The 72,089-nt window shown below is 36.4% G+C and overlaps 2 protein-coding genes across 2 annotated transcripts; one reads left to right on the top strand and one right to left on the bottom strand.

Moving 5' to 3' along the window:
* Positions 1 to 5,922: 5,922 nt before the first annotated feature.
* LOC121409511 (homeobox protein Hox-A10-like) lies at positions 5,923 to 10,920 on the top strand. Its single transcript, XM_041601428.1, has 2 exons — positions 5,923 to 6,454; positions 8,504 to 10,920. Exons 1-2 carry the CDS (start codon positions 5,992 to 5,994, stop codon positions 8,791 to 8,793), a joined length of 753 nt encoding a protein of 250 aa, XP_041457362.1. The 5' UTR covers positions 5,923 to 5,991; the 3' UTR covers positions 8,794 to 10,920.
* A 25,881-nt stretch (positions 10,921 to 36,801) lies between these two features.
* Positions 36,802 to 71,395, bottom strand: LOC121408328 (amine oxidase [flavin-containing] B-like). Its single transcript, XM_041599755.1, has 17 exons — positions 71,225 to 71,395; positions 63,438 to 63,532; positions 62,208 to 62,345; positions 60,053 to 60,157; positions 53,587 to 53,782; positions 49,837 to 49,874; positions 49,224 to 49,287; positions 48,374 to 48,462; positions 47,739 to 47,822; positions 46,158 to 46,233; positions 45,435 to 45,522; positions 45,040 to 45,093; positions 44,225 to 44,282; positions 42,805 to 42,902; positions 42,323 to 42,434; positions 41,684 to 41,746; positions 36,802 to 37,206 (listed from the first exon to the last, which is right to left on the bottom strand). The coding sequence occupies exons 1-17, from the start codon at positions 71,271 to 71,273 to the stop codon at positions 37,048 to 37,050; spliced, it is 1,566 nt and encodes a 521-aa protein (XP_041455689.1). The 5' UTR covers positions 71,274 to 71,395; the 3' UTR covers positions 36,802 to 37,047.
* Between the last annotated feature and the right edge of the window lie 694 nt (positions 71,396 to 72,089).

Below are 72,089 nucleotides of genomic sequence, written 5' to 3'. Positions count from 1 at the left end.
CACTGAGAAAAGAAAGAATATTTTATTTTGATTGCAAAAAAATAAAAAACCAAGCAAACGTAATGATTTCGTAATAATCATCGTTCCAACAATATGTTTTGATGTATGTTTTTCAATATATGAAACAGTATTTCATCCATTGATGCTCTTGTCGTGAACCTTGCCATAATTAGGAATAGACCGTATTATCTATCTGGTAATAATTCACACTTCTTTTTTTCAAAGATACTCCACCTCTTGTTTTGGTAAAGCATAAATCACTATTTTTAATTTGGACGACGGAGAGCGCATAGCCTAGAAGATAGGAAACGAATAGACAAGGGGGGAATGATAGGGGAATATGAAAATAATGTACACGGCACAGGTGCGATCTTATACCAATCCAAGCCAAGCGACTCCCAAAGGGGGGTCAACATGGACCCGAAAAGCACACCCCATGGTCTCGGGTGCGTCCCACTGGGCACCCTCCTCCGGTTCCATTTTGTAAACCAATCCCAATTTCTTATGACAGGTCCCATTACCTTTAAGGAAATGTGTACATCAGCATACAGCAAATCATAACCTAGCATCCCTTATGTTAAACAAAATGAGGGTAAAATAATACGAAATCAGTATCGGCGGAAACATGTTGGGGGTTCGACTGTTATTCTATGGATAATATCACGGCAAAAGACGGCACGCTATGCTATTGGTGCATGTATCCATAAAGTAACCAACCGGCGCGGTGGTGGGTTAAATCTTCTCACAGAACTTTTGGTATGGGATTTCCGTTTCACCCTGAAAAGGGAGTATCCCTGGATATAACCGTTTTCTTTCGATATGATTGAAATAATACAATCCATAGCCAACTTGATCGCATAGATCACGACACTGATGCATCACAAACAAATAAAGCTAAATTTGTAAGATTTAAAAAAGCGACACATATATGATACGGTCTCATTACCCGAGGAGCTTTGAATCTTGAAGAGCTGACGCGATCGAGAAGAAAGAAATGTTTGTTGAGCGAGAACTGCCCCTCCCACCCACCACTTATCTCATACTATGGTGTCAGGCGTTCCTGTTTAGGCTACAACTTACTTGTCGTTGATATTTTCGCTCGTTGGGAAAATATCACCATGCCATTATTATTTTCTTACTTATCTTACGACTAAGCTAACCTCAACAGCAAATTGATTTGAATAAGAGCTTTAAAAAATAAAAATAATAATATCCCTGAAAATTCCCTCTCAAAGTCGGGTGTAAAATAAAATCTTTTTACATTGTATGTTTCCATAGACAGTCTCCCCAAAGCTTTAATAAAGGTTCAATATTTTTAATTACATTGCAACACTATCTCTTATTCCAATCTTACAAATGAAAGTGACCTTAAATCTGTTTTAGTCTGTTGCTTTTTGTGAAAATTATTTGGAATTTTACATTAGACGATGCCAATCACACACACACTCTCTCTCTCTCTCTTGAAGTATCAAATATTTCAATTTTGTTGATTTGAAATTAAAGGGGATTGAATCTTAATGAATTACGTCAATTGTGATTTCAAATATTATTCGGTGGAGCAGCCAGATCATATTATACATTGAAGGAGGTTTTCGATATATTCTCGTATTCCGTATAAGCAAACAAACACGAACTAGTGAGTGTGTGACATCAATGGCCCCCTTAAATTTTATACACTGCACCTGTTGTACATAAAACTGTTTTGTAACATTAAACAAAACTGAAATATTGAATTGATTTCTTGTTTTAAATCCGATGTTGATGAATTTTCAGTGCGCTCTTTATTTTGTAAAGTTTTGTTCAAATCAACCTATTGTTGGGTGAACTTCATCATAAAAATCATAATGATCTATCGAATTAAAGAAGACAGATGGTAAACGCATTCCTCTTCTTATTTCTTATAGAAGAAAAGTTTTCACATTTATTCGACTTTCCATGGGTTTAACGAGTGAGGCATGGCATACCTCGACTATAGTTGCAGTGACCAATAATTTTAATAGAAAGTCTTTCAAATCAAGTTTGACTTTTTCCATATAAATATAGATTTAATAAATGCAGTAAATTGTAAATAAAATTAGAAAAGTTCAATTCATAAATTAACTATCACAAACAGAACAGCAACCGAGATTTGATATATAGGCAGCGAAACATAGGGCATATACAATGTAATGTTCATTGGTGACAGATGAAGAGGTGATGGAATTACCATGGAATTATAATGATGTACTCGGTATGATTATGTATTAAAATATGTTGTGTGTGACAATCATCATTTTTCTACGCTACAACAAAATTCATTAGACACGCTAAGATGCAGATCATTATTAAACGATCAGCTTTATCATTTAATTGCTCTGAGTAAACAAATTAATTTGAGTATCATAACATCTGTCATTAAGACAATCATGAGCCATTTGTGCCATTATCAACACCAGGTAATTATTAGCACCTTATTATTTGCAAAAGACAAAAAAATGATATCTTAAATGTTTTGTCGAACAAAGCTTTCGAGGACACCCCCCCCGACTCCTCATGGACTCATTTAAGCTCGTCGTCTAAACAAACAGATTTATACAGACGCGAAGACAAACCGAGAAGTCGTTTTCGCATCGCGTGTTTTCAAACAAAAGAAATAAATTACTGGATATAGAACAGAAGAGAGAAAAAAACTAATAAAGAAAGGAGAACAAAGAAATATGGATTTATCCTGGAATGATATGAGTGGAACAAAGAAGGGTGGAATGCAAAGCGTACTCACAGTTTTGACCAAAACGACGTGAAAGAGACTAATTTGTTAGAAAAGCACGTGCTCACATGTTCTCCCAAACACGAGGAATTATGTCGAGTGAGGTTTGCTAAAGCAGACGTCGGGCCAATATAATATGTGTAGGAGATCCAAAATTGTCTCGAAACCCAGTATTTTAGCCACCACTCTCTGTCATGTTTGTTGTTTTTGTTTTAAATTCCACTTAATCATCTCCTTAAAAAATAAGAGATTCTGAACTGAGACTATTAGATCAAGTAAGGAAAATGAATAGAACTCTAAAACATTACTACTACCGATGATATATGTAAGAGAAATAATACTACACTATATTTATAGTTCATCATATCAATAAGAAAGTTTCACTTTCTTAGGCTTCAAAAGTTTCGCATGGCTCATCGAAATACAATTATTAGACATGACTTATTTAAAAAACAGACCTATACATTTTAGCGTTATCAAAACAGTTTTCACTCTCATTTCAATGCTACACTTGTTTCTGATGACTTGAACATTTCTTTTTAATATTTTTTTTCTTTCTACTTTTCATCTGTTTCAACGTTTTCATTGAAAACCGCATGCTTCCTGGATCAATTAGAGACCCTGGGAAGTTGAACCACAAATATATGTGAGTGAATAATAACAACGTCTACGCCCCCTCCCCCATTTGCCCATCTGCTTACAGATGTGACCTTTCCGTACAATGTCTCTAAAAATCACCACTCTGGATATGTCAACTCCCTGTTTGGACATTATTCACCCTTTATTCATCATTTTCCTTTATTTGCTCATGTATTTTGTTTCATTATTTTTTTGTATTGTTTTCCCCCATTTTCCCCAATCAAGCCATACCACCGTGGAAAGCAAATTATGCCTATACCACCTGTTAGCCACACTTGATATGCCACAGTAAACAGTTTAGCTGCTTTCCGATCTTCTCGACAAGATGAAACTTATGCCGAAGAGGTAAAAGAAGGTTCATTTTCCAAATAACACGTTGATTAAAAATGTGTATCTTTAAAGTACTGCCTTTCGACGGGTTAGAGAAAGCACGTTGTATTATTTGAGAGCAGGTATTACAACACTACCTAGATGAGAAGCGAAGCAGACGACATGCTACCACTTACCGCACACTCACATTCGAATTCGACTGTCTGCCAACGCTGCTAGGAGATGAAGGGACCCTGGGCTTGGCAACGACGCAAAGCGTTTTGTCTACCTGAGCGATCAAGACATTTCACTATTAATATGACTCCACACATCTAGTTTCCAGGCAACATGAATGCTGTGAGATACAGACCACAAGTATTATTCCAAAGTAAAGAGAAATCACTGAAATATCCACCAAAATGTCACATTTTCGGAATGCCGAGCCAGTCGCTTCTTCCAGCATCGGCTCACAAGTGCGTCTGCTTCGATGGGTTCTCGGCTTTTATACATGATCAAGTTGTCAGCAAGCCACAACATCATATATATCATTACATAATTAATTAGATAATTAAGTAATAAGTCATAAAATAAGCACATGATAATATTTACAATAATACGTTTAATATGTATTTAAATTTTAAAAGTGAAAAAAAATCACAAGTATTTTTTTAAATCATTTTTTTCTCTTTTTAAAATACATATGTGCGAACGAGCCTGTAAAAGTCCCGTCTGTGTGTTCGCTACTCATTACTCTCCTTAGGAAACTAGCTTCATGTCTCTTCTCCTAGGGGTAGGGTTGTGAGGCAAGTGAGAATAGGTGTATATCACTTCTAATAACTTTTCTCAAGATTGACGAATAAAATGAATAATTGAAGTGTGAAATTCTGAATTTCTGGGACAAAAACCTTCCACACTTATGTATGAAACTTGAACTAATGACCCCGTCCTCTACAATGCACTCACGCCTCCAGCAGCTGTGCGGGAAGCAAGTGTAGGGGTACCATGTTTCTCCTCGTTTAACATTGCTCGTCGTCACCACATTTATCACCATTTTGACACGGTAAAAAAGGGAAATGTTATCAAGAAAAAATGATGGAAACTCATGAAAAACTTTTCTAAACAATGATTCTTAGAATTAAGGGACCAAAAAGAGAAAACAAGGCTATATAACCCGCATTGAGGGTAGCATTTGGGTTGACATACCTTGTCAATCGGCACATTATGGTTTAGACGAAATCTGTTCGTTCTCCTTCAATTTCAACAGGAAAAAATGCAAAAGAAAGAAGAAAATCATAACACAGAAACTTATCGGCTTTGTCGAGCATATTCGACAATATATAAGCGCCATCTAGAGCTCAAAAACAAGACATTCGTCACTCGAATCGGGCGTAATGTACCTGAATAGCGTCTCGGCACCCTTGCCGACACAGTTCGTTCTCGGTGTCTTTGGGCTCAATTTCTCGCTTTTGCGATGCGATTTGTTCGGATTTTTTTGAAAGTTTTGACAATTTCAGAATATTTCTCAATCGATTAAATGATGAAATAGCATTTTCTGATGAATATGCATGAAAATGACGGTGGTTAAATACATGCCAACGGATGACAACCAGGGGATGACGACTGATTGTCGGGCTCCATCCAGGGTCGTCTCTATTCAAATGTCCCGCCCTGTCTTCCAAATTCTGCGTTTGTAGAATGGCAGATGTGCTATTTTGTGAAAATTCAGGGATCGTCTCATGATTTTTGCAAGCAATATTGATAATTTTCTTATCTAAATGTGTGAAAGACGCAGCAATTAAGTCTAGATACATGGTATGGTGACGTAGATACTTTAGAGAATGTGTATGTACCATATTATGTTTATTGATTGGATATGGTCAAAGCTGTGAAACTTTTTATTGATCTGTGGAACAAATATAATTAATTTTTCTCCTAATTTTCATTTTAAATTTAAAATTTCAAAAGCTTGAAAGTGTGAATGAGTGAATTTCTGAATCGTTCGGACGGCGCCTCCAATTCTCAACCTAATTGTTCGAGGTCGTGCGTAAGGACGGATGCGTATAAGGCCTACTGTCCGAGTAAGTGATTTGAACCGTCATTGGATTTTAATACTGCCCCTTTGAGCTGAAGTGAGTAATGATTGATGTGTGGCTGCTAGCAACTAGGAGGAGTGTTTACGCGTATCCAACCAGACGTAAAAGTATAACTGAGTCGCGCTGGTGGTACAGGCAGCAGACCGTGCTGTGTCATCGAGAGGGTCGCGTTGAAATAGAGGAGCTATTCGTTGGGTTTTAAGCATGGATATGCAACATTGTGCCTCGAATGACGCTGTCTGTTACCGTGATGCTTACCGTGGCTCCCTTGATGCCACCTCGCTCGTCTCCGGCTCCGATTACGATGCCTTCGACAGAATAGGGACAGGGAATTGGTACACAAACGCCCCTGGTATTTACCCTAGCGATCACGGACCGGTGGCACCTCGCCCATACCCGTGCCTATCGTTTCCCGGTCCTCTGGCGTCTTCACCCACCACTTGCTCTCCTCCGTTCGTGCCTTCTTCGCCAACAGTTTCAACTCCAACATCTTTCCAGCATCGTTCACCGGTTCATTCGACTTCGTCGTCGATGTTTGATGCATATACGGACAATTCGACGTCGTGTGAACGACAGAGTGTTCATGAGGATCTTTCTCCCTCATCTGAGACAGGCAGTACAAGGGTTTATACGAGCTCATCGAATGAATCTACGCCAGAAAAATTAGGTAAGAAGAAAATTCGTCACCTCGTTTGTTAATAATCAATTCATGAAACATTTTCATGTGGAACATTCTTCGATTATTTTCAAACGTAAATTCGTTGCTGCAAATAATATTACTTTAGGTTTAACTACTCTTAGATTTATTTTCATATAAACTATTAATATTCAATATTCCATTACCTTACATCACTATATAAATTTATAGTAAAAAGAAAATTACATCGCCGATTTTTTTTATTACCATTATTAAACGTGAAATTGATATATCTCTATTAGAAATACCTGTGAATTTGTTGGAGATTAACAAATTATTTTTTTCATTGCAAAAGTGAGCATATATTTCTGTCATCGGAGTTGAGTTTTTGAATCGGTGATTTAGGCTACCGCTGGCATCATCGCCATCGGCGGTCACGGACTCGCTAATGAGTCGTCCCAGATCTCGCTCTCGGCGCGTGCCAGACGACTGACCAGCGAGAGCGATGATGCATCTCGTCATCGACATTGTTCTGGCACGCAGTCGGGTGTCCATAGGTATCGTTGAACGACCCTTAATCCATCGCTCGCGAGCCGCATTACGACTCTCGATCCAATATAAACTCTCGGCTCCCGCAGATATAACCCGAATAATAGTCCCCAAGGGCAAAGATGGTCTATCTTGGCTAGCTATTCCATCCATTTAATTGCAAATGTATTGAAACAATTTGCTCTCCTCTCTTTTCTCTCTTCTCTCTCTCTCTCTCTTTCGTTCTTTCTTTTTTTCTATTCATGCCTCTCCTTTCCATGTTCTATCTGGAATGCAACTATGTCGACAGATATACCGTCAAATAGAAGGAAAATTGAAAGAAGGGGAAAGGTGGGGGAGGGAAAGAGATTCTTTCAATAAGTTCTGTTGATTCTCATTACTCGTCTCATATTTTTCTTCCCCGCACGTTAATAGTTTTGGCTGAGTGAAATATTTCACATCCAGAGTACCTCCATCTGTAATCACTCACACTGTTTTCTCTGCTCCCCCATTCTTCGTTTCTTGCCATATGTCTCTTGAACTGTGTGTTCTATTTTGTGACATTTTATGGCTTTAAAAATGTTAAAATAATTTGTCGCATAACATATCCTTTTGAAATTGATCTCCTATTGATTAAAAATATAGCGTTCGAGTTTTTAATGCTGGAAATGCATAGCGTGCCACCGTAAATTGCCTGTCAGCAAAACGACTTTTTTGCGTTGACACCGGTGCATTGATTTCTCTCTTTTTTATATGATAATGTGCATAGTTATTTCTTCTAGAATACGTTTCAATTTCGTTTCATCTTTACACATTAAAATTATACCTGTTTGCATGTCAAAATCTCTCATTTAAAATTTGATCTGCGCATAATATCTATCGTATATAATTCTAGCAACAGGCCTCATTAAAGCCAAAATATCCCAAAGAAAGACGGGCTGTTGTTTTTTTCACAGGTCTGTTACAAATCGCTTTTACAATTGATGGTCATTACTCAACATATTCCATAATATTTATATTATTTTTCTTCATAATCTTGATTGATAGTCAGGAATTCGAAAAAGCTCTGTTGGGACCCTGCGCCGATACGCTCCCACAAAAGGGTGACGAAGACGCTTGGAAGAGACCCCAAACAAGCCTCCATCAGCCAATCACAATCGAGCATTGATGTCGATAACAAACCCCTGACCTAATTAACCCCCGAATCGTTGACGTGGCAAACCGCATATATTTGTATATACATACCTGTATAGGCCTATGTATCCTCACCAATAAAATTGTGTAAAAATAACGGATTTCGTTAGATGGTTGTAAAAATATTGATTTTCTGTTTTTTAAATCATTTTATGCAATTGATTGATAAAATATCGAGATAACGCCCTCGAATAATACAGCCATCATAGGGGAGGGGTAATAGGATACTGACCAAAATAATAATTTGAACCTTCTTTCAATCAATTCTTTATCGGTTCTAATAGTTTCACTTTGACTGTCAAGCAAATGTTTGTATATAATTATAACCATTTTTTTTCTCCTGTTTTCTTTTCATAGATGGCCTGACAAAAGACCCGAATAGCGATGGTTGTCGAGCTAAAAGAAAACCTTATTCGAAACTCCAGCTCCTCCATCTAGAAGACGAGTTCAAGCGAAGTATGTACCCATGCCGTGAGCGCCGTGCCTGGCTCTCTCAAGTTCTTGAACTGACCGAACGACAGGTAAAGATCTGGTTTCAAAATCGACGCACAAAACTTCGACGCACAGTCGAGCGGGAGCAACGAGAAAATGAACAAATGCAACGGGATATGGCGGACTTGGCCATGAGGTTTTACGTGCCACAGTAAAACAAAAAGAAAGAAATTGAACTATTTATGAATATTTCACTTATTCGTCGATTTACTTTCATTCATTGGAGAGGAAAGAGATGGTAATCATAAAAGAGAGAAATGGGAAAAGTGCAAGGATCTGAAGGCATCGCGATTGATTTCCAAGTCACGCAGCTGGCGTGCGTAGTGCAGCGTGAATCGACTTGATTCGCGTGCCTTTTTTTATTTTGGATGTGCGTTGGTGTAGGAGAAGCCAACCTGTCTCATCTCGTCACTGATCTTGACATGACCTCAACCTTTGACCTTAACGATCACCCATCCCATAAGTTAGCCTCCAAGCTATTGGCTGACTGTTTGCCTGCCTGCTGCCCCGTCGAACGCTATATAGATACCGTGCGTCGCGTGGCTGTGGCGTGCCTTCGGGGTTGAAACCCAGTCAGCAACTCGACGCAGCCAACCAAATACACTGCTTGTCTGTGACGTGGGAGAATCATTTAGATTCATCGCTGAAAGGTGAAGTTTGTGCGGGGGCACTGATCAAATACGAGACAAGCATACCACAGTCGTTCTTTTTTTTCTACATCACCCTTCTCTTGGGCTATTTCATTCACATTCATTACTTCCAACTTTCTTTCACTGACTCTCTTTCCCGATCTCTCAGCCCGTCTACCGCTGTGTCATATCCTTGATAAACTAGCGTTATATCCCCAGAGGAGACAAAGCCACGTGCCTGCCTCACGCCTCACACGCTTGCTCTCCAGCCAGCCACCGTACTCAGTTCAAACGCAATAAACAGATCCCCCAAAACCAGATGGAAATGCTATCGCATTAAAGCTTTTTAAGAATTTTCTACGACTCCGGGAAAAATGGTTAATATGGAGTATGGACCCCCCCTAAAATGTGATGAGTTAATCGACCTGTTTGAATGAAATAGCCCCCCTCCCTCATGTAGCTCCCGCATTGGCAAACCAACTTGGAGGCATTTTATCAATATGGGTATATACCGATTCTCTTGTATCATGTCGATCTCAAACTCCTACATTGTTGATATGTATGTGACCAGCGTTTCAAAATGATATTTTATATCCATCATAATTATTTCTTATGATATTTTTTTCGGAAAACATCGCACCAAAATTTTACTTGATAAAATAGTGAAAAAGAAGGAGATAAAACTATGTGAAAATTATCTGTGCCGAACAATAGATAGCAAAGGATCAAAGAAGGCCTATAAAGCATGACAAATCGGTAAAGTTGCCTTATTAAATATATTTGTACAGCAGAGTGTATATTTTTCTAAGTTCTAAGATTTATAACTTATGAATAAGTGGTATTAAATTCTTCCATTAAATCTTTCCGGTTTAACTTGAAGACAGTACACTGAAAGTGAAAATGAGCATTTTTTTTACATTCTTTTAATCTGACTGATGATTTTTAGGTTTAGAATCAAACTCTGCTGCTATGTGTATGATTGGATGTACATAGTCTGTTATTACGTGAACGGTCGAATGTACATATGAAATATTTTACTTGGATCTCAATTGTCAAACAAAATTTACACAATTCAATTCCATTTTCATGTTTAAAATCATCATCATAGTCTTCTACATTATGGGTTTCCTGTAAACTGTTTAATAGTTATATCTGTACGCTGCATACTTATTTTGGATGACACACTACTTAAGTAATGAAACATATTGACGAAACTTTCAGATCAATATCTCTTTCTTAAACGTAGCATTTTTTCTACGATACTTAATACATGAATTGTTAGCAGTACCAATGATTTGAAACATATACCTATTTATGTATTAATGAATCGTGTTTACTGGTTGTTTTCATTCTCTACTAAGACATAATATTACAACAGTTAGGAAATGTAAATAAATAACAACAAGGAATTCCAATTTTCTTTTAATTGATGTTTCACAAAATAAGTTAATTGTGACGAAAGTCAGTCAGGCATTGCTTAAAGATTTTCGCCTTTACTTCTGAAAAACGGAAAGCATTAATTTACGTATTGTTCACCTTCTTCGCATTTTTTTTGTCATTGGGCACGGACATAAACTACTGAAATTTATTCACATACTAAAAACAGCGTTCAGGTCCTGACCGTGAACATATTGCATTTTTAAAAGGAATGGTATATACTTATTCTTGCCTTGATTCCTAATAATAATATCTTGAATTCTTCCACCTTTGATATTCATAACCTTGAGCTGATGTAAATACTTTTTATTTTTTCATTCCATGAATTGTAAATATATGCAGGAAAAAAGGAAATCAAAATAAAAAGGATATATATTTTACTTAAATTTATGCTCTGTTGTCTATGTTGATATTTGTGGTTTGTACATAGCGTGAGTTTTTTTCGTTTTTTTTCAAAAAAGAAATTACGTAGATTTTTTGTTCGACAAATTGGATAAAGTTAAAAAGTTGGTTATGGTGCCGTCAGTTAATTTTGTCATGTTGATTTATATGCAGTCAAAAAATATTTCTAAAAATATTTTGTGAAGGGCAAATATTAACACTACTTAAAGTAAATATTTCACTGTAATCATAGCGATGATTGTACTGTTGATGATGACGATGGCGACAGAGACGAATATGATGATGTCTGTGATAATGAAATGCTGACGATGATGATGATGATGACGGTGACGATGGTGATGATGCTGATGATAATGATGATAATAATGATGATAATACTTTCTTTCTTTCCTTTCTTTCTTTCTTTCTTTCTTTCTTTCTTCCTTCCTCCCTCCCTCCCTCCCTCCCTCCCTCCCTTCCTTCCTTCTTTCTTTCTTTCTTTCTTTATTCTTTTTTAATAATATTTTTTGTATCTGTTTCTTTCTATCTTTCTTTTTTTTTCTTTCCTTCTTCTTCTTCTTCTTCATCCTTTTCTTCGACTTGTTGTTGCTCACTTTCTTTTTATCCTTCTTTCGAACAATCAAGAGTGGGAGAGACAGATGGTGAGTCAAGAAGAGAGAGAGAAATTGGGGGTGACGAGAAAAACAAAGAGAATTTGAGATATTTCACCGCAAATTATGATAGTTAAATCGTCGCTAATACATAGGCGCACTCCTTGAAATGTCTTCACGCACATCTAGACTATCGAAGATAAATCACTTTCTCTTTTGTCAAAATTTTCATAAATCTCCCACATTTGTTAGACTTGCTCCCAATTGGGTCATTGTAACCCCCGTGACCCGAAGAGGAACAAACTTCTTCTGTCGATAAGCTGATTAAACAACAACTCTCCCCTCGTCTTCTGGTCGCTAGGGGGTTAAACCAAGGTAGAAATGACACTGTTCGTTGATGTGATGTACTCGGTACGCTATTTAAAGTTTACCTCATTTTTTAAAAGACAAACTATACTTCTGAAATCAACTCAGGATATGTTAAGATATCACTTTTGAATAAAAATCACATAACATAATTCAACCAGTCTATTTTTGTAACTTTTCCATCTAATGATGACTTTCACTGTAATAACCACTCAAAATTAAGTATTCAAAGGAAATTAACATGGCCGTAGGCAGAATTCTTTTGCTGGGGGGCAGGACGCGTAAAATTAAAAAAAAAAGTGAGGGAACGAAGCGACCAAACTTGTCATTGGGGTGCTTGTGCATTTTGTGAAGTGAAATTGTATAATTTCGTGCAAACGTTTGGTGAATTTTGTGAAAATTTTCAGAAAAAAAATTGAAGTTTCAAAATTCCTAGGGGGCAACTGCAGGCCCTGCCCCCCCCCCGCCGCTGCGTACGGCCATGGAAATTTCCTATTTGATGTCACACAGGTTCTTCGTTTGGCCATGCCCCGGAAATGGTTTAGTAACCATGATTCGACTGCTCTTCATGTACTAATGTAGACTTTTTTGTTTTTTTTACTAAAAAACATATTGAAGCTGATATTCGAGGCTACATAGAAACCTACAAATTACTAAAACTTTGTTTTTTATTATACCACTCGACTTCGTCTCCGTCATGCGAGTACTTCGTAATCGCCTCGGGCAATATTGGTATTCGTGTTCCTCTCAGACATGTCAGATAACGTTTCTTATGGAAAATGAAAAAGAAATAATACTGGGAAAATTATCATTCAGAAAATTGTAAGTAGTGTGTTAGAAAACACCACTTGAGAGATTTTACGAAAGGTATTATGTTATTATGTCGCCGCTTTGTAATTGCGGTTAGAATCATGATTCGTGATGCTGTTTTAATTTGAAAACGACACACTCTACGGCAAAAAACATGTTTTTAAGATGGTAAAAGGACTGATGCATCTTCGCAATTTGCTACGTCTGTTTTAAGAAAAGTGCTTACAATTCACCGAACAAATATCAAAATGATTTCCTTCATTGTCAATAATAAATGTTCCTGCATACATTTACTACCTCATTGAACTCGGAAAGGGGGGGGGGGTGTCATTTTTCCCTAGTCTCGACCATCTGTTGCTAGATTGGTATCAAGGTCAAAATAATAATAATATAGGGTATTTATATTGCGCACATATCCACCCTGTTAGGTGCTCAAGGCGCTCCTATTTTATCCGGCTAAGCTAGACGTTCACAGCGCACACAGCTTTTTAACGAATTACTTCCTACCGGTACCCATTTACCTCACCTGGGTTGAATGAAGTTTGAACTAAACATGCATGGGACCAGTTGCAAAGTAAAATGTAATAAAAACCAAATATAAATTGAACTCAAACCAATCAGAAGATCGCCTTTTGGATTAATGCATTTGAAATTAATTTTTATTTTCGGAAGTGAACGTTGTATACTGATGAGTTATTTGGAAAAGAACCATCAATGACAAACGATAATGGAATGACATTCTAGGCCCTGTATCACAAATAATAGTGATTGATCGTAGGGTTAATTTTTACGATGACCTATATTGAGTTTTTCATTATTTGTAATCGATCGTTCAAATTGAATATGCGTCCATCGCCAAGTTTCGTTTTCATGGACCCTGATATAATCAATTGTAGTTAGTTTGATACAAAATCTGAAATGAAAAAAAAATAATGAAAAGTAGTATGTTAAGGGATTCAACATATGGGCTGGTTATTTCAAGTTGAAAATAAAGGACTTAATGGGGAAATAAGAGGTGAACGCAAGAGATCTTCAAGTGAAACAGATTGCAAAAATGCAAGGGGGTTAGCGTGGGCCACATCCAGACACTTATTCAAATAACAAGAACCAACGCAATATTGAACAAGGTGATAGACACATCTAGGTCTGCAATCGTTTTGTTTCAATGAATTATCATGTATTGGTGGCTTTCTTTAAAGAACAAACAGTTTATCAATCCATTTCAGTTGTCAATCGCTTTCCCGACACGTGAACAACAATGTCATTTCAAAATGACACCGTTTCCCCCCTATACTTTCTATCTCGCCATGATTTTATTTGCACATGAAAAAAAAGCAGTGTCAATAAAGCTCATTCAAAAATATGAATGAACAGTGAATTGCCCGAACGAGTGCGACACGTGACGCGTGTCAGAGGTGTATCTACGGGGGGGGGGGGGGGAGGCCGGGGGCCATGGGGACACGGGCATGGCTACACACAACCCCCTCCCCACCAGCTACGAAAATGTTCAATATACAGATACATGTGACAGATGGCTTACCCCCATTTATCTTTTTTGTTAAACCCCTTCAGGTCACAGAAATTTTGTTCTGAAGCTATGATATTTAATTTGAGATTTGAAATTTGAGAAAATAATGTTCAATTCAATTGTATTTCCTTCACCATCATACTTGTGTGTGTGTGTGTGATTGAGTTTAGTCAGACGTGTATCAATCGGAGGAGCCGTAGTGTAATGGTTCTGACTCTCGCCTTGTAAACAGAGGGTCGTGTGTTCGAATCCCACCGCGGTCTGGCGTCCTTTTGCAAGGCGTTAATCCACTCTTTGCCACTCTCGACCCAGGTGCTAAATGGGTACCCGGTAGGGTGTGAAAGTCATTGTAGCTTGTCCAATGCTGCGTGCGCGTCACCGGCGACCGACTGGAATACTCCTCGGGGAGTAGAGGATGTGCACACATTGTGTAGGGGAATGACTGATTGACCGGGGTAATGATATATCTCTAAAGCGATAAGGCACGTCTTTCTTATGTATTAAGCGATATATGAAAGCGGATTATTATTATTATCAATCAAATATCGTCTGGGATTTAAAATAAGAAAGTTATGTGACATTTTAAAGTTTCGCTGATTTTTCACAAAATAGTTATTATGCACAAGTCAGTGATATGCAAATGAGAGAGTCAATGATGTCCCTCACTCACTGTGTCTTTTTGTATTGTTTGAATTATACTATATTCAAATTTCTACAAATTTGACAATAAGGACCAACTTGACTTAACAATAAACTTTTGAAATAACGATAATTCCACATGTTCATTGAGGATTTTTGTTTCTCGTGACAATGAGAAGAAAATTCGAATTTTTCTTATTTCATATAAGAGAATACAAAATAAATAGTGAAGGGTGACGTCACCAGTCTGCTCATTTGCTGGATCCATCCTGGATGTGCATATAACTGTATTGTGAAATTAAGCGAAACTTTAAGACGTCATAACTTTCTTATTTTATATCCGATTTTTATGAAATATTCAGTGTTATGCTTCTTGGATTTTCTCCTTTTATTCCAATTAAGTTTTTGTTGGGGGTGGACTTGTCCTTTAAGAAATGAATTTCTCAAAAGTGCACCGGGCGGGAAGTGGGAACGGGTGAAGGGGGGTTGGGGTCTACACACAATCAACGTGCATGTTTAGTACATTACTTGACATGACCTACATTTGCAAAGACACCAACAAACACGTAAACTAGAATCGAATCAACACCACGCTGGCATTCGCAACACGGGGGACAAATGTATGTTTATATCTCTGGTTGGACATTTGTCCTACTTAAAACCATAATAAAGACTCCTGGCGTGAGAGAGGGAGAAGAGAGGAGGCTTGATTCTTGATAAATGCTTCATAATTATTTCTATACAATTTAGTTTTTTTATTGAAGAACAATCTTGAAATATCACAATACTTACAAGTAATTATTGTACATTAGAGAACAAAATCACAGAAAAAAATGAAAAAAAGATAAAATGAAGCCTGATTGACAGTTACCAATTTCCAAATAAAACAACAAAACATCAACAACAATCTACAGCAAGCTAAGCAACATACTGCCACGTTATCGGGAACGAGAATATTTTCACACATGTCGGAAAAAAAGCATAAACTGGAGAAATCATTGATCTCTGACAGTTAAAACAGAAATACATGAATATCATGAAATAAATAACACCCCAGTAAAAAAGAAGAAATGTTACTAAATATCTCTTCATATTTGCAGTTCATGCAGTATCAGAGGTACAGGGGGTACGTGATATATCGGGGAAAATGGAGTCAGGTTCTTCGGTATCGGCTATAGATTACCGATGTTTACATCTGGACATCCTGTATCATCCTCCACTCTTCTTCCATTCTGTCATATCGCTAACAAGGCTATCAACCAAGGGTTCATTTCCCACAGATAACAGACTTGAGGTTGTTTACGTCTCCACCATTCATTTGTGCTCTCTCGCTTCTTCTTTTTTATTATTCCTTTGAAGTAAAAAGCACAGAGATGCGATTCATGTCTAAGTACACCTTACCCCAAACCACTGACCAGATTTCAAATTCTTTTCAATTAAGGGGCGCTGATCGGTGCTTAAGCGGGGCTCTTTCATTCATTTGCATGGGACCGACTACATCTGTTTTTTCTGACTTCTTTCGTGGCTTTTTTTGCATCTTCAAAGTGTCTCTCATGGCATTGAAGTAAACAGGCTTGTCGGGCATCCTGTCTTTCACAAACAAAAGTACAGGTCACGGGGTACGCACGCAATGTAGATTTCCGACCCCGTTTTGCAACCTCCAGTGATTGAATAAATAAATGACCAATAATCATCGAGAGAGATTGATTCGAAATAAGTCTTCCGTGCTAAAATACTTTTAAATTCTAAACTAACAGAAAACAGACTATTCACCCTCACTATATACTCTTCATATATTTCTCGGAGGAATTAGAATGAGTTTTTTTTCTTCAAATTTCAAGAAGAATAAACTTGACATTATAATTTTTTTGGAGGGGTAAATCAAATGAAATGGAAATCGATTTTTGTTTATTCTATCGGAGCAGATTTTCTTTAAACTCAATACAAAAAGAAATGGTATTACTCAATCCAAGACTAAATGCGCAAATATTACTTTGTATTTGACCAATGTACATTGTTAAGGGTCTTGAATTTCCCTGGTTCTCAAAGAGTCTTCATTAATAATTGAGCCTTTAAATTGTTGCCATTTCCTTTGACGGTATACGTTGATAAAGTTCACCCAGAAATCGAATTGAGTTCAATGAAAGATGAAAATGAGAGAAAAGAAAATCAGGGGAAATGTGAAAATAGCTTATGAGGAATCTATCCCCCAAAACCCACGTTATTATGAGGTATAAAGAATGATTTCATGAGTCTTAATTCATCTCAAAGTTAAATGACAACATGACGAGATTTATTTGTTATTTTTAAAAAATAAATACTGGCTCAATCTCATCACATGGTGATGCTGAAGAAAGGATATGATCAAGATAAGCAAGAGGAAATATTTTTGTCGAAAAGGAAACGACGTTATAAGATATGTCATTCTAAGCATGCAATAATGAGCTAAATGCACACGATGCAAAGGCTGACACTCAGGAACTGAATTAACGCTACAAGATATAGATTAAAGATCCAAAAGACCAGCGAAGTGACATTACAAGATATTTAGGAAAGCAATGAGGTACCATTTTCTTTGTTAGTCATTCGAATTTTCATCAAACAATGAAGAGTACTAAATGTATGTTAAAAAAAATTACAGCAGTGGAAATTTATGGAAAGTTTCGATTTGGAATGATTCAAACATCAAATTTTAGTGGTTGTTTGGATCGTTGCTCTTACTGTTTTTATCATTTTAATTTCATTTCTACCTGACTTGGATCCTCTTATTTTGGAAAACATGCTGTTTTAGGAGAAATGAGTGTCTGTCATGTGGCTACCAATGCGGTGACGATACTGGTCTGCAAACAGTTAAATAGTGTTCTGTAATCGGGCATTTTGCTGTTATTCTGTGCAGGGGCGTTGTGGTCTAGTGGTTACGGCACTCGTGTTTTAATCAGCGGGACAAGGGTTTGAATGCAAAGACGTGTTTTCCTTTAGCAGACACTTGCCCTCATTTTGCTGCACTTAACCCAGATGAGGTAAATGGGTACCAGTCAGGATTAATTCCTCGAATGCACCAAAAATAGCCGGTGTGATATACAGTGCGTATCAAAAAAGTTTACACTTTGAAAAAGCCCTGGGAATAAAAAAAATATACAAAATGTGGGTAATTTTTTCACATATAATCTTGGGTTTGGGTCTCATTTATCCAATGAAAGTAAAAGTTTTGACAGAATATTACACTCGAGTGAGCACTGTCCATTTTTGTAAAGCTCGCAGAAATCTGTTTGCGCAGTAATGCTCGTTTTCACGCTGTGTCAAGGGGAAAGGGCGAAATCAAACTTACCCTGCGAAACATTTCTCATACATTTCCCTTGCACTTTTAGTCAATTGAATAAAACGGATACATTCAAACATTTTGTAACAATTTTGCTACCCAAATTGAAATTTCAACACTTAGCAAGCACAACCTTTACCCTTTTTGTGCCAGCTGGATCTGATGACATAACTGAATCTGAACAAAAGTATATCAGACATCTCCAGCATTTTTACTAAGGTTTATAATCTAAAGTGGGTTTCCTTTTATATTTAATTCAATACTTGTTTCTCCACACTTTTCCCAAGCTTGACAATGATTAACACAATGAAAATCAAGCCTAAGCCATTTCATGTAAATCACAGCTCAATGTAAAGCAAATATCGTCACGATGGCCTTGGTGTATGGGGGAGTGGGTGGGGCGCAATGCACTCTTCGAAGTGTTTTGGGCAAGGAAACAAGTTTAAAAGGTAAAAGATATCTTCAAATCAATTTTACTAGCTAAATTCCATGTGTTCTTCATGATTAAGGTCTACTTTTATTCGCATAACTATTTTAAAGTTCTGCGCAAATCATTTTTCACTAACTTTTCAAAAGTAAGTGGTGCTCACTCAAGCGTTATATCGTCATTTGCTTAAATTGTTCTGTACCAATGTTAAAAATGTGGAAAAATATTCAGGATATTACAAATGCATAATTTTACAGGACTTTTCTAAGTGTAAACTTTTTTTGATACGCACTGTATATAGTGCGCCATTAAATGCGCAACTCGATAATCGGCTCTTCATATTGATATTAATATTCTAATTTTCTGTCATCTGAATCAAAGAAGAACAATAATGGAGAAGAAAAATAAACGATTTGATCATAACATTTTATTGAAAATATAATTCTCACAGTCTAAAGAATTAAATGTGCTGTTACATTGTATATACACCCCCCAAAAAAAAATCAGTGATGCAAATATAGTTGAATGCTTAAAGGTTAAAGAAAATAATTGCGGCAGTTATTTCATTAGAATTTCTTTAAAATCAAGGTGTCACCATATTATAATATATCTGGATCTAGTACATTGATGTAAATTTATCTTTTGTGAGATCATGAAATGTTAGCCTAAACCCGATGTGCTTGCTGATCACTAACACAGAATAGCATAGGTGGGACAGTGTATTGATATTGCTGGGGGAAATACCCGATATTTAGCATTCCGCGCTTATTTTGCTAATTTCTCAGCAATTAAGCATTTTTCCAGAGCTATTTGTCACATATTGTTTTGTTCATTTATACATCCGAACACCATGGTGGTAATTTCATTGGATTCTGTTCAAACTCATTTTGAGATCGTGAATAAAGAGGCTTTAATAGGAGGAAATTACAATTTGAAAAGAAATTTTCGTCATTATCCCCATGTGTTTAAGATCGCCTGCTCGTTCCGGTTCATCGTGATTTAGCCGTGAAACAGAATAGCCTGGTGGTTAAGTCGCTGCCCGGAAAGCAGTAGATGGCAGGTTCGAATGCCACTGGTTCCAATTTCTTCTGACTTATGATTTTCATTACAGATCGAGCAGGCGATCTTAAACACGTAGGAGTAATGCCGAAAATTTTCTTTTCAAATCATTTTGAGATCCTCACCGCAACTGGTATTTATTTAATTCAGTAATACGTAATAATAATGATATAGGGTATTTATATTGCTCACATATCCACCTTGTTAGGTGCTAAAGGCGCTCCTATATTACCCGGCCAAGCTAGGCGTTCATAGCGCACACAGCTTTTTAAAGGAATTACTTCCTACCGGTACCCATTTACCTCGCCTGGGTTGAGTGCAGCACACTGTGGATCAGTGGATAATAGATGAATAATGGCATAAATAAATCAGAAGAATAGCTATGTCTGATTTTAAAAATCCACTGATCAATGATATATGTTTTTTTAAATGGACACACTGGGAATTGAGTTGTGCAGTCGGAGATAGTTACTAATCTTCAGAATTGAATATTTCATGAAAGTTGGGGGAGGGGTGAGGAAATGGGTGGGGTTAGGTCGCCCTGCAGGGAATTTGAAAATAGAGTATCATTCTTCAAAAAAATCAAGACAGTAGACATCATGTATTGCGCTAGGGGTATTCCACAGTGGTAAAAAATTGCCCTGCATGTAGTCACATAATCGCTAATAAAATTTTGATTGAAAATACTGATTTATAATCAAACATGATATTTTTGCTAATTTAGCACATCCCCTTGTATAATGACTGCTCTTTGGGTGCCGATTTAATCATTCAAATTAAAATGTGCAGTCACTTTACAAGGATATTAAGTGTTAAATTATTTTTTTGTACGCATTCGATATTGCATTATCTGAAAAAATGAAGTTATCAATTTCATTAAGATTGAATATTACAATTTTTAGAAGAGAATGTGCCCATAATGAAATCGGCTTGCTAGCGTTTGATATTTCTCAAGATTGAAATATAAGTTAACATTTGGGTGTAAAACTAAAATGAACAACAAATGAGGACGGCATGGGGTTAAAAGTCAGAGAGAAAAAACATCAATGAATGCACTCAATAGTGAATGTTATACTTATATCATTCTACATAGTATTATGAACGCCAAAAAAAAAACAACCTCTGTCGCATGTACATCCTGAAATATCGCATGTTTATGTCATCAAGACAGCGTGTTGTTTACTACAAAACAACAATAAGGAAATTCTAGAGCCCGAGAAATATATATGAACATATAGTTTACAAAATAAGAAAAAGAAATTCATTTTTTCCCGAAGGGATGGGGTGGATCAGTGTATGAATTGATACAAAAATAATTTTATCTGTTTTATTTTTGAGGAAATGAAAAGTGATTTTAGAATAAGCGGAAACAAGTAGTGAGATTTTTGATGATTATATCTTCTTGTGCGAAATTACTATTTTTTTCAAACGATAAACCATGTAGTATTTTACTTGGTGTCTAAAATAGATAAAGAATAATTGTTCATGAATGACTGGAACATTTGGAAACATACCATGTGCTGTACTTGGATTTGGTTTACGTACCTCTCAATTTGTTTCCCACGTATATTTTCTCATATCAACTTTGTATTGCAGTTTCATGCTACTTCCATTCTGTTACTTTTCATGTAAATCCTATATTCCATTTGGAGAATGCAAAATGTCTAACACATTATGTCGATTATTATTGCATTTCTTATAGAATGATGATTTGCTCTTACGTAACCGTTAAGAAATCGGGAAAAGCCCTGCCCCTCAAATTGTTGGCATCGATCATAACGTGGGAGCGTCGTGATCTAATGGTCAAGACACTCGTCTTTAAAGTCGAAGAACGTGGGTCCGATTCCAGGCCCTACAGCAAGAAATTTACCCAAATTGTGCTGCACTCAGCCCCGGTGAGGTGGTTACCGCAGGAAGTAATTCCTTAAAATGCTGTGAACACCATAGTAAGGTGGATACGTGCGTGCGCTATACAAATCCTATATTGTATTATGTTATATCATATTATGTCATGTCATGTCTTAAGTATATCATATTGTATTATATCGTATTATATCATATCATATTATAACAATCATATTTCGACGCAAGTGATGTCATGAAATACGATCCTATACAGTTTAGAACATTAATATTTCAAAGTTTAAAGTTTATTGTTATGTTAAGGGAAAATGAATTTTATTCTCCCCCTTTAAATGCTGCCCTTTTATTTCTTACCCCCTCATTTCTTTCATTTCATTATATTGTACAGTCAAGTTTCTCCCTCATGATTCATATCTACCTACATTCCTCACTCATTCCCAGCATGTCTTAATTTCACTTTTTCAATCTTAACCTGTATTTTCTTTATAAAGCGGTCGCATTTCAAATACGTTACCACGGTTTCCAAAGATTTCCATCCATTTTTTTTTCATCTTTACACCTGATGTAAACGACCGCTCGGTTGTTGACGTCTTCCACGTGCCCTGGCGTTAATGGCATGGGGTGAAAGGGCTCGTGCGAGTTGGAATGATTATTCATTTTAAGTCAAGAGAGAGACCGAAAAGTGGGAGAAGGGGAGAAAGAGATAGAGACACGAAAAAATAGAGATACTAGATAGAGCGAAATATTGGGGCAGAGGGAGGGGGGGGGTCGAGATTTGGAACATTTTAAAAGAAGTTAAAATGAAAAGAGGCTACAAGCGACGATCGCGAACAACTGACGAAACTTCCAAACATTATTTTAAGCGAACCTATTGCGCACATTTTGTCACATAAAATATAAATAAAATTTTTCACATTTGCGTCCATGCAAAATCTTCGCAAATCGTACGCGTGCTCCGTGAAAACGACGCATAAAGCGCATTTTTGTCACGTGTAATGCTTAATGTCGGATTTAGCCCTTTTTTGTGTTACATTATTCATTTCACATTCACTGCCGAAACCCCCACGAGCAGTTAACGAATCTACGCGAAGTTCGCGCGAATATTTAGTTCGTGATTCCTGGAACATTTCATTCGCATTTCGTTCGCGTATTTCTTCATGAATGCAGATTGGCTGAAGTTAATTAATAGTACACATTCTAAAACCTTCTAGCGAACTTCGCACGAATTGCACAAGAATGATTTGAGGACTCGAATGTCGCGAAATATTCCGGAAAAAGCTTCTCCGAATTCGGACTCTGTCATTTGGCGTCCTTCGAAAAACGCCTGTATACCAGAACCCCAGGGGATTTGGTATCTGCCTATATACTGCACACTTTCACCTAGTTTGGTTTAAACAAAAATGCTATTTGTAGAATTCAAGACGACGAAAGATGATATTAAATACAATATCGATTAGGTCTTGGGGAGGAAATTTCAGTTTACATTATCTGACATTGATGAATACGTCTCCCATTCCCTGTTATCGATTGTAACACGCGATAAATGACAGGATACTGTATTCGGAAGTGACCGTAATCTTTCAATTCCCGGCTAGCTACCCCTGGTTGTTGGATGAGCATTGATGGTCCTCCAAATCTCTTGTTTTACTACGGGTATGGATCTATGATTCCCCAGATTATTTTGTATTACTTATACTTCCATGTGCTATTGATTTCTCAGAATCGACCTGTGGGGTTTTCCCGTCGGGCTGTGATTTGGGAAGAGAGATTAGTACAATCACCGCCATGATTCGACCTTGTCTATAGCATGAATAAGAACTCGTAAATACAAACAATGTTTTTTTTTTCATTTTTCAAAACAACACCTTTGGGGATAGTATATTTATTGAAGCAAAATATGTTGATCGGCTTTTCAGGATTTTTGTAAGACTGCAAAATACAGAAGTTTTTGTCCACAGTGCAAACGGATCGGACTTTATCATTCGGCCTTGTAAGGCAGCTGCGCATTAATGAACTTATGAATAAAAAAGAAATTCAACTAGGTTGGCAAAACACTGAATGTAAAATCATTGAAAGATGAATAGACCTCTCTCCTAACAACTTTAACCCAACCCTGGGCAAGATACTGTCCACACAACAATTGGTTAAAATCTGCCCGATTGGGTAATAATGTGCTCAATTGGATGATGATTGCCCAGAACATATATATTTTTTTTTACAAACATACTGTACATTACCCAACTCAGTGGACAGTATGTTGTCCAGCAATTTAAGCGTGTACTGCTAGGAGATCAATCGAATATAAACTGTTTCCAAATGAATGTCCTCTTTTAAAAAGGAAATCTATGTGTTTCGTTTCTTTCTAAAAATAGTTTAAGCAAAAAAATGTGTATTCAATATCTTGTTAAAACTCCAGTAGATCAAGGATTCAGTCTATCTTGAATTGAATTGCAAGTCAGGCTATAGTGTATCGAATGATTTTACTCAACACTTTTCCTCTTTTCTTATAATGACTTTCTTTATTCGAAAACTTTCCAGTTCTAAGACCCTGGCCAGGTGACAGAGCTTCGCAGAAGAGCCTATTTTCATCAGTGATTCATACTCATTAGCGTTCATGGGACAAGCCCGCTGCCACAAAGTCGCCAATCTCGGTATTAGCGGGTTTTCGCAATTGCAATGGGGACATTTTGTACAACGTAGTAAATCTATTGAAAATGCCCCTTCAAATCACAATGAATAGCTTAAAGGCCTCTGTCGAAAATTGGTGAACCGAGAGAGCAGGGCCCCGTCTTACAAAAAGTTACGATTGATCCGATCAATCGAAACTCTATGGAAATCCGTCAGTGTCGTAATTTTGTTCTACAGGAAATTTGCAAAATGTCCTTTGTAAACAGAGGAGAACACACCACATTGTCAAGAAATCAATTAATTTACGGATGTACAATCAGATCTAGAAAAAATGTTTGAACAAACATGCATTTTATAAGTTGAATCTGCTGGCTTTCCATGGTTGCGATTGATCGGATCAATCGCAACCCTTTGTAAGACGGGGCCCAGATCGTCCTTTGAAAGCTGACGAAAAATTGCAAATATGTGACTGTCGTTTGTCCAGTGTCTAGGACAACACTGCTGTTTTTATTCATCGATTTTCAACAAAGACTTCTTTGTCATGAAGGACTTTTGAAAATAGATTCTCTACGTTCCAGAAAGCGTCTGCGTACACTGTAAAAACTGTGGTGTTTAAACTGACACCAATTGGTGTTAATAGAGGACCACACCCTGAGGTGTTAAAATTACACCCTAAAGATTGAACATAACACCAAAGAGTGTAAATGTAACAACCAAAGGTGTTGTAATAACACCTATAGGTGTAAAACTAACACCACCAATTTAACACCGGTGTAAAATAAGTGGCGTGGTCCTCCATGTGCACCGGTTAACACCACAGTTTTGCTGTGTAGTGTTGGCGAAATCTCCCTATAGTGATACTGGGGCATAACCGATAACATTCTCATATAAAAAAGTCCTTTCATGCAAGCACAAAACGCACTTCTATATCAGGACAAACATTTCTATATCTGGATAAGACACAAAATATGACAAGTTCACATCTGTTTTTACTGATTGAACTTTATGAGGCGTTAAAACAAGTAAGATGTGAACAATGACGCACTCTGCATGTCACATTTTAGCCAGCGTATTATTCTATGTCAATGCTCTGTACTCGCGGACTGTCGTTTTCTATTTTTAATTCCATTTATTGATATCAAGCATGCCATTTTTATTTCGAGAATAACATTTCATAAACAACCCAAAATATCATTAACCCCAATTCTTTAAATGAAGAAATAATTTTGTGTTGTTAGTAAAATGAAATTATTGATATTTTAACGAACGGCTTCCGTAACCTACGAAGGTCACTTTCAGGTATGGCTGCCCCTGAAAGAACAATAGCTTGTAGATTTTATATTACATTAAAACGCTCGCGTAGTAAGTTCTCTCACAGGACTTGATAGGAATGTTTTAATTGAGTAAACTATTTCGGTCTATGACGATGAACATTAGTCTTTTTTGTTGATTTCATGTCCATGTTTTCATACCATCCCTAAAAAAAAATAGTCGTATGACCACGTTTCATTCAGTTGAACAAAGAAAGAATTCAATTAAAGCGTAGTGCAATAACTAAAAAAAAAACCCACAATGTTTGTCATATTGAAATTGGGAAACTTTTTTTTTTCATTCAAAACATGTAGACAACAGATTACAGAGATGTATGTCATACACTGTTAAAAAAAAACCCTGATTTTACAGAAAAAATAAACTTCTGCAGAAAGCAATAACAATGATAACAGAATCATTCTGTAAATTCATAAAAAAGGACACCAAATGCCAATTTCCTGTAAATTTCCATGATATAATGTAAGATTACGCAATCTGGTAAGATTACTGGGGCCGTTTCGAAAGCTGTTCGAAAGATAAGAGCTTTTGCTTTTTGGTGGATCCCCCTCATTTCTATTTATGCTCTATATTACATTGTTTTTTTCTGTTTTACGAAGTAAGAATGCCCTTCTATAAAATTGTACTTGATTTGTATTGCTTCATATTACTTTGTATTATGTTTTGAATGGAAATGAAATAAAAGAATTGAATTGAATTGAATTGAAATTGACTTTAAGAACGACTGGTGAATCTTTCTTACGCGCTAAACCATCGCCAATGTATATACCATTTACCACAAGAAAGGATCACCAGTCGTTCTTAACTTACGAACAACTTTATGAAACACCCACCAGGTGTACTGTTCTCGAGACTCTGCTGCAGGAACTTCTTTTATTTTAAGGATAAATTTTCTAACAGTGTATGTCATTTCAAACCATCATCTTTAGACTGAATGTGCGCTGTTTCTATATTTTGAAATCGATCATAAACTCCTTGCATTAAGACATAAGTCACTCTGAAGATGAGGCGGCTAGGTGTGTGTGTGTCGGGGGGGGGGGGGTCGATGATCGAGTTTGATTACATCATAAAAAAACAAAACATCGGGCATGTAACTTGAACTTGTTTTTTAACTTGAATTAAGGTCTGCAGCTACACTGCACGGGTGTTGATCACCAGCCAGGGTCCCGTCTTACAAAGAGATACGATTGATCCAATCAATCGTAACTCTATGGAAATCCATGATCAGTGTAATAAATTTTTCTACAGGAAATATACAAAATGTCCTTTGTAAACAAAGGAGAACACGCTGATCTGTCAAGAAATCAATGAATTTATGGATATACATTCACATCTAAAAAAATGAGCAAACATGCATTTTATATGTTGACTTTGATGGCTTTCCACAGTTGCGATTGATTGGATTAATCGCAATTTTTTGTAAGACGGGCCCTGGTATCTATATCGGTCCACACCAGACAAAGAAGCGTTAAAGCAACCGATATTGGTTTAACACTAATTGATGTTGCTTAAAAGCCAAATTGGTGTTAACCTAACTCCAAACCAATGAACACCTCTCTGGTGTGGACCAATAGATACTAGGCTGGTGTTAAATTAACACCGGCGTTTTGCAGTGTATATTTCAACTACGGATAGCCAGGCGTGTGACACAAATATCTAATATTTTAGAATTCAATTTATGTAAGTACTTCTGGCTCTCAAATTAATTTTAACACTGCTATGAATGACAATCAAAATAGCTTTCGTCACCATCAAACATGAAAAACATCCTTATGCATTGCAAACCAAGTTGCTACATTTTGGCTTCCCATAATGTTGGCAAAGTACTTTAAACTATGATTTCCGCTAAACCAGGGTTCTTTATATGAGCAAAAGAATATTATAATTTGAAGAGCAGGCAAATTTGGTGAGATTTTTTCCATCTTTTTGATGGAATGTTTTGATTCCCAATTATCGCAGTGAAGAAATAAAAATAATCTCCAGATCCAGAATACAAATAATCAAAGCAAAATATTTAAAGTGATGAGCTGGTTCGTTTTAAACGTTTTACTTTTAAATACAAATGTCATTTGAGAAAAATTTATTTACTGAATTATGTTCCTTAAATCTATGATAATATTGTATTTTGTCTTGTAGTATTTTCGACCTTGTTTTGTTATGTTTGTCATATTATTGTGAAACTGAAATAAATAAATCAATCGAATAATAAATAATTCATGATATACATGTATACATACACAGCAAAAACTGTGTCGTTAACTGGTGTACATAGAGGACCACAACAGTTATTTTACACCAGTGTTAAATTGGTGGTGTTAGTTTTACACCTATAGGTGTAATAACATCACATTTTGTTGTTACATTTACACTCTTTGGTGTTATGTTTAATCTCTAAGGTGCAATTTTAATACCTCAGGGTGTGGTCCTCTATTAACACCAATTGGTGTCAGTTTTAACACCGCAGTTTTTACAGTGTACAGGTATATGCAAAATTTACATTATGTTAAAAAAAGAAAAGAAAGAAGAAATGGTAACAGAAAAAGGAATGATCATGACAGCTATGATGATTACGAAAGTTATAGAAAGCGGGAGGTTGTCATAAAGGTATGTCATTCTGATCAAAGATAAATAAAAAAAAACATATAGTAATCCATGCAACGTTCGAAACTTTGGGGTGACATTATATAACAAGGTTCTCCAATCTCTCAATAAATAAAGGGGTAATATAGGCTGAAAATATTATGATTTGAACAGATTTAAAAAAAAAATTAGACAAACAAAACCGAAAATTTGATCAAAATTGGACAAGGAATAACAAAGTCATGGCATTTTAAAGATTTGCAATATTCCGGTGAAGCAGCTCTAGGCATCAACAAACTGAATATGTCATATCCCCACTTGTTCTTTTGTATTTTATTATACTAAATAAGGTTTGATTATTTTTTTAAGAACCCCCCCAAAATATATATATATATACTTGGAAGACAAATAAATAGACGAGTGAGACGTAGCTCTCTTATTTATATATATTGGAATAATAACTGATTAAGTGTATGAGATATCTATTGCTGCAACTACAAGGGAGACATATCATTCACAGATGTATCATATCATGTAATAAAATAAGGAAAAGGAAGGTGATGATGTGACATCATCAGTTCATCTAATGAATATTCATGACGGCGTGCTTATAACTGTTTTCACAATATATTGCTACACTTCAAATTCAATAACTTGACTGTTTGTTATCAGATTTTGAAGACATTTTCAACATTTTGCTCTGTAAATTTTACACTATTTATTCAAATATAAATATTTTCAACCCGGAACATCCCTTAAAGGAAATTAGATGCATGGGTGTCGATCGGTATTCTTGGTTGGGGGGGGGGATGATTGACACAAATGTTCTTGTGGATGGGGATCTTTCAATATTACCCTCACTAAATCACATGTTAGGACATTTGGGAGTGGTTGGGTTAGGGTTAGTATCACTATTCCAATCTGAAAAGCAGACATCTTGAGCACGATTTTAAATTAAAATCGAGTTGGTATCTCAATCTCGCTTGCTGATTTCACTGTAGCATTATTTTTTTTAGTTGCACATGCGGAATTATTGGGGGAACGATATGTTTGCCCCCCCCCCAATATTTTCATTGGTGGGGCGATCGCCCCCCTGCCCCCCCCCCTCCCGAGGATCGATGCCTCTGTGTATACAACTTCTCTCTTAAATCTAACCCGACTGGCAATATCTTTTTTCTTCTTTATGCATGATGATAAAATGCAGATTCGGACCAATTAAGACTAGCACAAATTACAAACTGTGTGGCTTCTCGTGCGCCATCGGGCTTACCGTCATTCCTTAGAAGATTTATCTTTATTTTTCCACCCTTTTGAATTAATTGATTTATCAAAATTAATTTATTCACCACTGGTGGGATGGAGCACCCTATCAACAAAAGTTTTTTTTCTTTCGGGTCATTTTATGTCATGTGTTAAAAAATATCATATACATAAACATTTCACTCTTTTTCATCTTCAACCTCCACCCATCTGTTTAATAGTCCTGAAAAAGAATGTTTATATTTAAGAACAATATACACAAATTGCGAGGGAAACAAACTGATTGATTGCATACTATGATTATCACTGTAATCATCATGATCAAACTTTTCATTTTTTATCATCATTATTATTATAATTTTTCTACCCTAAATTATTGGGGGGGGGATAATACAGGCCATCCCCCCCACTTGAAAAAAATTTTTTGGGGGGATGTATCCCCCCTTGATCGACACCCATGATTAGATGAATATCATTTGAAAAGATACCGCTATCTTCCAAGACACGAAAATTTAAAGTGATTGTCTTACATTGATTTGACTTTTTAAAAATCTGAGCTAGAAGGTCACACTTGTCACCCGTGTGTGTGATATATTCCAAAAATGTAGCCCAGAAAAAAAATCGTGTCCGGAAATCATTATTTAGCGCTCCAAAAAGTGAAATATAAAGTGTTATATGTGTACCCGGAAGGACATGAACGTCAATGTGATCATGGTATGTGTTGCGCCGGTAAAAATGGTTGCCTAGTCATGTTGCTCCCCAGGGAGTGGAGATGGTGCATTTTATGTGTGGAACAGTGATGGATGCTATGACCAATAATTACATTTTAAAAACTCTTAGAAATGCAAAGAATGGGCTGCGTTTTAAATGTATTATTATTATTATTTTTATTAATATTGTTATTATTATATCATTATTATTAATATCATTATTATTATCATTATCATTATCATTATTATTATCATTGTTATTGTTATCATTATTATTAGTAGTAGTAGTATTATTAGTATTGTTATTATCATTATCATTATTATTATCATTGTTATTGTTATCATTATTATTAGTAGTAGTATTATTACTATTGTTATTATTATTATTATTATTATTATCATTATTATTATTATCATTATTTTTATTGAGAAGCAATAGAGCTTGACACTTTTTTATTTCATGTGGACATCCTATCGTATGGAACAAGATGCCAGTATGTGGAAAATGGATTAGGATTATTTTTCACCAAATCTCAATTTAAAAAGACATTCAGTATTTCATGTCATTTATAACAGGAATATTAACATCTGTCATCTCGCTTTATTCTCTCAATAAATTTGGGCATGAATTTTGTCACATGAAGGTCATTCATATCGAGTAGGTGGCTACGTGAGTTTATTAGCACCCACAACCCATTTCTTATCTCTGCAACAATTCTTGTTATGAAACTTGATATTGAAATCTAAATGCGACGTAAGCTTTGTTTCTCGTTTTTCGAACTGAGGTAAAAATCCTATCATTTTCCTTGACTGTTAACAATACAAAGATATCTATAATTGTTAATATAAGTGTTTGGTTTGTGGATTTTTGGCAAACCCTCCGTCTACTCAATAGGATGCAAACGTCAACATTTTCAATGATAGTGGCAATTCGAGCAACTTGAATACTCATTGCTCGAATACTCTTGGAGGAGTGGAGATTGCACACAATGTATGTTTGTAGGCCAGAATATGATATATGATAAATGATTTGTATGGATTATATTCTGAAAATTATATCTTGTGAACATGGAAGAAAATAAATATTTTTTTATTGAAAAAACATTCCTTTTATAGTGTGTTCACACATCATCGATAGCATCGAAAATGCTCCATTTAATTATGTGGGTGACATATCAATGATAAAATGATGAAAATAATAATGTAAAAGTTCCAAAGTTTACAGCTTTTAGATAAATTCATAACAAGTGATATACGCTGTATAACCACACTGCATATATCATAGATGAATCGCAGCAGATTATTTACTATGAATATTATTTGGAATTTATTAGTTTCAACTGGAGCTTTATTTGCGTATACTGTTTTATCAATGGTACTTCCATGATCCCTTGAGATATTTCGGAACTCGTCACGATTGGATGCTGGGTTCTAGACCCTCGCCCGAAGATATTTTCACTCGTAAGTGGTGAAGTTGCCATTCTGTTGACATTATGTTCCCTTTCGCTTTTTTTCCCTAGTTTTATTTTATCATTCATCCTGGTGTTCTCAGCTAGAGCACTGGCCGACTGCATGTGGAAACGTTACCGTTGAGTTCCAGAAATAACAGGATCGTATCAATGTTTCCCTTTTTAAACATAACAAACCGATGAGGAATCCCTAGTCGTTTTGGGAAGAGAGAAGAGAGGGGGGGGGGATGTTCAACTCTGAGTTGTCCCTTAAAATGATTCCTATTTATCATTTTGTGATATGTATCATTTTCTGCTACTCGTTTCTCCTGAAATATGGAGGACAGTACCAAGAGGGGTTTATGACCCTTTTTTTTGTTTGCTTATCAGATGATTTTGGTGAAAAATGCCTCGTTTTTGTCAATATTTTTTACGAAAAAACCCTTTAAATAAAACTTGTTTGAGTTCGTATGACCCAAAAATACACACACGTATACACACAACTTGACAAAGTTCAGGTTAAGTGATGTACGTCACGGTTAAACATACGTCCTTCCGTCCGTCCGATTATAAGTTTCACTGCGTAAAGTAAGTAAGTTTGTGGCACCGGCTCTGTCATTTGCGTGTCACTCATGTTGTCCTCATAACTTCTTGTGAAAACAGGTAAAAATCAAAAAATTTTCATCACATTCTTATTTTTACACTCGATTTGATTACATTTTCAAGAGAGACATTGGAAAGAGAGAGAGAGAGAAAGAAAGAGGGGGAGAGAGAGGGCCGGACTCATACATGTCTGCAACATTGAACGTTCTAGTAAAAATATGAATCGAGAGTGATGAAGTGGATTTGGTATCGTGACTTGGTGAGTTCCATTAACAAACACCTGTGTATTTTTTTGGATGCCATTATACCCCCCCTTCCGAGTCCAACGCTATATGCACATGTCAATACGGCAACACCACCCCCGTACTCGAAGCCTGTTCATACCGCAAAAAAGGGTAACACTTTGTAAGCTAGGTAGCAGGGGACGGCGATTACGAGGCGTGAACAGATCTTTTCGTCACCCCACCCGCCCTGGGGGTAGGAAGTATGTCTGAGCCCTTAGATGGGTGCATATCGTCCAAATACCTTCTAAACTAACTGTTCTTGCTACTTCCAAGCACGATCCTCACCGACTTCGAAGACAAAAATATAATTTGAAGAGACAACAAAGGGAACATGTACTGTTTTTAATCGGCTAAGTACTTGTTATTTTAACCCTATTTTACCTTTAAAGATTAATTTCAATGGACATCGCACTTTATATCGTTACGATATATGAAATGAGGAGAGGGGCCTCAAATGAGCCAAAACCAAATGACATCTGAGAAAAGGTCCCACAGACCTAGATCTTATCTCATAGAATCAATGTTTATGGGAATCAAATCTTCGTGTGTTTTTATGATAACACTGTTTCAGACATGTTCTGTCTTGACCCCTTCCCCCCCCAAAAAAAAAACGCTTGTTTTCAACCAAATCTATAAAATCATTAAATCAACCAAACAACACATAAATTTGGCGACTTCTGATGTTTCATTGTGAATATAGAATAAAATAGATAATAGGGAATGTGAAATTGAGAACGCATTCCTTATTCCCCCCAAATATCATTAGACACATTTGATTTAGATATTAGATTATCAAATATCACAGTTTAGGAGACGCAATAATTTCAACATTATTCTTATGTACAGATATTTGCGAGTAATGGATATTGTTACTGTTGTCGTCCACAGGATGGTAAATTGTCAGTTCGTCCACTGCCAAATCGTCCATTCACCACTTGATCTACCCTAATTTAGTCTGCCATTCCGCCCATCAACAGTTCGTCTAACAGACTTTCGGTCCAATAACCATTTGATCGAATCATCATTTCGTCTAATCACCAATTCGTATATGACCATTTCGTGTCATAACCAGTCTAATATCCGTTTCATTTTCATTAACTTTGCACAATTAACACTTAGTCTAATTAGACCTAATGGTATATGAACTAAGTGGCAATAGGACTAACTGGTTACTAAACGAAATGGTGAGTAGACGAACTGTCAATTAGACCATGTGGATAGTTGGCGAATTGATGGTAGACCATAATTATGATAGTAGACGAGTTGGCAATTGGACCAGTTGCCATTGGACTAAATAAAAAATAAACACACAGAATAATGTGTGTAATGACCATAAATATCTCAACAACTTCACCAGCGATGAACATGATGAGATCACAGCACCGCTACTACCATCATCGCCATCATCAACACCATCATCTTCATCATCACCATCCCCACCATCATCAACATCCTAATAAAAATCAGGATTCTAGGACATCTACCCCCCGGACATCCACCCCCCTTAGGACAAGTACCCTCTGGGACATCTACCCCCGGACATCTACCCCCTCATCTTTAAATTGATTTTGAATTGATAAGATATATATTTTTGCTCGTCTGTGAGCGATCATAACGAACGAGCAATTTGACAAAAAATGACAGGGGGTAGATGTCCGGGGGGTGGATGTCTGGGGGGTACATGTCCGGGGGGTGGATGTCCGGGGGTAGATGTCCGGGGGTAGATGTCCGGGGGGTAGATGTCCGGGGGGTGGATGTCCGGGGGGTAGATGTCCTAGAGGGTACTTGTCCTAGGGGGTACTTGTCCTAAGGGGGTGGATGTCCGGGGGGTGGAAGTCCGGGGGGTGGATGTCCGGGGGGTAGATGTCCAGGGGGTAGATGTCCGGATACGAAAAATAAGACATCAACATCATCACCACCATCATCATCATCATCATCGTAGTCGTCGTCATAATCGTCGTCATCATCATCACCATCATCATCATCATCATTGTTGACGTCATCATCGTAGTTTTCGTCGTCATCGTCATTTCCAAACACAATTACGAGGACGAGCACCAAGACCAACAGCACCACCATCCTTTTATCAGAATTATGGCAAGAGGCCACTCCCCTGGGAGGCAAAGCGCCCCCCACATTCAAACAAACCCTAAAGGGTTTCATTTGACCCCCAAAATTTCCCTCTTTCATAATTAATAATAGACGTCTTTTCACCGTTGCTTCAGTCAATATAATCATCAGGATCATATCCTCATTGTCAGATACCACTTGTGAATTAAATTTTTTGTGGTATCATGAATTGAATCACCTTCTCTAACAATGTCATTTTCGAAAAGGTTTATCCCAGCATGAGCGAGGGGTCTTAACCCTAGAACTTTAAAAATATATTTGTTTGGGCAATTATTGTGGTGACCTTTGACCATTTTGGCAGAACATTTTTGTACACTACTAGACCTTCCCGGTGAAACCTGTATCCACTCCTCTACCATACTACATCAGAATTGTTAACAAACACAGATCACAACGTATTTCACATTTCAAGATGAATCAGACTAAAGTGGCATTTTTTTTTCTCTTTGAAAGCAACAATTATAATCGAATGGTAGTCATAATCCAAGGCAACACATTCATGACATTTACAGATCCACAAACCTAAACTGTAATTGTTAGATAGTTGGATAAACCGCAACATGAATGTTTTATACTATTGAACAAATATAATGCAGTTAGTGTATGTAAGGACATTTGTCAAAATGCTAATAATCATCTTCAAATATATTGCCTATACAATATGATATTACATACAAAATGTCAACAATTATATAAAACGTTTTCAAATCATTGAAAATCATAATAATAACTTTTTTTACTGAGATTTAGGGACGCATAGAAATTGTTGTTAAGTACTGAGAAGTTAGTACATAATTGATTATTGACTATATCACTGGATCCGCGGGAATCAGGCACGATTCTAGTCAACCTGGATACTTTTCATCTTTACTCAAACTTGAGTCCGTTCTATCCTGACACTTCATTACAGTTAAAGTTGACACCAATCTAGTAATAGTTAACACTTACACTTTTCAAGTCAAAATCGACTCCAGTTTACGTCAAAACAAGATTACTCGAATCGAATTAACAACATTCCTGTCAAAGTTAACATATATCTTATTATAAAAAAGGGAATTAAATCAAGAATTAACAAAGTTTCACTACAATAAACATCACTTACTTTCCAATAGATCGCCATATAATTTTGTGGTTAGTTGTATATACTCCAGTGTATTTTGTCATCATGTCATTTGAGTAACGCGTAAGCAGGCTAATGTAGTCAAATAACTTAACATGTGTCAACTCTTACAATCAATCATAAGGTAAATATTTGTTTTTGCAAACTTCCACTTTTCATATTACCTCTTATTTTCAGCTTAAACAATGCTCATATATATAAAATTCTTTATAATATTATATTCGATATAAGGCATTTCAGTATCTTTCTTCAAATCTTTATGTACACAATATACTTACTCATTTTTATTCTTAAATAAACAAACACTTCACACATTTGATTGTTGTTTTGATTTTTTGTAAATGTGGAGCCAATAATGGACTTATATTTCGAATGTATATATGGATCGATTGCTAGATACCAGTAAACAACATAGTAAATATCAACCGCGCTAAATGGTATTACACGGTATATTTGTCTATGTGTCATCGTGGTCGGAAAGGTTGGGCATCTCTATTTGATGTTTTCATTTCATTTTAGCACACTATTGTGTATATGCCAACCTGACAATACCATTTAATATGAGGTATTTATTGATTTATTTTGTTTTGTTTTTGATCGAACAAGCCGAACGTGAGATATTCCTGAGATTTAGAACAATTATTCCACAACCATAATGATGCATGCCTATCAATCAATACACTCTACAATCATGGTTAATAAACATTGGGTAAAAGGAACATGTGTGTTCGCTTGGTAAAACATTTGGCAAAAAACAATGTTTCTTTGATAAAATTTCACGTAATACTTTGTACATTTGGCAATGTTTTACCAAGCAAATATGCAAGTTGCCTTGAACATCAAACACAAATATGGATATGTAATGCGCAATAGTAATGATACAATTATACAAAGCGAACAATAACAATCTTTGGTAAAGGTAAATAACATATTTTAAGAAAGAAAAATCTTAAACACAATATGAATTTCATTTCGTTGACGGATGAAAACTTCTTTCTAAAAAAATCGTAAGAATAACATCAATTTTCAACATTTTCTAAACATGAAATGATCATCGTCTTTGGTAAAACCATACACATGTCTTCATGGGGGTAGAGCATTGTCATTTCTAATTCGGGAATGAAACTTTTCATCGCAAAGATATTTTCTTAATACTTTCTGTTTCACTGTTAACTCCTGAAAACCAAACCTTCTCTAAAAATATGATTGAAAGTGGAAATCTCTGATTTTTTTTCTTTTTTTTTCAATCTACTTTCCGAGGAAACTCCTGATCTGATCGTTGTAAAGGACAGCCAGACCGGCAACAAGAAGACCTGTTGCACAGGTCCCAAGAAAACCGAGCAGACCGTTGATAGAGGGCGCCATTCTCTCCAAGAAGCTCATCTCGAATTTGGTATACGGCCAATCCTAGAAAGAAGACACAAAATGATGAAAATACATGCATATTATTAGATAAAGATAGGTGATCTTATTTCACATTGTGGATGCATCGATATAATGAGACTCTCCTCCTGGTTTTCTTGATACATTTTCTGAGCGTTATTAAAAATTACATGAAATTCATTATCACTGATCGATTCTCTCCGCGACCATTCTGACCTTCTTCATAATACTTTCAACTCTGCGTGACAACTTTGACCTCCGTTGCAAAATAAACTTAGAGATGAAGAAGGACTTAAACGCTGGCCTGTCGAAATTCCTTTCCATTTCGTCTCAGACTAATTACACAAACCATGGGGTCTTCCCCTTAAATCCTCAAAATTATCCTTTGAGAACTCTCAGTGAGTCATCTTGGGTGACACGGGGAGGGCATGAGGATTTAAGTGAAAAAAGTCCCTTACCTCTACCCTTCACACATTTCAATTGTCTTTTATTAATTACTCCAGTAATGGTTGAACAAAAAACCGATTAATTGTTCCTTTGGAATTCATTAATATCTTCCGTATATTCTGGGGAAAACATATCGGAATCATTGGCAAAGATAATGTTGGACTTCCAGAATAACCCGGGTCTAACAAATGCCTTGTATTTGCACTATACTATCGGAAAGGTCAGGAGTTGATGAGGTGGAGGGGGGAGGGGGGTAACTGGGCCGCCTTACAAAGGTCAACGGAGATTTAATACAATCACAAATCGTATAAAAACTTCTTAACTCGACAATCTATAAATGGGTGTGTCTTGACGTGACCCGTCACCATTGAATGACAAAATACCCTCTTCGTCGAAAGAATCGAAACATCGTCATTCCCTTCTCACACCTCAACTGCCCTCTCCTCTAGCCTTAAGCTCTTGCGTGAGGACTAAAAATTACAATCCTTCTTTTGAAGGATCACCCAAGCTCGGATTTTGATATTGTTTATAAAAAAATCTTACTGTTTCTCCATTGGTTGTGACAGTGACAATTAGCGAGTTTTTGCATCGCCACGAAGAACAAATTCTAGAACACAGAAAATGTATTGACAATGTCCGTCAAATGACAAAGGACAGCTGGGAGGTCTTTGTCGGAAATTGGTGGACCAAAGCAGCAGCAATCTGTCTTAAGAAGGTGGTCCAGGCTGAAAGTATTTATAACTTAATACATAGAGTAGAATTCACTGAGCAAAATGTTGAAAATTTCGTCAAAATAGGACAACAAATAGCGAAGTTATCGAATTTTAAAGTTTAGTAATATTTTGTAAAAACAGTCATCATGAATATTCATTAGGTTGGCTGATGATGATGTCACATCTCCACTTGTTCTTTTGTATTTTATTATATGAAATAAGCTTTATTCAAATTTTTCCTCCAAGAACTAGAAAAATTGTATTGACAACTGATTTAGTGCATTAGATATTTATTGCTGCAACTTATTTCATTATCAGGGAGATATATTATTCACACAAGTATGAAATAATGAAAAAAATATGATTTTATGTAATAACATAAGAAAACGGAAAGTGGAAATGTGACACCATCAGCTCACCTAATGAATATTCATGACGACTGTTTTCCCGAAATATTGCTAAACTTTAAACTTCAATAACTTTATTATTTGTAATCCGATTTCGATGAAATTTTCAGCGTTTTGCTCAGTGAATTCTACTCTGTGTATCAAGATATAAATATTTTTTCAGCCCGGACCATCCCTTTAAGATCCGGAGCTGACGAAAAATTGCAAATATTATGTCAAGGGTCCAGGAAGAAACTGATGTTTGTTTCACCAATTTTCGACAAAGACTTCTTGGTTGCACATTGTCACGAAGGGCATTTGACAATACATTTTCCAATGTTCTTCAAAGCTTTCTCCGTCGCGACTCAAAAACTCTCTTTTATCGAATTTACCAACGGAAATTGAACGACTTGTAGTCAGGAGTGGGATAGAAACGATTCTATATATACTATTTTAGTGAAAAGTCGGTCCAATTACAAATATTCTCAACATTTTCAGAAGAAGAGAATCTGTGAAAGATGACATCTTCCAATTCGTAAATATGAAAAACACCTCCACCTTTCTAAGGGTCGTGGAGGGGAAGCTGATCCCTATCGGCTTAAATGTTGAGATACATCTTCTTCTTCTTTTTTCTTCTTCTTCTTCTTCTTTTTCTTCTTCTTCTTCTTCTGATTTTTCTTCTTGATTTGCCTTGATAATGGATAAAAAAGTTTTAGATGTGAGAATTGTCTTCGAAAGCTTTGGTGGATGTTAAATAATGTAAATAATATGTATTCAAATCTTACACATTTTAATGACATTAGATTCTTTCGGTCTGTTGATTCTAGATAAATATGTGAATTTTGCATATGAAGATGACTAGCACCCTCTATCGGCATTTTTTAATAGAGGCAATATCAATTTATGAATTCCAATCTAAACAAATGCATATTAAGAGAGCTACAATAATTTTCAGGCTCATTCCATTCTTTAAAAAAGTGTACACCAATTAGAAGAAATATACAGTTCCAGATCGAAACCAATTTTGATGAAAATTCGCTAAACCCCCACTAAACATGTCTTTATCTAATATCATCTATAACTTAATAGTTTAAGGACACACTAACATACAATAATCTGGAATTGTGACCAGCATTTTTTTTTTTGGGGGGGTTACCAAACTAAACAGAGGCATCTTTGAAATGGTGAATTTCAGGTATTTTTGACATCATTTGTGGAATCAATTCAAAATGAATTATGCCATCCGAACGCGGAGGCATAAAGAAAAAGCATGTGATTTTAGCATCAACAGAAAAAAATCACTAACCTACTTGCAGGCCATTAGTGAACAAGACTGCCCAGGATAGCATAAATAGAACGAAGGGGGAAGATAAGGGGGATAACAAGTGGAAGTTGGAAGAAGGATTGAGCGGGCAGGTGCCTGGCTTAAATGTCGTTCCTCTCTGTTAATTTAGCTTGAGTACTATAAGATTCTAAAAACTCAAATTGTTTACATCATATCTGTCCTAGCGTGGACAATGGTGTAATAAGGGCATTTTTTTTTGGGGGGGTGAATTTTCTGAAAAAATGTTAAGGCGAAGTTAGACCACCAACTCCAAAAGATATATACGCACACACCTCTGCACCAAAGACCTTTTCAAGGGATTTGAAATAAATAAGACAATGGCATGGGTTGGGCCGGGTTTAGTTCATATTTAAGGGGGTGGTGTCTACCCTCATACGATATAACATTTCAATGGTTTCCTGATCTTAAAATGATTAAAAAAATACTTAACGTGTGTCTTCAAACAACATAAAGTAAGAATACATGTATGTGAAATACTAATTGCACTCGAACACTTGGAAAATTATATTGTGAGTCGTAACACATAACAAAGCTTTCAAAATGATAGCATTATTTGACTTTCTATTGTTGTAATATGATCGACTAGAAATATGAATTCCCTTTGTATATCGATATCGATATTGCATTAAAAGATATATTTTGTTCCACAGTCAACATTTTTTTTTAAATCAAGATTTACGGATTTGAATAAATTTAATGATTTTTTTGTTGGAGGGGGGGGGGGGGGGGATTTGGCACGCTAAACAAATACCTTATTGTATTATAATTGGCATATTTAATCCGACAAGGGATTTATTTTTTACAAGCTTTGCTTGTAGGTAGAGTTTTATATTCATACTTTTAAATTTCTAATCTATATTATAAAATCCTAAATTTGGTATAAATGTGCTCAGCCTATTAGACAAGAATGCACATCATGTACTTATTATATTAATTGCTATGTTATCATTGTTAACTTATATTATCTTACATTAGTTAGGTACTTTCGACGAATCATCTTGCAAAGAGAGAGATAGAGAGAGAGGGGGAGTGAGGGGGGGGGGATAGAACTTATTTCAAATCTAATTTCGGAGAAAGCGGACCACGAATTCGGACCGATGTAAGAAAACCATGGCTTTTCATTGATTCGTCACAAGAGGGCGACATCTGGCTTAGAATTATATTTCTAAATGAATGAAACTCGGCATCTTTTCAAAGTGCCTAACAAGCCCCAAACACATATAAATGTCACTGAGTCACGAACCCACCTCCATAAAAGTGAAATTGATATTGATACACGTGAGGGAGTTGCCATGGTAACGCTTTGATTGCATGATACACTCGCATGCCCTTGATTTATGAGCCTTTGTGCAGAATGGCACTTATTATAAGTAACAACAGAGGCATTATCATGTTGTAATAATTATTATTATATAAATATGTCTATATTAGAAACGAAACATGATACAATAGATAATTATGCTAGGGAAAAACGGAAAGAGACGCCAGACATCAAATAACAATTTCAAAGAATCAAAATAAATCCGACAAATATCGGCTAGGACAAACAACCGTATTGAAATACAGATGACAGATTACATGAATATTCAATTAAATGATGTTCAACTTACTGGATTGTCGGGTTCCACGTGCCAGATTTCGTTCTTCTTTATCTTGCCCTGGGCATAGAGAACCTAGGAAAAATGAAATCGAACAAAGTATCAACTTTACTTTCTGCGATGGAAGAAGTAAGGGGGCACTCCCACAATCGGCTGGCCAAAAATAAATAAATACAAAAACAAGGGAATTAAAGGGGCAAAGAAAACGAAAAGTTTTGTGTGGGGGGGGGGGGGTAAAGTAAATATTTTTTCACAAGTCAATAAAATATAACCTGCAGATCCAGGGGGCGGTCGCGTTCCCTTCCCTTAAAGGAGGCACATAAAATGAAGAAGAGAAAGAAAAGAAAAGACATAAGAGGAAATAGAGGAAAAATGAAGTAGAAAAATAAAAAAAAACAATGGAGAAATCTATAAAAAAAATACAAATCGTTTGGCGGTCAGATTTGGGTATTTGCATTACTATGATTTTTTAAGGGCTGTCAAAATTGTTGGGGGGGGGGGGTCGGTATGTTTGCGGCCATCATCTTTATTAGGGGTGACCCTCTGTCCCATTGCCAGGTGGATGCGTCTGCAATGATCATCATCCCACCACAACCCCCACCAGGAACATCGCAGTCCCCATCCACCTCTCCTCCTCCTCTTTATTCTTACCTCTCTTGCTGCCCTCTCTCCAGCCTGTACCCCTCCTTCCATGTATCCCGACCAATGATTGGCAGTCTCGGTCCCGGCAAAATACACCTGGCCTACCGGTTCTCTCATCACCCTGTAAACCAATCAGATCAACTCCTCAAATTAGTTGTGGGACCCCCTTTCACAAAACTTGTCATTGATGTCATGATGCTATAGTTCGTATAATTTACTGAAGTAAACTATCAAAAAATTATGGTCCTATCATAGTACGAGGATTAATCTCCTTGAAAGGGATGATTCGCCCTCTTTCATTCGTTCTCTTTTCTCTCTTGCTCTTTCTTTTTCTTTTCTTTTTTCCTTTTCTCTTTTTTTCCAATGGGAGAGCATGCAGGTCCACTCGACCCAATTCTTAGGCGCACAAAAAGGGCAGCGCAATGACAATTCGAGGGGGGGGGGGGGTAAATCATGGGGGCGTGGCTTTGACCAATAGGGGAGTGACTTACTTTCCATATATGGACAACACACCAGGAGGCGTGGCTCCCATGTAACAACCTCCGCTGTACTCTTCTTCCATCCAGTTCTTCTCCACATAGTGAGTCGGCTGAACATTTCAAATTGACAACAAAAAATAATAATAATCATTTTGAATAATAATTAATTCCATGTAATAAAATACTGATGATCAAATAATAATAGTAGTCATTTGCAACTATAAACTTCCGTTGCGATTGAGCGATTTTTCAAAATTATAGAGGTACAAACATTCGACGATATTCTATAACCATGTTTACTAGACTCAATGCAACCCGCAGCTGTGCAGAGTAAAGCGCCCTCTCACAAGTGAATGATATATAGTACGATTTTAACTGGGCGTTGTGGCGTGCGCCTGTAATCCAAGGTGTGGGGAAGTTACAAATTGATGCAGAGGGTCGAGGTTCGAGCCCTGGTCACGTCTTTTGGATGGTGACGTTAAAGGTCGGTCCCAGACGTAAATAATCATTTCTGATTGATACACGTCTGACAAAACTCAGACACGCACACGCACGCACGATTGAAATGACGAATAATATATTTTTTTTTCGAAATAACTTGTTGAAAGCAAAAGCGAACCTCACTAACAGCGTAATAAGGAAATCAAATTATAGGGGGCTGGGATTTCAATACAGTCATATACATATTCTAGAAAAATCAATAGACCGAACAGAGCTAGATTGGGGGATAGAGACAAATACACTGTTAAAAAAACCCTGATTTTACAGAAAAATAAAAGAAGATTTTGCAGAAAGCAATACCAGAATCATTCTTTAAATTCATGAAACAGGAATTTTTCTGCAATTTAACAGAACAGGTCTGTTAGAAAAAGGGGAAAAGAGTGTTTTATTTAAGGAAATTTGTAAGATTACACACACCAAATACCAATTTCCTGTAAGATTACGCAATCTGGTAAGATTACAGGTGTTCTCGAGACTCTGCTGCAGGAACTTCTTTTAGTTTAAGGATAAATTTTCTAACAGTGTAGACAGGGCTTCGCAATGACAGGGGTCCACACTTTACAAGCTTTGCTTTTTAGTGGATCCCCCTCATTTCCATTTATGCTCTATATTATACTGTTTTTTTTCTGTTTTACGAAGTAAGAATGCCCTATAAAATTGTACTTGATTTGTATTGCTTTATATTACTTTGTATTATGTTTTGAATGGAAATGAAATAAAAGAATTGAATTGAATTGAATGGAAAGGAAAGTCCATTCGAAAAGGTCCGCAAGGAAATGTTATTAAAAACTGTGATGTTGAAAAATACCAAAACAATTTTTTTTTAGTGAAACTGTAATTTGAAGGGGATTGGGTTAGCCCCCTAGAAAACCCTCTATTATCATTTACTCCTAAATAGAGTGAATGTCTATATCTTTACAAGTATACTTACTCTTAACGCTTCATCACATCCAAATACTTTGGCATAGCATTTGGCGACCAGCATTTTTCTGCAGTGAAAATGTCAGGACACAGTTATAAAATGTACATTTTTATTTTACATTTTTTAAATTAATACTTAGAAAAAAAATCTTCAAGAGGAGAAGGAGGGGGTTAAGGGAAATAGAAGATACTAAGCTTATCACAAATTCCTAATAGTTTTTTTTTCCTCTCATCAAAATATTGCCTCTCTTAGACCCCGTCTATATTTCAAATATTGTCTATAATTAGCTCATGCTAATTACATACGGGGTGCATTGTTCGCTAACAAACAATCACATACAGATCGGGGCTATTTTTATTGGTATGTTTACATTTCTAATATTCTCGCCTCATAGAGTAAAATAATTATCTCGTCATTCCTGATTCAAACCATGTCGAATCAGGCAAAGTGAAGCAATATTAGTGTAATTCGATGATATAATTATACAGATAATCGGCTGTGTCCAAAATATGTACGTATGTTACAGGGATTTACTTCGCATTTCACAAGGGAACTGGCTCCTGCAAAGTGTAATCTACACGGCCCGTGGAAGCTATACACACTGACTTTAACATGTTTAACGTACTGGTATGACAAAAGAGCATTGCAGATACAACTTCGAGCATAAATACCATGAAAACTCGGGCATTCTCTATGCAGAGTGAATTAAACACACAACTCAAAATGAATGAACCTGTTTTCAGCCCCAACCTCCCCTAAAAAAAATTAATAAATTAAATGAATAAATAAAAAAATAAATATGAATGCTTTATTATATTTATTACCTTTCTTCCATGGATACAGAAGTGTATTTCCTTGCGAACGTTCCGTTGACAAATCTATAGACAAAATGGACAAAATCAAAGTTTAATAACTGGAATGACGCATAAGTGCTATCTATACGGTATATGTCAATGGTGATATCTTATTTCATAATTTCCAATTTAATAGATTTTCTGGCGCCGCTCTTGTATTCTTTGTACACTTATTTCATCAGCTTTAATTTATAAAACTTTGTAAAGATTTTGTTACATATGGGAAACGAACACGAAAGAACATTTGATGAAAGGTGAAATTTGAGGGTGTTGTATTTATATTCATTCATTCATACATAATTTGTATCATATCTTATGTTGGAAATAAAATTCCATGACAATGAAAAGTTTCCTCTCTTACGTACCCGACGAGGCAAGCAAGACTTCCATCTGGTTTCGTATCATCAATGGTTGCTGCAACGATGTCATCAGTCAAGATAAAACCTGAGAAACCTGAAAGGAATGAATGAGTAACAATTTGAACTCTTTATCGTTGTCGTAACATAGTTCTTCTTCTTCTGGAAACAGTACAGTCCACCGTCTGGTGTATTGTACTGGTGAAGTGCAGCGTTCAATTGAATGTACATTATCCAATAAAAATTTGCTTACAGCGTGCAAGTAAAAACAGTTGAGCCTACGAGTTCTTAAAAGTAATAATTTCATTAAAAATAGACAACGGTATATGTGGTATTTGTATTCGATTCATTCTTTTATCTCTTTCAATCTTTTCATATTTAAAGTCGTGGTTCAATTTATCATATATACGACATAAAACATATTTATTCACACATTAAATAATATAATAATTTCCGCCCACACGTAAAAAGTTGCTATCCCCAAATTTTATACCTGTAACAGTCTAACAAGACAACACAAAAAGTACAGATGGACCTGTGTTTTAGATGACCAAATTTTGATTGACTTCCGATATACAGTTTGGCAAGCTCCATTTTAATAGTATACATTCTACTCGGAATAACTTTCACTGTAATTGTAATGACGTTACCAGTAAGTATTTCCTGACGTGATAACAATATAGATAGACCAATCTTTTAGACCAACAAACATGGACCACTTTTTGGACTTACTTAAACCTCTCCAGAAAGGTCGATCATAGTACGTCATTGTCTTGATACATGAACCCATTGGAATTCTTTGGCTGAGCTTTTGACAAGAACACAAAAATCATACAAAGAAAGGATATTTGAATGGAAGAGATCAATCGTGCAAACTTTGATTATTACGTCTTAATATAAATTGCAATTGCTGTTCTTATTTAAGATGAAGTGTGGTCAGCTCTTGCACAGTGTTGCCAGGTCCGAGCTGAAGAAAATCCCCAAAAGGCACTCGAAAAATCCCCAAATCGGACCCTAAATCCCCAAATGTTTAAAATCACAATAATTTCTGAAAAAGTGAGGACATTTATCATGGTTATTGCTCAAAATTAGTTAACATGTGTTCATTTGTTCACACCATAGGCCTACACAGATTTTTTTTTATTTTGATGCAAAGTACCGTAGATTGGCAATGCAACCCCACCATTTATCGCACAACAAACGAAGTTCAATGTAATGAATAATCGGTTGAATTACAGATGATCTACACTGTAGCTATAGATGGTATTTTAGCATCATATTACTGAAAAATAACGACTTTTGGTGCTTTTCATCAAAACCTTCGAAAATCCCCTAAACTGCATGAAAAATCCCCAAATTTATTTTAATCCCCAAATAATTTTTTCCATCCCCAAACGCTCCTCAAAATCCCAAAATTTTTGAAAATTTGGGGATGGAGATCCCCAAATGGCAACACTGCTCTTGCAACAGATGGGGCGAGGGAATGAAATCATGTTTTGAAGATTCGATGGAAATCGAAACAGTTATTGTCATTTTTTTTACTAATGGAGTGCTAAGGAGTGGAAACAGTGATATAGCCAAGTACCTCTCGCCTTCACACCGGGCTCCAGTTTGAGGATGTTGCACATAGTGAGGTATAATAGTGAACTATACTAATTGTCAAAGAGCTCCACTGCTTGCAAAACATAAGATGTTAAAATACTTATCAAGGGGAAATTTTATTTGCAGGTTAATTTTCAAAAGCATAGATTCCATGGAAGCGACGGATTTTTTTTCTCACTTTGACAATGTTGACAATAATTCGTTTGAAAAAAAACCCAGGAGTCTGTCTAGTGCTCTATTGATACGATGAGAAACAAATATATTTAATTAAGGATAGATTATATTGAATTCGAATCCCACCATGGAAGGGGATCATGGCGTTTTTTCTCAGAGGTTTTAGAGGGCTTTTAATAATTGTCGGGGACTTTATTTTGACCATAAAATAGATAAAATTAATTGATTTTAAGCAGTATAAGGAAAAATAATGATACATTAATGAAATTTGGCTAAAAAACACTATTTGCATTGGATTTGTACACAGATTCACGTTTTTGAGTAATTTTGGGTCTGCATGCACTTACGAAAAGTTGTGTAATTTCGGAACCGCGTACCCGGGGGTCACAATTTTGGTCTCAAAGGTTGTGCGAAACTTGAAAGTAAAAAGTCAGTGAGCGACGCGGTCAAAAAATCTTGCGCTGCGGATTTATCACGAAAAATGTCGAAGGGGGGGGATCAGCCCCCAGTCTTTTTAGGGTAAAATGAAGGGATTACCTGATTTTTGAGAGCTGGAAGTGGAGGGTTAAATGAGATCTTTCCAAGTAGGGCCATTGGAACTGCACTGATTACAAAGTCTGCCTGAAAAAAATACAAGAAGGTTTTATATCATTATACTCCCTGCATTGATAACAAAACGATAGATGAAAATGCTTTACATTTTCTACGCGATAAACACCAAAAAATGATTATTCATTGAAAAAGTGAGTTGAAAAAGATTACGAAATATTACGTACGACTCAGTCTGTATTCTACTGTGGCAGTGAAATATAAAAACAAAATATACATCCTTAGGCATAACGATATGTATATTTTTAAAGACCAAAATCCAGGACAGAAGAGATTTCTTTTCACCTGCATGAATATTATTATATCATGTCAGCTGGATGAATTAGAACTAAAATCATCCAATAAAATTATTAAAAAATAGTTTCCGTGTGTTACCGATATAAACGTGATAGATGAATAATTGATAGAAATTTTAGGACAGGAGGGGGGTAATTCATGATTATTTTCCCTATTCTTACCCCTTTTCCTCATCCGAATAACCGTTTCCCCCTTTTGCCATTAACTGGATGGGTCACCCCTCCGCCGCCATTTGGCTAGATGGACATGCTAGATGGATACCTTACCTCGAATGCTTTACCACTGACCGTGGTGACAGTAATACCCGCTCCTTCCTGGGATATACTTTTCACTGGATGTTCCAGGTAGACATTTGCTGTTGTCAAACAAAGAGAAGAGCCTCTCCAAAGTTTAGGGTTCCACAACACAAAGGCAAGCTATGATTGATACCGTACGTTCGATTTTTAAGATTGATTGTACATAATTGGTCAGTGCAACCAATAGTAAAAATATTCTTCTGCAATGATTGCTAAGCTTTGTATTACGGGCCCCTGAAGGTCAAATTTGGAAAAACAAATATACAAACAAACAAACCAACTTGAGAATCTTGAAAAGCACTTGTACGTGGAAGAGACTTCCTAATAGCGGAACTGTTCTACATTGATGCAAAGTTCATGTTCTAGTTATAGTTTGAAATCAAAATGTTGCACATTTCCTATTTGGTCATGTCCATTGGCTCATGGTCCCAGCTAAAGCGATCGACTAATTTTTTTTTTAAAACATGGAAAAAGAAATATCAATGATAATACCAATTTCTCTATACATGAAAGATGATATAATAAATACGAAAAAAATACAATGTGCTTTACAATCTCAAAACACATACACAATACATCACTTAAATCTGAATATACATTATTAATAATCAACTTAATCAAAATATATCTGGTATTAATATCAAGCAAATTCAAATTCAAGTTTTAAAGTAAGTTGTATAACATGTATAATGCTTTGGAATTGAATGTTTATTTGAAAAGACACAATTGTAAAGGCGAGTTTGCGAATAAGTAAAGCACGTCCCCAACGTATAATTATGACATTGAACTATGATATTGAATTCAACTAAATCATATTTACCATCTCCTAGTCTATCTGCTATCCCTTCGCTGATTTGCTGTGAGCCGCCAATCAATTTCCTTTCCTGATAAAAAAAAGTATGGGTCGCCAAAAAGGGGGAATTTTTTTTATCATCATAATGCATGAAATTTGATGATATGGTCTAGGAGCGTAGAACGAAATTATGGGATGGGGCGAAAGAGGGGCCAAACATGCATAAACCTTCATCTATAATTATGGTCGTAATTCTCTCGATATATCTGTAATTTTGTTTTGATTATGTTGTTATATTGTTAATAAATACTTAATTTAGAAAAACATGATCTAATGGTTATTTTTCATTTCTTTTGTACATGGGTACTGAAAAGGGTAGGGGGGAGGGGGCTGAAGCCTCCCCATCTAGTCCGGTAGCCAATGTAGTCTATTGAACTTTTGATCACTGTACTGCCAAGTGTAATACATTTTTCAGCTTGTATCAGTCTTATAACTCAACGTGTATACCGATGTATGGTTTTATTTACTTAGTAATTGAGAAATATCCACCGTGCTTTCAATTCAATAGCTAGCCATTTGCTGTTTTATAGTCATATAAAACGAGCCAGAGTAATATACAATGACAAATGAAAGAACTTACTTGACCACCATTATCAGTTGACATGATTCTGTATATTCCTGTTGGAAAAGAGGAAGAATAGTTTTTTTGGGAAAAAGGTGAGTTTTGTCATTCCACGTACTATTGTCATGACTTTTATCCTTTTTCACATATCGACTGAAATTATCAGTTGAAATGATTCTCTATATTATTGTTGGAAAAGAGGAAGAAGATTTTGGGAGCAAGGGGTGGGTTTTGTCATTCCACGTACAACTATCATGACTTTTATCCCATTTCACATGTCGACTGAGCCAGTGTGTGTAGCTGCGCTGTCCGCTTGACAGTCCGGAGATATTTGTTTTATTATTTTTGTCGCTTATGGTGGTGTCACACCTTGGCGTTTTAGACAGCGTATGCCCGACGTATCAAAATTTCTCTAATGCCATGGTCACATTTGTTCTACGGCGGCCGTACGGCGAGTCGAAAACAGCCGTTTCAACATGTTTTGTCCAACTACATATAGGTGGTTTGAATCAACATAGATAAAACGGCTGTTTTCGACTCGCCGTACGGCCGCCGTAGAACAAAAGTGACCGTGTTATTAAACGTTGGCATACGCTGAACTTTGATTTTTTTTTCAACTCTGGGCGTATACTTAGCGTATTCATAACGAGTTGGACATATATATAACGTATTAGTAACTTATATCGAACGCTTCGTTAGCTTATAAGTAACGTATTCCAACGAATGCTTAACGTATTGCTGGCGTACACAACTTATGCCCTACGATAGCCTAACTTACGCATAGCGCGCGGCAGCGTATCGCTGACGAACACGTGTCGTAGCCTATAAAAAGGCTGCCGCTCGAATATTCAAATCATAACCGCACGATACATCACCGTATCAACACCATCGCCATCCCGAAGAAAACTCCTGTGAACCCCACCTTTATATACCAATTCCTATAAACGTTGTCAATACGTCATTATACGGTAGCTGTAAGTTATAAACACGTAAGTTTTGTCCGGAGCACGTCTTCATACGTCAATATACGTTGGAGTTAAGTTACACATACGTTCAAAGCACGTTACTCATAGGTTAGAAGTAAGTTTTAGGGTACGCTGGACATTATCTCGACGTATATCGACTTATGAGTAACTTACGAGTAACGTGTGTCAACGTGTATCAACGATCGCGTAACTTGCCTACAATTTATGGCCCGCGTATGCGGGACGTATGAGCCATACGCTGGCATACGTCGAAAAATTTTGTGTTTGCACAAAATTTTTCGACGACCTCGCCGTATGACGACGTATACCAGCGTGTTTTAGCGAACTCTTAACGTATGCAAAACTTACCCGTAACGTATTCGACTTACGCCAGCGTATTCGCCAAATTCCTCATACGTCGGGCATACGCTGTCTAAAACGCCAAGGGTTGACAGCGCCTTACCACCCCATATTTACACGCTAGAAAGATTTAATAAAATCATTCACCATGTTTAGACAATGTTGAGTAAAAATATAATAATAACTCGCTTGTTAATTTCATTTTTTACTCGGCGTGTTCTATAGAATGTAACATTGAAGTAATTTGTCGAGGACTAAATAAAACAATCTAATTGATTGAAATGTTTTTTTGTTTTTTGTTTTTTGTTAATCATGCTTTCACCGAGGGCCACAGTACTGATTAAAAGAAAATCATGAGTTCACCGTCCCACATTCACTGGCATAACGAACCGAAAATATAACGCGGCAGAACATGGCAGATGAGGCAAGAGTTAACCAAAGTCGTGGGCGAGCAAAAAGTTTGACCTATGAGAATGAAAATTTATTTGTGATAGATTTTGGAATAATATTTACTTAAAACTATTTCATATTATATTGCACACTGTTAACTTTTCTTCTACTTCTTTTTTCATTTGAGGGACCCCAACCCCTCCCCCAACTGTACAACAGTGCAAGATATAGTCAATAAGGATAACATTTCTTTTTTAAAGAAAAGTTGGCACTATCACCACGCTGTGCTAGACAGAGCGGTCACTATGTGGAACTGCATGACTACACTGTGTTGAAGAAATGCCATACAATATCAACCTTCACAATGTGGTCAATATGTGGTACTGTACGTACACACTGTGTTAGACGAATGCCATAAATAAATTGATAGTCGTCTTCACAGTGTGGTCACTGTGTGATACTGTACGTACACACTGTGTTAGACGAATGCCATAAATTGATATTCGTCTTCACAGGGTGGTCACTATGTGTTACTCTATTCATACACTGTATTAGACGAATGCCATAAATTGATAATCGTCTTCACAGTGTGGTCAATATGTGGTACTGTAAATGCCCCAAATTGATAATCGTCTGCACAGTGTGGTCAATATGTGGTATTGTATGTACACACTATGTTAAAGGAATGCCACAAAGTGTAAATCATCCTCGTATGATCCGTGTGGTCACGTTGTGCTGAACACATGTCATATAGTGGCTATCTGCTACACAGTGTGTTATTTTTTTTTATTGCGTGAGCACTGTCTGAACCCGTTGTGACAAATTAACTTCACAGTTGCATGTTCATTACTATGTGAACACTGTGCGTCTTAGTGCTGTTACAACATTGAAGTTAAATCACATAGAGCGAACTGTTTCTCGTGTTGCAATTTGTGTCATTACCATGGCCATGATTACCATGCAATACACGCGTCACGTCGTGCCCACATTGTGCTCACACTGTGGTCACTCTGTTTTCGTACAGTTGACCGTGTGTTAACTATGATATGACTGCGATGTCTATTTGTACTTATCGGCAGAAATCAGGAAGTTTTCGACGAAATGGATGTAAAGGCGCTGTCACACCTTGGCGTTTTAGACAGCGTATGCCCGACGTATGAGGACTTTGGCGAATACGCTGGCGTACGTCGAATACGTTACGGGTAAGTTTTGCATACGTTAAGAGTACGCTAAAACACGCTGGTATACGTCGTCATACGGCGAGGTCGTCGAAAAATTTTTTGCAAGCACAAAATTTTTCGACGTTTGCCAGCGTATGGCTCATACTTCCCGCATACGCGGGCCATAAGTTGTAGGCAAGTTACGCGATCGTTGATACACGTTGACACACGTTACTCGTAAGTTACTCATAAGTCGATGTACGTCGAGATAATGTCCAGCGTACCCTAAAACTTACTTCTAACCTATGAGTAACGTACATGGAACGTATGTGTAACTTAAATCCAACGTATACTAGTATTGACGTATGAAGACGTGCTCCGGATGACCACAAAACTTACTGAACGTGTTCATAACTTACAGCTACCGTATAATGACGTATTGACAACGTTTATAGGAATTGGTATATAAAGGTGGGGTTCACAGGAGTTTTCTTCGGCATGGCGGTGGTGTTGATACGGTGATGTATCGTGCGGTTATTATTTGAATAGTCGAGCGGCAGCCTTTTTATAGGCTACAACACGTGTTCGTCAGCGATACGCTACTGCGCGCTATGCGTAAGTTAGGCTATCGTAGGTCATAAGTTATGTACGCCAGCAATACGCTAAGCATTCGTAGGAATACGTTACTTATAAGTTAACGAAGCGTTCGATATAAGTTACTAATACGTTATGTATACGTCCAGCTCGTTATGAATACGCTACGTATACGCCCAGAGTTGAAAAAAAAATCAAAGTTCAGCGTATGCCGACGTTTTAGAGAAATGTTCATACGTCGGGCATACGCTGTCTAAAACGCCAAGGTGTGACACCACCATAACATCAAAGACCCTTACCTCCGCCATTCTTGACGTACCAGAGGAAGTAGAGAAGCGACATGTTTTGAGCTTCTGTAGCGAACACCAACCTAGTAAAAGCCTCTGCCACCTTCTTAGTGTAGGAAAACCAACAGATCTTGTCCAGCCATTCAGATGTCGTCATGTTATCCCATTCTTCAGCTCGAGCAGAGTTCCACGGCGCATCGACTGGAATCTGTTGAACCAAATAGAACCGAGAGTCATGGTGGATAGTTACTTCTGATAGTAGAGTGTTATTCTACTTGACGACATGTCGACTTATAATAGCCTTGTCGTATCGACTTGTCAATATTCCAAGTCGACATGACGACAATGATGTATCTAAACAAGCATTATAGTAACTTTTTTAGGTTGACTTGGCTGCTCTTGCCAATATACCATACCATGTCGACATGGTTCTAGGACAATTACCCCCAGACAATTACCCCCCGGACAACTACCCCCCAGACAACTACCCCCCGGACAATTACCCCCGGACAACTACCCCCCGGACAACCACCCCCGGACAATTACCCCCGGACAACTACCCCCGGACAATTACCCCCAGGACAATAACCCCCGAGACAAAGGGAGTGCACAGAGTCATAGATCCAGGGGGGCCGAGGGGCCCGCCCCTCTATTGGCGGAGCAAAAAATTTGAAGAAAAAAGGGGAAAGAAAGAAAAAAAAGAAAAAGAAGGGGAAAGAAAGGAGGGAAAAGAAGAGGTAAAATAAGATGAGGGAGACGAGTGAAAAAAAAGGTCAGGGGGAGACTTGGAAAATGATTAAAAATACATTTCGCACTCGCTTCGCGCTTACATACCCTGTTTGATGAGGTACATATCTTGCTAAATAGGCTGATATGTAGCTTTAAAAATTAAGTTTTGAAGTCGATATACAAAGCATATATCGGACATTATTCATTATTTTTTTTATTTACGATGTTTGAAGTGTTCTGTTTAATGTCCGTTTTATGGTGTGAATATAACTTGCAGCTTGCATGCGCTATGCGCTCGCATAATTTGATTTGCCAAATTATATAACAAACTACTTAAAACCCCCCTTTTATGACAGTTTACCAAAAATTTCGTCTCACGATTTGCGCTCGCATTTTTGTTAAAAATATATCAACTCACAAATCCTATTCATGATTACAAAAGTGCTTAAAATATCAAGTTTTCAGGCCTCAGTGTCAACACATTTCACTCACTCATTAGGCTTATTACATTAATAAATATGATGATAAAAAATTCATGAATTCTTAATGACTAAATTGTTCCTCTTCAGAAAAGAATATCGACAATATCACAATTTCATATGTTTCATATCGCGCTTAGGAAGAGGAATAAGAAAGTTGTCACCAGTTTTATATGATGACAAAATGTCCTTAGACATCGAATGTTCAGGTCCTAGGTCAAAATACTAATGAAGATATGATTCAGCTTGCGCTTCGCACTCGCATCATTTATTAAGTGCTTTCCACATCCACTTCACCATTTTCTTACCGGAATATCAAGTATTTTCCGCTCGCGCTTCGCGCTCACATTATTGATTTTCGTGATAAATATATCAGAATGCCCAGATTCTAAATCATGCGCACAATATTGAGATATGCAGCTTCATCTTTATTCAAAACGTGCTAAAATTGTCTAGTTTCAGATCAGATCGCGCTTTGCGCTCGCATAATTAATGTAGGAAGAACAAAAAATTACCCATCCTTTTTCATGATTTACAAAACATGATTTGTCCCATTTTTAGGTCTGAAATCTCAAAAAAAAAAAATCTGCTCGCGCTTCGCGTTCGCATCAATTGTTTGGTTTTATACCTATACTTTTAATGATTACAAAAAGTGCTAAAAATGTCCTTTTTTAGGTCAGAATTTCACCAGAAATTCAGCTCGCGCTTCGTGCTCACATTAGTTAATAGTAGAAATATATATCGTTTTAATGGCTAATTGCAAAACCTTCTTAACAGGTCCCTTTTCGATCAAGCCAGAATCCATATTAAAAGTTTCTGCTCGCGCTTAGTGCTCGCAGTAATTATCTATACAGTGCGTATAAAAAACGGGACAGATTTGAAGTCTATAAAATTTTTGTTTCAAATTATGATTTCAATATTTTGGTGTCAATACGTGCTCTGTAGTCTTATCCTTCTAATGCCATTAAAATAATTTAGTTTCGTTCATGCTTGAGCGAACACGGAATGTTTTTGTCTGGGGTAAAAAAGGAGGCTTGCGCCAAAATGGCATAAAATGATAAATATGGTGGTCGGACTTTTTGCTAATCAGCAGACTTCCTCTTAACCTTTTCATTATCTTTGCCATAATTTTCGAATTATGCGGTCAAAATTCATTTTCAAATCTACTTATTTGCTTGAACAGTTCTGTTGTTGTTCCTTTTTTAATCTGTTCTCTTTTAGCTTTGAATATTCCTTCTTTAGGCAAGAACATTTTTTTTTAAACCAAAGTATGGGAGAGCGTGTTTTTTTTCCTTTCATTATGTGCTACAAAGGTTATGGTGTCTTTGAACAGTGGCATACTGAGGGTGGGGGCTCGAGGTACTCCCTCCAAAAAAAAAAAAATTACCAAGGAAAATAAGGGAAAGAAAAATAACAGAAAACATAGAAAGTGATGTATGATATCATTTTCTGAATATTATGTCAAAATCACAAGATTGGATATTTTGATAAAAACGTGGAAATTTTTGCTTGCTCGCTTCGCAACTTTTTAATACATTTTACCCGATCTGCCATATCTTGCTCCTTTAAAATTGACTCAATACACCATTGCCGTTGGAAGACATGAATCCTTTCCTGTTTGTCCTATCAAGCACATAATTAAACTTGGTGAAGGATTCAATAACCCCTGGAAAATAGGATTCATGTCTTTTATAGGTACCATAGCACATTTTTTTCACCAAATAATTACTAAAGGTACCATAACATATTTTGTTTCACATATCAAAGGGACTCGAATAATTACAAATTTTCCCATTTATTATTCAAGGCAAATCTTCTTACTTGGGTTGACAATCAGTCTCTTCTTTCCTTTCTTATGAAGGAAAATTAAAGGGTAAAAGAAGTTTAAATGAAAAACAATACAGTTCAGGTACATAAATAAATTTGTAAATGAAATTTGACAGCATAATTCGAAAATTATGGCAAAGATAATGAAAAGATTAAGAGGAAGTCTGCTGATTAGCCAAAAGCCTAATCATCAAATTTCTCATTTCTGCCATTTTGGCGCAAGCCTCTTTTTGAACCCCCGACGAAAACGTCCCGTGTTCGCTCAAGCATGAACAAAAAATTTTTTTTTAAGGTATTTCAAAGATAAGATCTTAGAGCATCTATTAACATAAAAATATAGATATAATAATTTGAAACAAATTTTTCATAGACTTTTCAAAACTGTCCCGTTTTTTTTTTATACGCACTGCATAGTTACATATGCATCTTGTTCAGCTTCACAAACATTGCCCAGATTCGTCAATTTTCAGGTGAAAATATATATTATTGTTATTTATTATTTCTTATTATTTGTACTGCGCTTTTCCCATTAGGCCATAACCGCTTAAAATGAATTAATTAAATGTAATATTTTAACAACTACAAAGTACGAAAGAGATTTTGAGTATTTCGCGCTCGCACTATTTAAATAGGGCTTATAAGATAATTACACTTTTTTTGTTGTTTTATAAGAATAAAGCGTAGAAATGACTAATACGACATCAGCGTTTTGCGACCCACCCCATCCCCACCGCCCTTACTTTTTCACGACCAAGAAAAAACGAGAAAAGCAAAGGGATGAGGGCGAAATATAGGCCTATCATTTTTGAAAAATGTTATGTAAAAATCTATCAAAAACTTTGATTTTTGTGATTAAAATGTTGAAATTTTTGCTCGCTCGCTTCGCTCACAACTTCTTATTAATTTTACGTGATATGCTGTATTGAGCCCCCTCAAAATGTTTGGCCCATCACTCCACAAGGATAACCCCTTCAAAAAACAAATTAAAATCAACTTTGAGCGGCCGATCTGGGTAAATATGGGTGACAAATAAATTCGGCCCCCTATTGGCAAGAGCTTGATTCGCCCCGGCCATCTACAAATCTTTACGAAACCCAGAATTCGATCATGATTTGTATGTCACCATAGCATAAGATCATTCGTTTTGCAATCTTCGCAGTGGCGTAGTATACGGGGGGCCAGAGAGGTACGTGCCCCTCCCTGAGACTTGGTTTGCCCCCCTGAAAAAATTGACGGAGCAAAAAAAGAGGGAGATAAAAAAAAAGAAGGGGAAAGATAGAAGAAAAAAGAGGAAAATGAAAGGAAAAAGAGGATTGAATAATATAAGGTGAAGGGATGACTTTCTTTTTATGTCACTTTATAAAATTTTCGTTCACGCGTCCCGCTCGCATGAGATTCATATCTTGCTCAATATAAGCTGATATGGAGCTTAAAATATCAAGTTTTGAAGTCAATATAGAAAACATATTTCATCTCGGATATCGAGCTTTTATTGTTTTTAAATTTACAAATTTATTTTTCAAGTGCTCTGTAAAATGTCCGTTTTATGGTCTAACTATGAATATTTTCAGCTCACGCTGCTCGGTCGCATTATTTGATTTGGATAGGCCTACATCTTTATAAATTCTTACAAACCGTCCTTATGTGTATACTACCATGATTGTCAATTTGTATAGAAAAAACACTGTATTTGATTATGTCATAATGTTTACAATTTCGTAATTTTAGTACTTAATTTCCTTCTTTAATGTTTAATTGCTTTCACCCAAGAATAATACACACAAAAACACCTTGTAATTTTACCATTTAGCGCCTAAATGGTAAAATTACAAGGTGTTTTTGTGTGTTATATTATCTTTGCATAAATTTTTTTGAGCTTACTGTATTAAGTCATAAAGCCACATGTGCTGCACTCAACCCAGGTGAGGTAAATGGGTACCTGGCAGGAATTTATTCCTTGAAACGCAGCGCGCGTAACAGCTGCACTGTTAAAGCCAGGGTAATTGCTGCATATACTGTAGAGCGCTTAGAGACTTCTGACAAAGTAAGTGTTAAGTGCTATATAAGCAAGTATAATTATTATTAATCTGGAATGTGCACCAATTGTTTCATAATTCTTAGCTACTTGTTAGTTGAATTGTTTTAAAATAACAGGTTTATAGGTCCTACTTGACAGTGTTAGTGTTGATAGTTGCGTTATCGATATTTCTACCTATGAAGGTGTCTTTTTTACGTTTTATCTATTTGCCTGATTTCTTTCCTGAAATTAAACCCAAAATAAATATTTTTAAAAATCAGATCAGTTGGAATCAGAGATATTCAGCATTTATGATTATTATGACTAATCGTGTTGAATCTTTCTATGAAAACTTAGTATGAGGGCCAATTTACACATTTTCTGATGTATATATGCATAGCCAAACGGGAGGTTTCAGGTAGAAGCCCCCCCATTTTTCATGATGCAGAAGGCGCCGCTAAACAAAAAAAAGGAAAAAAGAAGAAAGTGAGAGAACAGGAGAAAGACCAATATAAAAGAGAAAGAAAAAAGTTATTAACGAAAGATAAAATATGAAATATTTCGAAAACCTGTGACACCGACCAAAACTTACAATAGGTCCCGCTTAATTCTAACCTTGATGCTGGAGAGAAGGGGGGGGGGTTTCTGGGGGTTATTGTCCGGGGGTAATTGTTTGGGGGAGGGTAATTGTCAGGGGAGGTAGTTGTCCGGGGGGTAATTGTCCGGGGGTAGTTGTCCGGGGGTAATTGTCCGGGGGTAATTGTCCTCGGGGCGTAATTGTCCGGGGGTAGTTGTCCGGGGGTAATTGTCCGGGGAGTAGTTGTCCTGATCCCATGTCGACATATCGACTTAAAAAGTTGATAAGTCGACTACATCATGGTAAGGACAAATACAGTGTGTAAAAAAAAAATGACTTCCAAAAATGGAGTCCAAATACTATTTCTCTCTACCCTACAGACACTATTTTGATATGAATATTATATTGTTAAATGGTAAAAGAAAAAGAGTATGGTAAAAATATGGTGGTGCAAGTTACAGATATGGCCCAATGCAGAAGATCTAACACTGTTGCATGACTTTGCAGGGGTCAAACTATAAGATATGGACTAGATGCAAGGAGAAAAATGCAAACGTTTTATTTTGCGATTTCATATTTTCATAATCAGTTCCTTTTTGTGGGTGTGTGCGTGCCCTTTTTTCTTTTCCAGTCAAGTATTATTTTTGTCACATGGTTATACTTTTTATATGCCATGTTATAAATCATCAACAATCAAAATATCATCACAGTCTTTAGTATCGCGTTTTATTTTATATGACATTTGTTTATGTCTGATATGTTGCAACAAGTTCATTTTTAATAGAAATGTGTAATTAAACGTTGAAGTTTTGAACGTTGAAAACCTTGCTGATCCTCAAATACAAGTACCTGTTCTCCAAGTTTGTCGACAAGTTTCCAGAAATGAATAATATCCATCATTACGAAAGGGTTATTGGAGGTGGGCATCGCAGTGTAGTATTTCCTTCGTCCTCCCTATAATATAACATGTATAAGGGGAGGAGAGATACACTGTTAGAAAAAATAAAAGAAGTTCCTGCAGCAGAGTCTCGAGAACACCTGTAATCTTACCGAATTGCGTAATCTTACAGGAAATTGGTATTTGATGTATGGAATCTTACAAATTTCCTTGAATAAAACACCCTTTTCCCCTTTTTAAACAGACCTGTTCTGTTAAATTGCAGAAAAATTCTTGTTTTATGAATTTACAGAATGATTATTACGCAATTCGGTAAGATTACAGGTGTTCTCGAGACTCTGCTGCAGGAACTTCTTTGATTTTTTCTAACAGTGTAGAGAGAGAGAAAAAGAGAGAATGGAATTATATTCAAGAAAACGGAGAGAATGCAAATAATTGACAGTATAAAAAATAATAATATAATTATGTAAAAAGCAGAAAAAAACATTTTCGATCACCATTTCTGCCGAATATGACTTAAATTTGACACTTTATATACTTCCTGTTAAAAAAACACCGAAGCCAAGAGGATTATTTACATCGCAGAATTGGTTTGCCTGTAACATCCTATATTTTTATACAAGTGATAATACAAGTGAGCGCAGTGAGCGAGAATTTTGGGGTGGGGTAGAAGTATATTCTCCATGTTTTTGAACCGCCAATATGGGACTGCGGCCGCTTCACCCCATGGATCTGTTTGGGTACGGAATAAAAAGATTTATGGAGGAATGGGTGGATATAATTCATAGATTAACAGATAAGATATGGGAGAAATGTGGGAGACAACAACTATCCACATTATGGTGTGTTCTTTGTTCGTTCATGTTCACTGCAAAACAAAAAACTTGTGAAAATAATCACAATAATTACGTTATTTACGTCTGTTATATAATTTCTTTTGAGGCATTTTCACCTAAAATTTTGGCATACCGCATAACAGTGATTATTTTCACGGTTTGTCTATTAAAATCTACTTTGATTTTTTACACTGTTCCAAGATTGAAAACCTACGACATATGCCCTTAACCGAGACTGTCGAACCACTTGTATGCCAAATTTATAGCTTTAATACTATAAATCGCATGAATAATCTTGAAAATATATTGATAACCAAAGATAAGTGACCAAAGTACAGGGTAATATTTCCTTTAGTCTGACACCAAATGCCACGTATATAGGAATTTTATTGATGTCACGCAGTAGAAGAATATCCGTTTCTTTTTCATTGTTTAAACACTTTTCCCAGGGATGTTGATACGAAGATCAAACAAAATATAACAATAAAAAATATTGTTTAACATTTAACAGCTCCATTATGATTTGAATGCATGGTATAAAACGTATAAAGCGTGGGTTCTAAACTTCAGCAAGACCATCAGATGGGGGCGTTGTGGCACAGAACGCCATGTGAATTACGAAGGGTGGGGTGGTTCGAAATAGATTTATAAGAATCTTATGTTATAGGGGTCGTGGTGTAGTGGTTAAAGACAATCGTCTTTCAATCTACGCCACGTGGATTCGATTCCAAGCCATTGCGTGTTTTCCGTCGGCAAGAAAATTTAACCACATTGTGTTGCACTCAACACAGGGGAGGTAAATGCATGGGTACCGGCAGGAAGTAATCCTCAAAAAGCTGTGAGCACCGAAATCGGTAGACGAGCTTTTAACCGGGTTAATATACACTGTAGGAGCGCCTTGAAGACCTTATAAGGAGGATACGTACACTATATAAATCCTATATTATTTATTCGTATTTTTGCTTGACAGTGCTTGACGTTAAAACACTTTCATTTAAGGTTTGTATGAAGTTGTAATCATTATGAACAGTTCCAATGTCTATCATTCTTTTCCTTTCATTTACATGTATTCATTCACTGTATGACAAGTGATCCCTAACCCATTAAATATGCCGATGACCATGCATTTCATGGAAGAAATGATATCACTGAATATAGTTATAAGCTACTGGAAACCCTTGCTTATGATTGGCTGAGAGCAGAAATCACTAACTGCTTGTTTCATGTAATACTCCCCACAAGTCTCACGCTTGGTATATGTTATACCTACATTAAGAGAGAGAAGAGCCGCGTCTTCGTCAAAGACTCTGTAATTCTGGATGCCAAGTTCTTCAGCGAGCCGGATAACTCGGTTCTGGGTCGGACCGACGTACGATCCGCCTACATCTACATATTTCACTTTATCGTTCTGATAAAAAAAGATAAATACATGTATCGTGAGAATTAAAACTACCTACAGGTTCACATGGGCATTGTTGTAATGAGAGCACTGACGATTGAGCTGTATGAACTAGTATTAAGCATTTAAGAAAACAATCAATGATTGCTGTTTTGAGATATTGTGAAAACGATCCAAATCAATGATTCATCTGACATTAGTCATTTCTGGTCTTAAGCAAAACAACTTTACTTGTTATGGATTTGAGATGACGATGGTTTTATAAGATAGCATCAATTCACATGAATTTGTTATTGAAAACAATACACGGAATACGTATCGGACAAAGTATCATTCCCCACACTGTAACGCCAGAGCAGGGTGTCTGAACATCCTCGGTTACGTACCCCTCGGGCATTAAAGGATTGTTCTGAAGGGGACAAAGGTTGGCAATTCTTACCCTTGCAGAGTGTCTCTAAATGTTTTCATGAACTGCCCAGAAACATATGACCACGGTCATTTACTGATCTTAATTCTTACTGAATTTCACAACATAATTTTAACTATGTGTTTATGTACCAAAAATTACCCACAGAGTCACCATGAGACCCCATTCAACAGAGAGCAAGACCACTGTAAAACCCAAGAAAGACCATGAAACTTTGTTAATCCTCAAGTTCAGTAGTCTTTCAATGAACCTTCAATGAACATTGAGGTCTTAAACGATCCCAAAACCGATCTTTCGATGATCTTCGTGCTCTCCATATGCTCCAAAGACATTTTGAAACAATTATCAATGATTATAGTTTTCCAGTAGTCTCTCAATGATCTTTCAAAAAAACTTGTTTATTCTTGCCATGATCTTTCAACAATATCTCATTTCATATCTCATGTAGATTTCAGTCTTTCAGACTTCTTTCTGACTTCTTTCAGGCTTACTCAAGGCAATTTCACAGAGAGACCACAAATTTCAGTAATCTTCAAGGACTTTGCCAATTTTCGATCTTTCAGTGGTCTTCCAAAGGTCTCCGTTCTGTGGAATGTTGCCCGTGGCACCAAATTGCCCAAATTGTCATCTTTAAGAATTGTGTCATATAAAACCAAAGTGAACATCCAACTTACCCTGACAGTGTGTGTTCTCCCACCGACTCTATCCCGTGCTTCCAGCACAAGTACATCAACATTCCTATCATGGAGCCATTTGGCAGCGGACATACCTTCGAGATAAAAAAAAAACACTGTAAAAAAAAAAACACTTTACCATATTCTAACGGGAAATCGTAAAAACTATCTTGTTACACATTAGTTATGGTGGGTCAAATTTTGCGGTGAAATTACCATAAAATTACAATAAATCCGTTTGTTTTACGCCGAAAAAATAATACCGTTAAACTTACGATGGAAATTCATGGAGCAAACTGTCAGGAATTCATCGAAAAAATAAAGTAAATTTCTGGCTGCATGACTCTACATCGAAAATTTCAAATTTTAGTTGTTATTGTTGTTGTTGTTTTTCACGGCGCTCTCATTAAAAAAAATTAAGTTTACTAGTAGGACCGTTTCATTTATTTGATTTTTGGCGGTATCTCTTTGAGATAGTTGAAATGTATACGTTATTTCAGAATTGTAATCTAAAGTTTCAATCAAGAGCAGGTTTGCTTCTTGCAATGGAATTGACAACATTCGTATTAAGGTCAGTTGTGTCTCATATCAAAGGCAACATCTGTGATGTTAATTGAACATGAAATCGTAACCGAACCTGTGTGATGTCTTTCATCCAAGCACAACTATAAACATCGAAACCGTACACCCGGTTCACTGCGATTCAAACAACAACCAGAAAACCCTGGTATATATAAAAGATTCCTCCAACATTCATGTTCAAGACCTAGCCTGTCTCTGTACTTTGATTAGGTCATGACTTTTGTACTCCTTGGTTCACGTTAAACTCCCTAAAGGAGAGATTATGTTACCATACATATCGCATTGCATTTTTTTTGCATGCTGTCGCGGTGTCGATCTATGTTTTTTATTTTGTCTGTTACATGTTGATGATAATACGTTTAATAGATAACCACGCGTTCAAAGTAAGTGTACAATTCAAAGGTAATACAGTCCGTTAATTCATGTTTTTTAATCCAGAATATCTTATTATCTCTTTATTAGCACAAAAGCATACATGCATAGTATCTTCTTTTAAGATGCGATCCCCAGGAACGGGTAAGCTTAATTCAAGCACAAGTAATTTTATCTACCACGCGACATCGGTCATGAAACTATGATATACGACCAAGGGGAAGCTCGGGATGACGCAGTATGAAATAAAGATGGCATAAATTCAAGTAGCGGGGGGCGACCCCCAGGTCCGATCATCTTTCTTTCTTTTCACCCTCGCTTATCCCCAAAATAATCAAGTTGGAATTGATAGCGTTGAACGATGATTGAAAAAAACAACAAACAGTTTATAACACATTCTAAAATCATATAGGATGTCATACCATTTAAGAATGTTAAGTAAATCTAAGATCATTAATTTCTAAAAATTAGAAATTGTATGTCAGCTAAAATATGGTATATCACCAAACATTAATTGTGCGAAAGATTTCGTCTGAAATATGTGATATCAATTTGTAGCATTTGCCAGAAAACTGTCTAAACCTAAAAAGTGGAGTTTTTGTCCAAAAAAAAAATATTTTCGTATGAATTTCTTTAAAGTATCAATGAACATCTTCTGACAGTGGCGTAATGGGCCAAACATTTTGAAGGGGGCATATCTAGTGGATGGAGCGAAAGTATGAAAATTATTCGAGCGAGAAAAGCGAGGGAGCAGAAATTGATCTCTTTAAAACAAAAATATATTTTCAAAAGATTGAAAGAATACTCAGAAAACGATATGATATTCCCTTTCTCCCTTCTTCTCCTTTGTTTTTCTTGGTCGTGAAACTTTTTTTTTTTTTGGGGGGGGGGGGCAATGGCCTCAAACCCCGCATCATCACCCAGAGAGTGATCTTAATATTTAGAAAGTTCAAATTAGAATTGATCAACAAAGAGTGACATAACGGGCAAAACTAAAAATATAGTTGTAAGATTACAATGCAAAAACTCCGGTGTTGACTCAACACTAGCCCGGAATATGTCCACACCAGATAATTGTTAAACAACACCAGTTGATATTTTTTTTTTTGGGGGGGGGTTCTAAGTACACCAGATATGTGTTTATACAACACCAAATAGTAAAAAATGATACTTTAAGTTAAATATCACTACGTCAGGAGTTCTCTTTCAGTAACCCGCCTCTATGTGTCAGGTTTTGCCTTGATACGTTAAAAAAATATATATTTTCGCTTTATTTTTCAATTTCTTTATTCATTCAATTATTTATTTGATTTTTTTCTAATTTTCTGTATTTCTTTTCTTCGATTTATAGATCTTTCCAAGTTTTGCCTGTTTATTTACGAATTTATTAGATTTTTTTTTTTGGGGGGGGTGTCTGGGATGGGGTTGGTTTTGCCTATGTAAAGAATATACCCGGCAGTTGAGTACATCCCATCCCCCTGCCAGCCAAATGTATTCATGAATAGCCTACTTAGGTTTGAACTGGGGGCCAGTTTCATAAAACTCGTTATTATAACACTTTTTCGATAACAGTTTAAAGCTGCTGAAATCATTCAATTTGATTGGCTGATAGTAAACTTGTTACAGGAATTTGTCAATTTGTTTCAATAACAAATCTTTATGGAATAGGGCCCAGATCATAAATGATCGGATGAATGAAACTCCTTCGATGTCACGAAACGTAAACATCACATAAATCAAAACGATATACCAAAATGAAGAAAATTTACAAGTTGTTTGTAATTTTAGCTGTGCTTATATCTTATACTGTTAAATGACTTCCTCCTTCACGTGATATATTGATTTGCACGTATGTATACTGGGATTGATTCCTCGTATGCCTGATAATATAAAATCAATTCCATGCTGGGAAAATCGAAATTCTCTTCAACTTTTCTTGAAAATATTGAATGGTTAAACAACTTGGCACACAAATGACATAAAAAGACATTCTCCTTTAATTCCCAGATTCAATCAATTATACAAAGAGAAAACTAGAAGCAATAAGGTTTCAGAAGTTATAAGAAATAAGCGCGAGGAATGTAGGACCTAGAATTTATTTGATTCATTAACCATCTACATGTATTTTGTAGGGTTTCCAGTAATGATTGGTAGCGGAAAACACACTCTCAAGAGATGTTGAGATGATTTAGAATCTATCGGTTTAGTCTCACTCATAAAAATTGGCAAATGAGAATAAACTACATATTTTGATATTTCTCGCTTACTTCATCGGAGCCGGGCACAACCCTCTTCCTCCCACCCTTCTCCTTAGTCACATCACTCAGGGAGAGAGAAAGAGAGAGAGAGGGGGGACAGGGGAGGGGAGGGAGAGAGGATGGGAAATTTGGTTCAGTTTCGTCACCCTATACACAGAGGTCAGAGGTTTGGTATTTTTGGAAACGGTGTCGATACGCACAAAGTTGACTTCTGCCTTGTTTTTCATCGGAGTGCATTTAAAAAACAGAATACCATGTGAATTTATGGATGGAAACAATGATTGTAATACACATCGAAAGCAGATTGGTTAAAATAACCAATAATATCTCATCAAACATTGTCAAAACAAATACATCTACTAAACTGTGCATGTAGGCCTATTCTGACGGTCGTAAGCAATAATTTGATTGAATTTGATCATTTTTTAAACGTAGGTTGGAGACACTGGCTAGCTGACTGTTCGTTTTTATTTAAAGAGTCGTTTTATATACGCAAAATATGAAGTACTGCGTTTTAAATGTCCACTTTTCGCTACATTTTATATATGCCATCTAGATGAATATGATAACAACAGTCTATTGAGAAAGAAAAAAAAGTTGTATTGGCGTAAAATAAAACAAATCGTACAGTGAACGAATATGATATCAAAGCTCGATTCTTTGCAATGCCAACAATATCGGCAACACAATTATAGAAATAGTCTTTACACGTAGTTTATGGCCGTAAAGAGGAATTTTATCCCTTGGGGAGGGGGGGGGGGGGTGGGTTACGTTAACTTGTCAAATTTGGCGAAGCGACTGAGCTAAATTCCAAGGCATTTGTGAGAACGGTTAACCGAATGTGAAGATTTGTGATAGGCGTATATTTTGCTAAAGCAATGCTCCCGAAAGTTTCGGGATTGCATCCCCCTTCCGATTCGCTACGTACGCACTGGCCAAGCTGTAAGTGTTATTATACGACTGATCTTATTGATCTCTCGCCCTGGATATACATGATACATATATATGTCATTTCCACAAGCGGTATTCTAAACATTGCGACATCTTCGACGCTTCGAAAAACACATGCCATCAAAGCACCACTAACTTTTCGTCACCCTCCAATCCAAGAAATTTATAGATTTTACGTTGACCATGCTGACACCGCAGTCATGGTAGGTGGTCTTCAAACCAAGTGGAAAGAATATGTTCTCATCGAACAGTCGAAAAATAAAATATTCGGAATTCGACAGAATTTCCGAGGATGTAAATGACAGCATAACGTTTTTCGTCAATTCTCATTGCATTATTTCATAAGCGCTGCCTTCCCCGGGGAGCGTTTCATGAAAGGACTCGTCAGACGTTTTATCCGACAAGTAGGCCTACTGTTTTATCCGAGAGTTACTATGGTAACAGTGCCTCTCAGCCAATCAGAATCAAGGAAAGTTGTCAGACCTGACAACTCGACGGACGAAAATATTGATGAGACACTCCCCTGGATATCAGCTTATACAATTGCTAACCAATGATGTGCTCGGTAGTGATCAGTATTTTTTTCTGAAACAAAAAATCATCATGAATGCCATGGTACAATATAGTATATCATTTGGAAAGATGAAGTGAAGGTTTGCATGGTGCATAGAGATAATATGGAAATTACAATTTACAACTGTACCTGTATTTGACATGACCTGAATATTGGTGTCCCACACCTGAACGCTTTTTGGTCCCCATTAGAATACGCTTCCGCACTTCGCCTACGTGGTTTTCTGTGACATCATTTTTTTTTCAAAGTTGCGTTATTTAGTCAGAGGATTGACGCAGCGGTGCTTGTTATAGAAAATTGTGTCGCAGTGAATAATTATCTCCTTTTTTTACAATGGAGTTACTTAACATATTATTCTCTGCTCGGTATTTTGTATATTACGTATTTCCATGATTTTACCATTGCGAGTATGCATGTCTACTCGATGTAACTATGATTGATTAAGGCTTCTTTAAAAACAAGGTTAGGCTTAACTTAAAATTATTCCCTACAAAGTAGTCGAAACGCGGAAATTTATTTTCATCGACTGAGACTTGTGACTTTTCAATGTATTTCTATATAAAATGGTCCCCAAAACAATGAATTCACATTATACATTGATTTCGTCTTCAGTTTAGCACGGACGCACTGCATCTCGGCTATCTAACGATTGAAGAGCAAATATTTGTGTCTGGTATATTATACTTTAAAGTGTTTGTTCTTGTCATGTGAAGGTTCTGAACTCCTCTTAAACATGTTTGATGGTGCAAAAGTCAACCCAGAAAGAGAGCAAAACGGATTTGTTGAGCATATGTTTCTTGTATGTGGAGCGTTGTGGCCCAGTGGATTAGTCTCCGGACTTTGAAACAGGGGGTCGTGGGTTCGAATCCCAGCTATGGCGTAATTTCCTTCGGAAAGAAACTGATCCACAAAGTGCTGCACTCAACCCAGGTGAGGTAAATGGGTACCGGTAGGAAGTTATTCCTCAAGAAGCTGTGTGCGCTATGAACGCCTTGCTTAGCCGGGTAATATAGGAGCGCCTTGAGCACCTAACAAGGTGGATATGTACGCAATATAAATACCCTATATTATTTTCTAAAGGTCTATACAGTTTGAAAGTGACTGTACGCCAGCTCCTCGAAGCGAAGACTCATTCTCAAGCCCTTTTCAAATCTGAAAATATCCCGGAGACCCTTTCGTCTTTTTGAGCCTCAAAGGACTCTTTGCAAGACGAGAAGCTAAGAATTTCAAAAATTGTTTTCATAACACAGATGAGAATGGAACACATAATGAAAATACTTCACACGGGGAAACGCATTTCACTGTTTCTATTTTTCCCCTTCATTCGAAAGTAAAGAAGCGGTAGTATATTTGTCTTGACTGCATGTAGAAAATGCAGAGATTCAGTTTATTTTATGAATAGAAATTCAGTTAATAAGAGCCTAGTTATTGCGTAAGCATAACAAAAATAAACGAATAGACGTGATAGGTGGGGTTTCGAGGGGTGTCCCTCCCTTCTGAAAATTAATAATAGATATTAAATAAAACAAAGGAATATAAAGAAAAAGGTTCCACAACCAAGCAAGAAAAAAAGGAAAAGTAAAGCAAAAACGTTTAAATTTGATATGATTTTCTAAATTTCATGTAAAAAAATATTACAAAATTTTCATTAAATTATTGTTTTGTCCCATGGCCATGCTTTGCACCCCTCAGAATGTTTCGCTTATTTCGTCACTACATAAACACAATAATATATTCCTTTATTGAAATATATGTACACATTCACCCTCACCCACACACACCCACACGGGGTGGGTGTGACGCCCTTGGAGATTTTACGAGGGACATTGCAGAAACGAATTAATAAAGCTTTCCATTGTATATTCCAGTATTATGCTCAGGTTGGTATTAGGCCCGTTTAAAATATAAGTTTGATTTTTAAAAAGGCCAAGATTAGGCCATGATTAATCATCATGATCTTGATTTCCATAAATTGACATTTTTTTCATTAGAAAACGAATTAAACATGTGCATTTAACATAATCAGAAATCTTATGAAATCCATGAAACAAAGTCAGCAATCAATCATCTACATTCAATGTGGCAATTTGAATACCGACCCAAATGTTTACATAACACATGGCATACGGGGTGCCGTTTCCAACGTGTGACGTCACAAAAACAGATCTCTCTTATTCTTCATGTTCTTAGGTGGATATTCGTCAAACCTTTAATATTTTATTCTTTCTTATTCTTTTGATTTTCTTATTGCTGTATGAAGTCCCACATAATGTCCCAGTAAGCTTCACTTAATTCCTCGATGGCGATCTTGTATGGTTTCTAAACATGTATGTACCCAGGTTTTGGGCATATAGCAGACAGAATTAGGTAATCCTGAATATGTCACCAGCATCGACTACCTTACACGATATAGATCTTTTGTTACCGCTCTTCATCTAGGTGGAAATCTTAATCAATTGTAGAAATGATTTAGAGCCTTAACAAATCATGTTGGATGGTGACATTATGATAGTTATCACACTATTATTTATCCCCTTTATTTAGTCAGTATTAATTTTTTTGTTCTATTCTTGATTTTCAAGAGTATTCAGAAATTTTAAATTCTTTGAAAATAATCCCTATGCATTCATGTTTATTTCTGATCAGGCCTACAATTCATTACTTTTGGGTAACACTTGAAGGTGTGATTTATTGCATTTATTAAAAAATAAAAAATAAACAAGTGTCGAAAAGGGAAATTTCGAATTGAATCAAACCCTTTTTGACAGATAAAAATCTGCATGTTTTCTCATAGCGATTATGGTTCGGGATGAATATAGCTGAATAAAGAAAGATGATAATGGCTTCCGAGTGTTACAATTATTGATGGACCGTTCTTTGTAGTAAAACAAACAACAAACATCGCCTTCGAATTATCATTGAGAACGAGAAGATAAACAGCTAATGTATTTAGCAAAACACGATCGTGTCTTGTGGCATTACTTGAATTCCTCATACGAAACATAATGGCGATAATCAACGACTAATTGCAAGGACATGCACTGACTTACCGCTGATGCCTCCACCAATTACGATAACCTGTCTCTTATTCCCGGGCATAATTAATCCTCTCTAATGATTGCTCCTCAATAAAGAATAAAGGAAGAAACAGTGATGCTGTATCGCCGTACAGCGCCTGGATATCAAATGGGTGCCGTCGTCTGCTACAGTGCGTTATAACCATGATAACGGAGAGATGAAACGACGAGCAACCCCGGACAACAGAGGGAGTCCACGGTCCTGCGCCCAGGATGGGAGGGTAGTCTGCAGGCACAGACCCTCATTGGAACTTTGATCAACAAGTGTGCCTCCACGCAAAGACTAGCACATACAAAACTTGCTGTTCCAGGCATGAGTAGGCTGCACATTCAGACCCTTATTTCGAGTGAAGGGTTTGCCCAGCAGACTAATGGGAGGGCATATTTAATTCGACAGGAGCCTGCAACTGTGGGTAGGGGTAATTTAACAGAAACACCCAGCGGTATACAAAATCAGATACACCCATATAAAGCATTGAAAAATATTATATTAGACGTATTCTGTTTCAGGAGTTGTTGCATTTTTTGAAAGGATGTTTTATTGTATTCTCTCAAATAAAAATACACAATCACAGTCCATAAGCAATTTGTACAAACTAAACATGATTATAAATTGTACAATAAATCCATAACACATATTATTATAAAAATTATACATCAAACTTCAAAGATACTAGAAATTAATACTAATGCGTTTCAGCAATTACAAAATGAAATATTAACAAGATATATGACATGATAAGAGAGAGAGAAAAAAATAAAAGTGTTGTTCTAGATTTCGAATCACTATAAGCATTGCTTATGGATATTGATTATATAAGTCCCCAAAAGTCGAGCA

This window comes from Lytechinus variegatus, chromosome 2 (assembly GCF_018143015.1).
Source record: "Lytechinus variegatus isolate NC3 chromosome 2, Lvar_3.0, whole genome shotgun sequence".
In the NCBI taxonomy this organism is placed as follows: Eukaryota; Metazoa; Echinodermata; class Echinoidea; order Temnopleuroida; family Toxopneustidae; genus Lytechinus; species Lytechinus variegatus.
The sequence above is the reverse complement of the archived record's forward strand: the minus strand, read 5'-3'. Positions and strand labels throughout refer to the sequence as shown.

Bases quoted from the DNA above. Each gene is read 5' to 3' on its own strand.
- LOC121408328 (XM_041599755.1), bottom strand. From the start codon at position 71,273: ATGCCCGGGAATAAGAGACAGGTTATCGTAATTGGTGGAGGCATCAGC. The intron at 47,823-48,373 runs GTAAGGTATCCA...TATTTTTTTCAG, and splicing joins TCAGTGGTAAAGCATTCGAG to GCAGACTTTGTAATCAGTGC. The intron at 37,207-41,683 runs GTAAGTTGAACA...TCTTCTTTCTAG, and splicing joins ACGTGGAACCCGACAATCCA to GATTGGCCGTATACCAAATT.
- LOC121409511 (XM_041601428.1), top strand. From the start codon at position 5,992: ATGGATATGCAACATTGTGCCTCGAATGACGCTGTCTGTTACCGTGAT. The intron at 6,455-8,503 runs GTAAGAAGAAAA...TTCTTTTCATAG, and splicing joins ATCTACGCCAGAAAAATTAG to ATGGCCTGACAAAAGACCCG.